This window comes from Amia ocellicauda, chromosome 12, assembly GCF_036373705.1.
Source record: "Amia ocellicauda isolate fAmiCal2 chromosome 12, fAmiCal2.hap1, whole genome shotgun sequence".
Taxonomy (NCBI): Eukaryota; Metazoa; Chordata; class Actinopteri; order Amiiformes; family Amiidae; genus Amia; species Amia ocellicauda.
Genome location: NC_089861.1, coordinates 32989860 through 33061948, shown reverse-complemented (window position 1 = coordinate 33061948; position 72089 = coordinate 32989860). Strand labels below are relative to the sequence as shown.

Genomic DNA, 72089 nt, shown 5'->3' with positions numbered 1-72089 from the left:
ATTGCTCTCAAATTAGCCTGCCCCAATTATGCATGACCACACATTGTAATTTACATTGGATCAGGACTACTTTACTTTTTTAAATGTAAAATCTTTCAAATACATTTAACAGAAAATAAAACTTCTACAGTAAATGAATAACTGTAACTAACAGAAAAAACACCAACCGAGTACATAATACACTCTAAAAATTGAAGGTTCTTCAGTTCCTTTTCATCACGATCGCCGTTGATATAACATACATTTAAGGTTCTTTAAGGATCCTTGTTTGCAAGGAACCTTGGTAAAAGGTTCTAATGAGAACCTTAAGATTTCCTCCACAGTATCAACCCTGGGAATCTAAAAAGGTTGGATTAGAACCTTCACTTCTTAGAGTTTACGTATAGGCTACTATAGAGTACTGTAATTGTATAAGAAAATATACAATTAGTATTACCATAAGCTTTCATTAATTTCTAATACATTTTAGGACAGCCCTATAACTCTATTAATATGTCACCTCAAAGTGGATAGAGAGCAGAAGATCACAAAAATATTAATTTGAATACTTACAACTTGTGTTTAGCCTTCGTGCACTGCGCAGTTGGTGCCCCTCTCTCAAATTCTGTTGACTCTTCTGGAGAAGCAGGCTTGGCCAACGCGACTTGCTTGCTGTCCAATGGCGTAAGTCAAATATAGTTTACAATGTACCCTCCCTTTCCATAATTGCTTCTGAAAATGCTGCAGCCACAGCACTTCCAAATCTCACAGCCGCTGCTTTATTTTTTCAGCAGTTGCACTTTAGGGCCACCGTAGTTACCAAATAGGACAGTAATATCAGAGTGTGGTCAGCTTTTTTAAATTACTGTAAAACTTCCAATACTTCTCAAATAGTCACCGTGTTGATGTGCATAATCATGTAAACAAAGGCCAGTCTCTAATAAACGCCGGGTTACGCATGTTTCTTGTTTTCAGTAAATATATATACCATCATGTGTGTTTTTTTAATTTATTTCTCACATTAATTATATATATATATATATATATATATATATATATATATATATATATGCCAGCTGTTGTGACTATTTGTATAAAACTTAATTATTAGGGTTATAATCACAAGTTAATGTATCAATTAAAAACATACAGTATAATAAATAATACAAAAGAGTTATGTGTCTGTGTGTATTTATATATATGCCTACTATATATACACATATGTGTGTTCTGTGGCTCTACCATAAGTGAATGCACTCATGGTTACAAATGATCAAGTGGAGAACATATAATGATGGGGGCGAATTGAACCGGGGACCAATTGTCGCAAGACAAATTGTCAGGGACAAATTATCTTGGACCCGCTATATATGTATACATTAACTTGTGATTATAACCCTAATAATTAAGTTTTATACAAATAGTCACAACAGCTGGCAGCAAAGGCTGCAGGCTACTTAAAATAGGTTTCATATTACTAATGTATATCAGTAGGTCAAGTGGTAAAGGAACAGCATTGTGAATCTGGCAATCTGCATTCGAGTCCCAATTATGACTTGTTATTTTCTTATGTGTACATTATTATTATTTTTTTTAAATATATAATTTCCTGGAGTTAAATGGTATCAGAGTAGAACCAGAGTTTTGAGAGTTCACAGTATATCAAATCTTATTAGAATTACTGGTATCTTGTTTTCAATCCAGTGTATTGAAAGTGATTTGTTTGCATATTTGGTAAGCAAATTATTAAAAAATAATAATAATTTTAAAAATATATAATAATAAAAGCTTGACCTATTAGCCTACTTCTACAATGAAGGAATGTTTCAGGTTCTTCTTACCCTGCATGAGTCCGTGATTTTTAATTTATGAATGTTTAATACAAACGCCTGTTTCTTACAATCGCTGGTCTCCAATTGACGCCGGGGCTTCTTGCAGTTATTTGGAATAAACGCCAGGGGCGTTTAATTGAAGTTTTACGGTATATGACAAGTTGCCACCTAATGGTTGTTGATGGTCCAACCCCCCCACCCCCGATGGCCGGCGAGAGGCCTCCTCCAGAGGGAAGAGCACAGCCAGCAGCACCGATAAAGAACTTTCTGATCTCCTTGTTGCTGTAATAACTATACTGCTTGGAGGGGAGGCAACCATTAGCCCTAGGCCCTAAGCCATGGACCCACAGAGATTAATTTTCTCCTATATGCCATCCATAGAAGTTTTTTTTCTCTCCTCCGTGCCTAAATGGTTTATTATTTAAATGTTCACTTACTTTATTTTAGATCACCTGTTTACAGGTCTACATTTATTTTACTTTATTGTATTTATGTATTTTTTATTTTGCTGTACATTTGTTGTACAAATGTACTTCTGTAAAGCGCTCTATGCCTACCCTGCGAAGGGTGCTTGTCACCCTCCACTCTTTGCCGAGCTCTGGAAGGGTGGCAATAATTAAACTTGGCCCACAGATTCCACAGTACTCAGAAATGGAGCAACTCCAGGTATAAAGCAAATAAACAAAACAAAGCAAAAACAAACAAAACAAAGCAAAAACAAACAAAACACTAACTGGGTTTGTAAAAAGAAAACAGAAACTAGCTACTAACATGTAGCTTGGTCCAGCATTAAAAAGCTGACTTTGACCTTCTGCTCTTTCATGTCACACCCCAAACACACTCTCACTCTCTGCTCACTTCCTGCTTCCTTTATACCTTAAGCCCCACCCCCTAGTTACTCCTGGGCTTCCCTTAAATAACCAGGATGAGAGGTTTCTGTAACCCCATTTCCACAACAAACCCACACAACCACCTGACTCACAATCCACACACATCCACCACCAATCCACCACCAATCCACCCCCCACAACACAATCCCGAGGTTAAATCAAAATACATATAAACAGGTAAGTATTTACAGAGATATTTTATATTTAGATCATTGTTATTGTCCTTGTTAGCTGAATGTTAAATGTTTGTAAGATTGTGCATGTTCTTTGAGCTCACATGTTAATGTATGTTCTTTCCCTTGTTTTCCCATGTCTGCATGCTGTGGTGGAATCCTTTTGAACAGGTAAGTCAGTGTTTCTTTGATGGTCCATAATGTCACCAGGTCACAGTCCGTGTATAGGTCAGGAACATGGCCATTGTTCGTGACCATGTGATGTACCAGCATCACAGCGATATACAAATAAAAATGGATTGATTGATTGCTTTTAACATCGATCTCAGAATTTTACACCAACAAAAAATTTGTACACATAAGCAAAAAATTATTCTGTCCCCATATCCTTAAAATCCCAGTTTTACAGGTAACAAATACAAACCAGTACAAATGACTGTGATATTACAGTGGGATGGTAATGGTAATTATTTAATGAAATACATTATTTTATTATTAATAATGAATATTACATACAAAAATATGAATTTCTTTGCTCATTCAGTAATTACTATATTGTTCTTCAGTGTAGCTAGGAATTTCACTTTTATAACAGAAGTACAGAATATAATTATTTAGATAAAAAGTGATCTAGAGATTAGATCAGTTGACAGTAGATGCTATATCTGCATTCTAGTCAACAAAACAGCAGTTCTTCAGCACTGCAGTTGTCTTTGTTCATCTAAAAGTAAAAAATTACATGATTGTCAATACAATTGTGGAACACCAGCATTATAGTGGATATTGGCTAATGTACGCAATTTCGGGGTCACAGGATTTCTATGCAAATTACATAGCAGGAACTTGAAAGTACTGGATGTATTGTGCGTATTGACTGTATTATTGTTTTATTTTGTAATAACCTGCTTTGCTATTAGTTGTGGATGTTGTGTTAAATATACCAGATAGAGAGGCTTTGTATTGCTGGTAGGTGCAGGAAATAAAATTGCATGAAATATTAATTTGACTGATCCTATTCTGCAGTCTTGGCCCTCGAGTCCTGAAGTGGCAAGTACGACACCAAGACCAAGTCCATACAGGGTCGAGTTCGATAGGAGTTGGACACCATTCATATCTTGCTGTCTTGCACAACCTCTGTATAGCCCTTCTTTTATTCAGATTTTCAATGTATCATTCAAATATTCTGAACTAAAATGTAATCTGTTTAATTTATAAAGATCAACCCTTGAAAGTTACAGCAACATCCACAGGAAGAGATGAGATCATTGTGGGAGACAGTGTGACCCTGACCTGTGGCACAGAGAGCTGCTCTCTAAACCAGACAGAGCTCAGCTGGTTTAAGAATGGCCAACCCATCTCTCACACACAGACACCAGCCAACACACTGCGCTTTAATCCTGCTTCCTATGGAGACTCTGGAAACTACACCTGTGCTTCAAAAGACAATAAAAGTATACAGTATAAAGTCTCCTCAGATCACTTTGGATGTTAAATTTAAGTACATTGAATACAGTCTTTGTACAATTTCAGTTTAATTTAATTATAATTACAAATTCTTTTTCTCATCCAGGTTTACTAGGCACAGTTTTGCTTTAAAGGTAAAATCTGCCATTGAGAATGTTCATTGGTCAATCTACGTTTTAAGTGATTCTGCTTGGTAACTGTTACCAGAAAGTGGATGATAGTTGACTCTTTGACTGACAGATGCCCCAAATAGCATCTAAATATGACCAGGGAGAGGACAGTTTTACAGATAATTGCTGTGAGACAGTGGGCAGTACTACTGTGAGGCACAGAATAAACATGGAGCTCACAACACTACAGCTGTAACTGCAGATGTACAGTGTGAGTATATATTTGCTACTGAGCTGTGAGTACTACAGGTCAGAGGGGTCAGTGACCTCCCTGGGGTCACTCAGTGTCCAGTGGTCCAGCTGGGAATCAAATCCAGGACCTCCTGTACCTTCACACTTCTCTCTGAGCTCTAGAGCACTCTGGGGCTTCACTGCCGGGACACTCTGTTCAGTTAAACCCTGAATGATCACAGACTCTTCTCTCTTTCAGACGCTCCAAAGAACACCTCAGTGTCAGGCAGCCCCTCTGGTGAAATAGTGGAAGGCAGTTCTGTCATCCTGACCTGCAGCAGCAATGCAAACCCACCAGTGGAGAGATACACCTGGTTTAAGACCAATGGAGCTGCTGTCTGGGAGAAAGGATTGGGGCAGAGTTTCACCATTGCAGAGATCAGCTCTGGAGACAGTGGGCAGTACTACTGTGAGGCACAGAATAAACATGGAGCTCACAACTCTACAGCTGTCATTTTAACTATGTCAGGTACACAACATCTTATAAAACGTTAAATAAAAATAGATGACAAAAAAAAAAAAAAATTGTGAACTGTCAAGAATGGTACATCTGTAATGACAAGATGTAAAACATACTGGCTAATTAAGATCCTGAGAGATAGAACACCCTGGGCTGAATGCTCTTCAATTAGTTAATTCAACCATTTCAAGTCAGTGCCAATAAGGATACCCAATTTTAGTTTCCTTATTTTTACATCAACATCAGCATTTAGTATTTTGTAATTTGCTCTGAATTCCAGCCAAGTGGAAGACAGTGCTTCCAGCTGTCCTGGGGAGTGCGCTGTCTGTCTGTATTGTCACTGCAGTGATTCTCATCTGTGTCAGAAAGTCAGTCAGTTCAAATGTGTGCGAGTTTGTATATTCTGAACTGTCAAGGCAAAACACAACTGTATGATTATGTACATTGTTCTCAGAAAGCATCAGGAAATGGACTGTGAGATAGAGATTGTGGTCTTGTTGTCTCATGATCTCTTATAATCATGACATAAGAAAGGGGAAGTTTATAGTGTTAAAAAATAAAGCTGATGGACAGACTTACCTGCTCTGCTCTTTGTGTCTTGTGTGCTCTAAAGCAGGAAGGCTGGTCCATCTGCAGAGGAGAGCAACAGAGACACAGGCACTCCAGTAAGGGTTGAGATATTTAATAAATATAAGTAATACAAAAATAAAGTATTACATACCTTTAGATTTCCCCTGGTATATTTATGTAGTCATTATTAACCAGTAGGAGAACCATAATGCAAGTTTTAAAAAACAAACACTCTTTAAAAAGTGTTGCAACCTCACTCCCTCATTTCCCTAATATTAATCACTCTGAAAAAGTAAGGTCCTCCTTGGGTGAGTGAGACACAGCCCAGCTGGCAGCCCAGTGTGTGGCCCTGTGTCACAGCCTAAAGGGAACGGGAGTGAGCACTCTGCACAAAGGGGGTCACAGTTCACTCTTTGAAACCTCTCTGCTTCTCTAGTCTATCCATTCTTTCTTCTGTCTCTATGTTTACAAATATTGCTTCTGTAAACTGCTTTGGCAATACTGCTTATGATGGTCATACCAATAAAGCACCATTTATTTGAATTGAGAGGGAGAGAGGCTGTGAGACATAAGGTGTGTGCATTCACTCTCAGTATCTGTTCCCGACTGTACACAGACAGTCATGGAGGACATATATGTGCATGTGGGATACCCACACCCCTCAGACAGAGAGCAGTGCCAAAGTGCTCCAAAAGAGGAGGATGAAGACGACTATGAGAACATCAGCTTCCACACCAAGACTGCACCCAGGCAAGTCTCCAGGCCTCCCTCCCACCAGCAATGTGCTCCCTGTGCTGAGATAATGAGGATTCTCCCCAACCCGAGCTCCTGCTCCCAGTGCAGCCCATACAGCTGTGGCCCAGCAGTGGCTGGCTTCACCTGTAATACACATTACCGTGGTGCTCCTGTTACTAATAAATGACACATCTATAATGCCTTGAATTTAAACTCTACAGTGACCGCTTACTGAATACCTGTAACCTCATTTGACCCTGATAATCTCCACTCTGTCTCCCCCTCCACCCTTGCTTCCACTGCCCTCACTCTCTTACCTTCTATTGACTGTTTTTCCCATCTATCTGCCAACTGTACTACCTCCTCTTTGTTCTCCTCCCTTACCTCCTCCCTTGACTCACTCCCTCTCACGTCTCATCCTGCCCGTCCCTCCCTTCCTCAGCCTTGGATGTCTGCTGTTCTCCGCTCACCCCGAACTAGTCTGCGTGCCGCCGAACAGAAGTGGAAAAGGACCAAACTCCCAGCTGCCCTCAAACTTTACCGCTCTTAACTGTCTACATTCTCCTCCTCCTCACTCACCTCAGCCAAGAAATCTTACATCCAATCACTCTTTGAATCCATTGTCAACAACCCCTGCAAACTCTACTCCACCTTCTCCTCCCTCTTCGCCCCCCCTCCCCCTCCCCTTCCCCCTCCCCCTCCTCCTCCCTCATCTGTCACTGCTGATGATTTCACCTCCTTCTTCTCCTCCAAGATTGCAGACATCCGCAAGCTTCAACAGTACCCCCTCCTCTCCCATCACACCCAAAACTCCCACTGATCAAGCTTCCTTTTCTTCATTCTCACCTGTCTCGGACTCTGACGTTTCCGCTCTCCTCCTGTCACAAACCTACAACATGTGCCATAGACCCTCTCCCTTCTCGCCTCCTCCAAGCGACCTTTCCTGATCTTCTCCCCTTCATCTCCTCCCTCCTCAACTCCTCCCTCCTCTCTGGCTGTTTCCCCTCTGCATTTAAACAAGCTGCTGTCATCCCACTGCTCAAGAAACCAACCCTTGACGCCACCTCTCCTCAGAACTACCACCTGTCTCATGCACTCATGTTTGTAAACATTAAGAGTCTCTGTTGGAGAGCTTTCATGTTGGGCCTTCCAGGCCTGGCATGTAAAATAAATACATGTTATCCTCTGTGCATCAAGACTGGGTTTTTCAATGCCCAGATCTTCCTGTCTTTTCCCTCTTCTGACCCTCTCATCCCCTCTCGCATCTCTTCCTGTTTGTCTGCTATCTCCACCTGGATGCACTCGCACCACCTCAAGCTCAACCTTTCCAAATCAGATCTCCTGTTTTTCCCCCACTCTTCCTCACCCCTTAGAATCCACCACACTCTCTCCTTCTTCTTCCGCTAAAAATCTAGGAGTCACCTTCGATCCTGTGCTCTCCTACACCCAGTATCACCACACTGACACGCACCTGTAAATTCTTCCTGAGCAACATACGCCGAATCTGTCCCTTCCTCACCGACAACATGTCTCATCTACTTGTCCAGTCACTGGTCCTCTCCCGCCTGGGCTACTGCAACTCCTGCAACTACTACCCGCCCGCTCCAGCTCATCCAGAATTCTGCAGCTCGTCTGGTATTCTCTCTGCCCCGATTCGCACACGCTACTCCACTGCTCCGCTCCCTCCACTGGCTCCCGATACTGGCACACATTCAGTTCAAGACATTGACCCTCACCTACCGCTGTCTCGACCACACTGCACCAAGCTACCTTCAGTCACTCGTTTCTCCATACATCCCCTCCAGACCACTGCACTCCTCCAGTGCCAGAAGACTAACTCTGCCTCCTCTCCACTCTCCTTCCTCCAGAGCCGCTCTTTCTCATCCCTGACCCCTAAATGGTGGAACGACCTGCCCACCGAAGTCACTTACTCAAAACACATCTTTTCAGACAGTACTTTTAATATTAGTCATTTTAATCCCCGTTAGATAGCACTTCACAGAGTTTTATTATGCTTCTTGCATTTTTCATTGATTTCCTCCTTGCTCCCTTTCCCCGTAACCCTTGACTGTGACCCTACATCTTGACAGCACTTAGCTTTACTTTCCAGGATGTATGTCTGCATTTACTGTACTTAACTGTATAAATTGGACATTGTAAAATGGATTATATCTTGAATTGCTCTGTTTAATGTAAATTTGAATTTGTAATGTTTGATGCCTTGTAGTTAACTGTATTCTTGCACTTTGTATTGCACTTATGTTGTAAGTTGCCCTGGATAAGGGTGTCTGCCAGAGAAATAATAATAATAATAATAATAATTATTATTATTATTATTATTATTATTATTATTATTATTATTATTATTATTATTATTATTTTGGACTCCAGAACACAGTGTTAAACTTAATTTAAGCATTTTGCAAATCCAGTTGATAATATATCACGAATGAAATATTCTACTAATTCCTTTCAAGATGATCAGCCAGAACCTAAAAAACATGCTGAGAAAGGTTCCAATTCAGACCCAGAGAGTAAGGGAGAGCCTATTGAGACATGAGGGGAAGGAGACAGAGGCATTTAGTGTCCAGAGTCAACATATGACAGCTCCAGGTGAGAGGGTGACAGACTCTGGGAGGAACAAAGAGATGGTTTCAGCAGCCCTAGAAAAAAATATAGTTATTGCAGTAACTGTTACATAAAAGTATTTGTAAATTCCTTGTCAGTATTGTTGTGGAAATTTAAAAGTCGGTCTCTGTGGCATTCCACAGATTGTGCTTAACAACAGTAATAATACTACTATTGCATTGTATATGAGACTAGTGAAGTATACTTTCTAATTCCCTTTAAGATTATGAGCCACAAGTGCAGAGTCAGGGAGAACTGACAGAGAAAGTGTTCATAGCTGAGAAAGGATCTACCAAAGAAAGAGATGGAGAGAGACAGGGAAGAAATGGAGGGAGAGAGGGAAGAGGTGGAGACAGGACACTCCTATAAGATTTCCCAAGCAAAAAGGAGTCTATAGAATTTGATTATTTGCGTTAGTTATAAAATCCAACAGATCCGGCCCATATAAGAAAGCATAATATCAAATACAATTAGACTTTTCTTAAATGTTCAAATACCATCGGACCATGTCGACCCATTGTGAAATTCCCCAAAAATCAAAAGGCGGGGTAGCCATTCCAGGTGTGTTGGTATGAAGATAACCCCTAGTTGAAATATTCTCCTGAGGAGAATGCAATGTACTGCTTCAGCTGCCACCTATTTATGAACAATTAAAGATATAAGTGCAAAACTGGATGGAAATCGGTGTGATTTACCCAGTGGAAAAATGGCACAATTCAAATTAAGAAACACTGCAGCACTGAGGCACACATGTTTGGGATGATAAGGTGGAATACCTTTAAAAGAATGCCCTTAAATACTGCATTTGAAACAGACTAAATATATATTATATATACAGAACCCTATATATAAATTAGGGCCGTCAGTTGATTAAAATATTTGATCAGTTAATCAATGGGCATTAGTTGATTAATCGGGCACTTATTAAAATAAGTGTATCAGACTTTAAGTGGTTGTGCCACACAATCATTTAATAAATACTAGGCAGAGATATTACAGAATAACAACGCAGTAACGTTAATGGTGGAAAAAAAAATAGGAATGCATATTTAAAAAAACAAATCATTATAATCAGCAAACTAAATTATAATCTCTACAGCAAACGGGTGTTTTGCTCACAAATGGTAATGTAAACTACTCACACTGCCCTTGTAAGCATTGTGTACAAATTAAACAGAAAACCTTTTTTGTCTTAAATTTGTCGTATAATATTTCCTTATGAATCGAGTTAGAATCCAAGTTTTCATATTAGCGGCTTGTAACCCTGCAGTTTGTGCACAGGTACTGTACTGTAGCTCTTGTGATGGAATCTCTTGCCTGATTCGGCTTTATAATGTAACACTATAGAAGCGCAGGCTGGTCAGTTTGACCGATTTAATCTGAATTACTCTGTGTTCCTGAATACACTGTCAATACCCGTCCGTGACTCTTCCTAAATATATGTATTAAATATGCCTACAGCGTTCTAGCTGCAGAAACGCGAATCAAGTTCAAGTCACAATTTATACCTCACCTACATTCTACAGTCTTTCGTGTGCTTGAAAAACACATGCATTGTACAGCATTACAAGTGTCTTCTTACAACTGTAGTCAGATTGAGTGGACACAGAATGATTATCCCGCAAATAAACACTTTTTTCATCTATGTGTTTTGACTGTGCAGTGACACACGTTTTGAAAGAAAAAATGCTTTGATGTCATTGTCACAGCCACAGACCAGCACTCTTCTCCTAGTCCAAGCACTTCCACTTTTCCCCACTAGATGTCACTGAAGAAATGGCAGTAATAGCCCAGCCGTGAGTTTCCCTTCAATAACTCAGACTGGAGAGGTAGAGTGCGTTGATCAGAGAAGTTTACTTGGGAGAATTTCACACAGAGGCGGTCTCATTGTAGTTTCTCAAAAGTTACATTCCACAATCAGGCATAGTTATACATAAATGCTTGTGACATGATGGACTTCTGTTCACTCCTGAAGAGTCACAGATGGCAGTTTTTAGATGTCCAGAGGGTCTGCTCCACCTCTGTTGCTGGGGTATAGACAGTTTAGGCAGACTTGACTCACCTTGGCAATACACAAGGCATGACACATACATATAATTATGGCGTATACAATCTTTCAGTTCCTCTTTAGCTGCAGACCTCGTAGCACACATACACTTTAAGAAAAACAATTCCATGTAAGGCATTTCTTATTCATATACAATATTTCATAGAACTTGTTCTGTTCACATTTACCCTCTTTATAGAACAAGTTACTTTTTCCACCCAAGACTGAGGCACGTACATTCTGTTCATAGTCAGACAACTCTTTTTAATCCTATGGTCTCTGTGCACTTCCTCCTTGTGGTTGCCATGTTATTGCTGGCAGTCCGCCACAGGAGACTCAGTAACCAGATGCAGCATCGGACATTTGGCAGAGTCTGCACTGTTCCCTGAGTGTCCCATGGTTCCCTCTATTCCTATTATTATTATTTTATCTTCCCTATTATTTTACGCCCTTTATATAGCGTGCATTTGCGTCATGATTTCATCTGATTTCACCTGATGAAATCATATGATTTCACGCATTCGGATTTCATAAAATCCAATCCAATTTCATGTAAATTTCATAGTGTATCATGGCCTTAATAAGATATCTGGCAACATATGTAAGACATACTAAAAGAAATATGGTATGCCTCAGAATTTTCCATCTTACTTGTCGAGACCACTGATGTCTCATACCGAACAGGTATTCTTTGTTGTGCGTTATGTGCATGACATGGCCATAAAGTCCACAACAGGGGAAAAGCTTGAGGGTTGGTGATGAACCTGCTTAGGGAGAACCAGCTTAAAATAGAAGACATCCATGGCCAGGGTTATGATGGTGCAGGGAACATGAGTGGGCCTTACAAAGGACTGCAGTCCAGAATACAGAGGCAGAATTAAAAAGTTCTGTATGTCCACTGCCACGCACATTGCTTAAACCTTGTTTTACTGGAGTGCAAAGGCAAGCATGCACTTTGTGAATTTTTGCACTGTAGTTGAAAAAATGTACACTTTCATCTCCAACTCAACTAAGCATCATGCAGCATTTGTGGCCCACCTGACTGAGAGTGATAAATCAATCCTAAGTGCCTGAAATATCTGACATCAATTTGACATCCTATTTTTACTCTTAGGAGTAAAAGCTGTTCATATTTTTATTTTTAATTTTTTTTACTAAAAGTAATCCTAACTCAACCAATATTTAGGAGGTCTTTCACAATTTGTCTTTCAATAGTGTTTTATTGTCAATGCATTTTGAAAGCGAGAATCTGAAACACAAATCACTTGCAAGGAAAAACTAAATGCTTCCCTTGTCTGACCTGAAACAGGGCCTCATTAAACAACACCACATGCTACACTGAGGGAAAAAGTATTTGATCCCCTGCTGATTTTGTACCTTTGCCCACTGACAAAGAAATGATCAATCTATAATTTTAATGGTAGGTGTATTTTAACAGTGAGAGACAGAATAACAACAAAAAAATCCAGAAAAATGAATTTCAAAAAAGTTATAAATTGATTTGCATGTTAATGAGTGAAATAAGTATTTGACCCCTTCGACTTAGTACTTGGTGGCAAAACCCTTTTTGGCAATCACAGAGGTCAAACGTTTCATGTAGGTTTGCACACATTTTGTCCCACTCCTCTTTGCAGATCCTCTCCAAGTCATTAAGGTTTCAAGGCTGACTTTTGGCAACTCGAACCTTCAGCTCCCTCCACAGATTTTCTTTGTCAGTGGGCAAACGTACAAAATCAGTAGGGGATCAAATACTTTATTCCCTCACTGTATATGATACTATTAAAACTACTAGATTTGATATATATCTTGTGTATATAATCTGAAACTGAAACCAAGGTGCATGCCGGACCTCCGGTGCGCAGATGGCACAGAACGGGAGAGTAAATACTAATAATAATATTAACTAACATGCACAAGACAATGTAGCACAGGATGGTGGTGAACAGCACCAAGTGTAGGCAGCCAACTGAATTTGCAAATCTTTGTTTTTGTTTTGCAAACAGCACAAAATAGAGAGAACTCAGCAGCGAAGTGAAGAGGCAAAAGATGAAGTTCCTGTTAAAGGTCTATCTCTGTCTCTGTGGAATTAGTCTGTCTCTCACAGAGTCCAGTCTGTCTCAATGTGTCTGTCTATCCTTTAGTCCCCCACAGCTTTGTAGAATTATCAATTCATATACATTTAAGATTCAACAGAAATATATGTATACATTCTAGCTAAAGGGTGACATCTGTATTCTGTAGGAAATAACAGTAAGTACTAAACAGGAAAATAGCAGCTAATGGCTCGGGGATAGAAACAAAACACGAAAGTGACAACTAAAACTGACTCTTGTATTTTGTGGGAAACAACCAAAATGTATGTATGGTGAAAAGTAAATGGTGGTTGACCCTTCTGACCTGGGGCAGGACAATAATATAATTTTAAACCTGTTTATCTTTTAACTTTGTTACTTCCTTGTAAAACAGGTATATTTGGATCTGAGCGACTTTGACAAGGGCCAAATTGTGATGGCTAGATGACTGGGTCAGAGCATCTGCAAAACTGCAGCTCTTCTGGGGTGTTCCTGGTCTGCAGTGGTCAGTACCTATCAAAAGTGGTCCATGGAAGGAAAAGCGGTGAACCGGCAACAGGGTCATGGGCAGCCAAGGCTCATTGATGCATGTGGGGAGCGATGAGTTACTGTAGCTCAAATTGCTGAAAAAGTTAATGCTGGTTCTGATAGAAAGGTGTCAGAACACACAGTGCATCGCAGTTTGTTGCGTATGGGGCTGCATAGCCGCAGACCAGTCAGGGTGCTGACACCTGTCTACTGCTGAAAGAGCCTACAATGGGCACGTGACCATCAGAACTGGACCACAGAGCAATGGAAGAAGGTGACCTGGTCTGATGAATCACGTTTTATTTTACATCAAGTGGATGGCCGGGTGCGTGTGCGTTGCTTACCTGGAGAACACATGGCACAAGGATGCACTATGGGAAGAAGGTAAACCGGCGGAGGCAGTGTGATGCTTTGGGCAATGTTCTGCTGGGAAACCTTGGGTCCTGCCATTCATGTGGATGTTACTTTGACACGTACCACCTACCTAAGCATTGTTGCAGACCATGTACACCCTTTCATGGAAACAGTATTCCCTGATGGCATTGGCCTCTTTGAGCAGGATAATGTGCACTGCCACAAAGCAAAAAACGTTCAGGAATGGTTTGAGGAACACAATAAAGAGTTCAAGGTGTTGACTTGGTCTCCAAATTCCCCAGATCTCAATCCAATCGAGCATCTGTGGGATGTGCTGGACAAACAAGTTCTATCCATGAAGGCCCCACCTCGCAACTTACAGGACTTAAAGGATCTGTTGCTAACGTCTTGGTGCCAGATAACACAGCACACCATCAGAGGTATAGTGGAGTCCATGCCTCGACGGGTCAGGGCTGTTTTGGCGGCAAAAGGGGACCTAAACAATATTAGGCAGGTGGTCATAATGTTATGGCTGATCAGTGTATATGTTTGCATATTTTGGACTGACCTCAAAAAAAAAATCCTAACAAAACGTTATGGTCCATATGAAAAAGGGCATCGACTTATGTGGAGAAATTACCGAAAATGTGGGGGAGACATCTGAGGTCAGGCTGTTGAGGTTAAAGTGCTGGTCTGCTCTCCTCCTCCCATCCGCACCCATGTTGCTGTGCAGCCGTCTCTGCAGCTGCCTTACTGCCCATTGACAAGCATGTCTCCACTGTACTCCACTTCCTGAGGTAAGCACTCCTTTAACCATCTCCTGGGTTACAGAGCCTGTTTACTCAGACACGAACAGAGCGGTATTTTTAACAAACATTATTTACCACAAAACAGGTATTCTGGACACAATTTTCTATCGGGTGACAGCGAGGGTCTAATCAGGCATTAACCTCAACAAGTTTTGGTGGACGAGGCACTGGACCCGCCCTCCCTCCCCAGTGTGGAGTAGCCACAGAGTTTGCTGCAAAGGTGGTTTTGGGGGAGGATGCAGAGATGAGAAGTGATGAATGCTGGGAAAGTAGGGTTTGACTCCTGTACATTAGGGTCCAGACCCCTCTCCCATCATTTAATTTACAGCTCCAAGTGTATCGGGTGCAGATATGGGTGTCCGTCACTCTGTTGGCCTCGTCACCACACTGTAGACAACCGAGGAGTCGTCTGGTTCATTGCTGGTGGCTACAGTCCTTCACAGGGAACAAATATATATAATTAATATACACTTAATTGAAAACAACCTGACAATGAAAGGGCTTTGATATTAGTTTCATTCAGTAATACATGCAGAGAGACATGCAGAGAGACATTTCATTCACAACTGTCCCGTAGAGCTGAGCCTCAGTTGACAGTCACAGATGTCGTCAATGTCTTCCTCTTGGACAAGCTGTGATTCTACCAGTGCAGATCTAGATTTAGAGCAGACAGACAGACTCAGATGGCAACAGAGAGAACTAGAGACTTGCCTGGCTGTTGTCATTGACTGGAAGACAACGGTGGCATAGTTGAGGTAGTCGTCCCCCTGTGCTGGAGCACTGGGGTCCTGTCCTCTCTCTGGGGACTCTGATGGTCTCACAGTGCTGTATATGTCCTCTGTAGCTTCCTGTGTAGAGTGAAACAGGGACACTGAGCCTCTGCACTGCCACTCTGTATCTCTAAAGAATGGGGACCTGTGCTCATGTGCTGCAGCTGTAGTTTTCCTCTAGTTTCCTCGATGGCCACCACCTTTTGTAGACAACTCACATTATGGATCTCTTACCTTGTTTTCATTAAGTATGTAATTATATCACGGGGCAGTGAAAGCTTGCTGGTATGTAATATGAGGAGTAAATATTTGTTTTGGTTGGTAATGCCTGTACCTGCGCTGGAGTCCCTGTGTCTCTGTTGCTCTCCTCCTCAGATGGACCAGCCTTCCTCCTTGGACAACAAAACACAAAGAGCAGAGCAGGTAAGTCTCTGTCAGCTCTTCCTTTTACACACCATAAAACCCAGCTTGAATGTGTCCTGACTATAACAGTTCAAATGACGTTATGAGGGAGAAACGTTTGCGATCTCTTCGGTACAGTTATGTATCATTTCTCCCTCACCTATACAGAGTGAAATATGTATTTAAAATGGCTGCCGCATGAGTTGAGGGAGATCAGATTTTTAAAGTTAAAGAAATGTAACTGTATGGTGGGTGTGTTGTTTCAGGTATTTGTAAATTAATGTCCATGAAAAATAAGCCATATTGAATGTTTATATAGTCGAATAGTTTAATGAAGGTGAAAATTATTTGATGAAATATGTATTTAGACTACCTGCTTGATATTTGATATTTCATTTAAGTATTAGACTGCAAATAAAAGTTGAAATATTTTGTGATGGAATAATACTTTCTGAACCAGGAGGTGGCTTCTCAGGTCTGTTTTTAATGAGAGGAGGGGCGCGTGTGTGACTTGTCACTCCTGTATTCTGTTTAACAGAGACACGCTCACCTCTCACACAAGGGACTATAATGCATGTTAATAAAAGACTGTCTGCCATGTTTTGGGGTTCTGGGTATGTAAGGTTATTTATGTATAGTGAATGTGTTAATATGATCAATATTATATTTATTGTTGGACCTGAGGAATTTGTCTATTTCTAGAGCCCTTGTTTTAATGAATGGTTTAGTCAGGGGGTTTAGTTCTTTTGAGGCTAGGCTATAAAACCTCAGTAGGAGACATCTGGGAGAGAGAGTGGTTGGGGAAATTCCTCCTGCATGATTTACAGGTTTATACCGTGTTGGAAGGTTTGTTATTTGTTTTGGTTTCTTTTGTTCAAATAAACTTTTCATACTTTGTTCTAAAAAAACTGTTGTGTGTCTTCCTGCCTGCCTCACTAGAGCAATGAATATCACCACCACAGATGTCAAGAAACAACAAGACCAGCATCCCTGCATCTTACAGTTCACTTCCTGGTGGTACTTTCTGAGACCCAAACAGAGCCACACAGTTGTATTGTTTCTTGACAGTTCAGAATAAACAAACTGACACACATGCAGAGCTGAACCCACTGACCTTCTGACACAGATGAGAATCACTGCAGTGACAACACAGACAGACAGCGCACTCCCCAGGACAGCTGGAAGCACTGCATTCCCTTTGACTGCAATGCAGAGTAATTGTTCAAATAGTATCCATTTACATTTTAAGCAGAGAGACTGAATTCTCTGTCTGACTTTCAATACTTTAAAGTATTTAACACAGTAAATCAGCCATTAGAGCAGTGCGTGTACTCCCTCAGGTTGTTAATTAAGCAATGAGTCTGCATTTTTACCCTGACAGATAGTTGACAAAGTTTCTACTGAAATCCATCCTCATGTCACTTTGTATAATACGCACTGTACCTGTTATAGTGAGAGTTCTAGTTGTAGAGTTGTGAGCTGCATGTTTATTCTGTGCCTCACAGTAGTACTGCCCACTGTCTCCAGAGCTGATCTCTGCAATGGTGAAACTCTGCCCCGATCCTTTCTCCCAGACAGCAGCTCCATTGGTCTTAAACCAGGCGTATCTCTCCACTGGTGGGTTTGCATTGCTGCTGCAGGTCAGGATGACAGAACTGCCTTCCACTATTTCACCAGAGGGGCTGACTGACACTGAGGTGTCCTTTGGGGCATCTGGAAGAGAGAACAGTCTGTGATCATTCAGGGTTTAGCCCCAGAGTGCTCTAGAGCTCAGAGAGAAGGACATCCTGGGTTTGATTCCCAGCTGGATCACTGGACACAATGTGTAGTGGGAAAATTTACTTGTATTACTTTCTTTATATTTTTTATCATATTATTAATATTTCATGTTGATTCAGTTTTGTAAATAAAACAATCATTCATTTGTATTTTCCCCTTTCTGGGAGCTACTTTAACTATTAGTTTGTTAAAGCATTTTGTTCTATAGTTTCATACCAAACTCAGGATGTTACAGAAATCTACCAAACTCATGTTACACTGTCTCTGCCTTAAGGTTCATTGTTTCTTGAATTGGAGACAACAGCGGTCTGACACTTTAACCAGCCATTGTGTTATGGATACTTAATCAACGACTGTACTATTATTGTGGTAAACTGAACTTGTACAACTGGATTTTAATGAGCTGTAATATCTTTTCCTATTGATGAATGTAACAACACTCCTTGAATCTCTGATAGGATATGGATTCAAGTGCGGGCACAGGTGAACAAAGCCAGGGGAACAAGACAACAGTCGAAGTCGAGGTCACAGCCTGGAGGTCAATCGTTCGGGCAGACAGACTAGAAAAGGCAATCCAAAAAGGCAGGTAACAAGAAGCAGGTTATGGTCAAAAACACACAGGCAGGATACAGCAAAAGGCTTGGTAGTGCAGCAGTGAGGCAAGACAATACCTCACAAGGAGGAAGTGGAACAGGGTGCTTATAAACATTGTGGTGGGTGAATAAGGGCAATCAGGAAACTCTGCCCTGATCCTTTCTCCCAGACAGCAGCTCCATTGGTCTTAAACCAGGTGTAGTTCTGCACTTGTGGGTTTGCATTGCTGCTGCAGGTCAGGATGACAGAACTGCCTTCCACTATTTCACCAGAGGGGCTGACTGACACTGAGGTGTCCTTTGGGGCATCTGGAAGAAAATGCAATCATCTGTTGTTCAGTTTTTTAACACTTATCAAGCAGTGGTTAAACATTAAACATGTAAAACATATGCTTTTAACCATTTACTGATGGAAGAATGTGCCCAACTACTGAATACACAGTGTTGTCTTTGACCAAAACCAATTAGCTTATTATCTGTGAAACTGATCTCTTCCTGGTCATATTGAGATTTTGGGGGCATCAGTCAGTCAAAAGTCAACCCTCATCCACTTTCTTGTAACAGCTACCAAATAATCAGTTGTTATCAAAGTCCTTAAAATCTCAATGAAATAATTAAAATGTAAAATAGTAGAAAAACAGTAGAAGTGCCTAGTAAACCTGGATGAGAATTGTCACTGTAATTCTGCAAAATATTCCAAATAATTAAAATTAAACTGAAATAGTACATAGGCTATAATTGAAGTTACTCACAGATGACAACCAGAGTGAACCCTTGAGATCGACTCTCTCTATACTCTTTTACAGCACAGGCATAATCTCCAGAGTCCCCATAGGAAACAGGATTAAAGCGCAGTGTGTTGGCTGTTGTGTGTGTGAGAGAGAAGGGCTGGCCATTCTTAAACCAGATGCGCTTTGTCTGTGTTGGAGAGCATCTCCTTGTGTAACAGGTCAGGGTCACACTGTCTCCTTCTCTCACTGCTCCAGTCACTCCTGATGGGCTCATATCTTCACCTGTAGTTCTGATGTAAATTAAAGGGTTCAGACAGACCAATCAATATGAGATTAAAAACCTTTGCTTATTTCTGAGGATCCCCAAGGCTGCCAACTGTTGCGGTTCCTGAAATAACCCAATCTGTAATATGATGAGACCTTGTGACCTCTAAGTGGGTGTGCAACTAAGCTTTACATTACGATATCTTTATAATAATAGTACTAGTAATAATAATAATTGTATTGCAGCTTCAGTAATTTCCTAACCTTTGTACATCTTTTATAAGCTTCCGTGCCGCGGTCATGCTCTCAGTACAGAGAGAGCAAGCAGCTCATCAATGAAGCTCCCCTGGCTCTGTGTGCAGAGCAGGACTCTGTTCGTACTGCTGAGGATGAACACTGTGCTACAGGGCTGTACAACCACAGTGGGTGAGTCTGCGCTGGAGGCCACAGTCACATCCTGTGGCCTGACTTATCTGCAGGAAGAGCATGTTTACATTGAGAAATTATTTTAAATGGTGATACAGAAAGCACATTTTGCAAAAACAATCATTAAAATCTTAAGGGCAGTCAAATATATTTCATATTATTTCAATGTGTTTATATGAATGCCATGACATTGTCTTGTAGTGTACAAGTAATGATTCGAATGCAAAGTTACACAGCCTTCAATAATCTAGTATTGCCTCTTTAACAGCAGTCCAGTAGCATGAAGCAAATTGCAGATCCCTGGAATGGTTCTGGCAGACAGATTTCTACAGCACACTGTAACTTAACAGATTGTGCCGTGACAGATAAGAAAGCCATCAGGGGATCAAAACCTCTCATTCCTTATGGAACAAACTTGTGATTTGTGATTTGTGATTTGTTTTTTGACAAACAAGATTTGTTTTATTTTATTTTAATGCACAAGCTGATTTCAGTATTGGTGAATTTTAATCTGATATTGTGACATGCATTCTTTACATCTTAAATGTAGACCTTCACCATACATTTATTTTTATTAACACTTCATTAACACAGTCAACATAAGTGTGGTTATATGGATCAAGCAACTTCGTAATATTAAACTTTAAATCTGCAGCATTTTTCTAATCATGACAAACTCAGTGACTGGTTTCAATTCACCAGGCTTGGCACATACTGAAATCAACAAAGTGCAAATCAAATCCACTTGGATAAGATATCACCTCCATCGAGTGGTATCTGTGGGTTTATAAATGTTATAAAGGGTTGGTGTGTCAATCCCCTTGTTAATGGCCGGGACACCACACTGATTTTGAGTTAATGACAGAGACGTCTCACTGCCCTTGTCCTAAGACTGATTCCTACACATGGTTCTTCTTCAAGCTGCACTCATCTTAAAGCAGGATGGAGCTAAAACTGGCTGTGGCTTCTTGCTATATCTACACTTCAGACACTAGACTCTTGATTAATTAAAACATCATAAATCTTACCAGAGACAGAGAGAGTCACTCCAAAGTGTCCAGTCCATTTACCTCCATGATAATCGGTTTCAAATCTGAATTTATATGTCCCACTGTCAGCTGCTCTTAAATCCTTTATCTTCAAAGTGCAGTTGTTCAGTTTATTCCCCAGGTACTCAGCTCTGTGTTGGTATTCAGGGCTGACTGAACCCAATCTACTGTGATACACATATGAAGTACCAAGAAAGGCCTCATTATTGTGACACCACATCACTGTCTCCACTCTATATTGATAATCAGGATAATCATATGAACAGCGCAGGACCACAGAGGAGCCTCTCACAGCACAGATATATCCGTGTTGATACGACACGGCCCAGTTCCCACCAAGGACACCTGCAGAAACACCAGCTCAGCTGTCAGTGTTGACCAGTGAAAAGTCCAGCAGTGCTCAGAGTAATGACAGCCTCACAGGACACAAACAACAGATACACGGTGAAGTGTCAGGAAAAACTCTCAATTACTATCTATATATATATATATATGCTTGTTTATTTGAGATTATATGATAGTTGTTCTCTGATTATTCTCTAATTGCAGGTCTCTCTGTGTACAGAACAAAATCCTTTAATGTCTGAGTCAGTGATTGGATGTTTCAATACAACTATTGTGTTTCTTCACATAAATCAATTGTCTTGAACATTTTAATATGCATTATGCACTATCCCCCAGAGAAAGAGAGAGAGAGAGAGAGAGAGAGAGAGAGAGAGAGAGAGAGGTTTGTGTAAGTTTTTGTGTGTTAGATAATCATTTGTTTAGCTACTGAGCAATACAGCAAATCCAACCCTTCCTCACCATCTACTCAACTCAGCTGCTCGCCCAGTCACTGGTCCTCTCCCGACTGGACTACTGCAACTACTACCCAATGCTCCAGCTCATCCAGAACTCACACGCTACTCCACAATTCTACGACTAAGACTAACTCTGCCTCCTCACTACTCCCCTTCCTCCAGAGCCCACTCCTTCTCATCCCTGGCGGAAAGGTGGAAAGACCTTCCCACTGAAGTTAAAACAGCAGAGTCCTTGACCTCCTTCCAGCGCTTACTCAAGACGCATCTTTTCAGATTCTACTTGTAATTTAGTCATTCCAAACCCACTTACTCTTCTACAGTCACCTCTTATGCACTATGCTTATTTAGCCTATATTCATCCAACCATATAGCCAATTCTACATAAATATTTTGTCTGCAATACCACCACTCTTCTCTACAGGAAGGCATGCTAAAGAGAATAGGAATTAGCTTTAATTGTGGAATTGTGATCCCCATTAGAAACCCATTAAATCGACACCAGAAAAACAGAAAAGACCATAAAAAATGAAAAACACAAATGCAGTTGTTCTCCAATGACCACGCCAACAGTATATTTCACTTTGGGTTAAAGTTGTGTCTGCCTCAATCTGCAGTGAGTCTTGATGCAGGAGTGCTCGGATCAGGTGTAGCACAGCAATTGCACTGGCTATACCGACATGGAGACTGCAAACAGGCAAGGCAGGGCAAGGCAACCATTTCAACAGCAGCTCTACACTTTAAAACAAGATCATACAGTTACAATCACAGCAGAAAGTCTAACCTTCACAGGGAAGCAGCTGCCAGAATGCAAAACCAAGTTCCTTTTATCATTCCAAATCATTCGAAAAAGCTAGTAATTAACAAAGCAGCTTCACACAAAATTAAATCACGTGAATATGCAACATGAAAATTGTGCTAAAAGTAAGAAAGTGACTTGAATAAACAATTAATGTAAAAAAATCAAAACATGCACAAAATCAGCTGCATCCCTCTCCCACTCTCTTGCACACACTCCAAACCACTCACACTAATCCTGAAATAATAAAATCCTAATAAACTGGGTTCCAAATATGGCAATTTAAATTACATTTGTGATGTCTTGTTTCTCTAAAAAGTGTTTCCCGAATTACTGCATTGCCTGCGTTTCATTAACCCACCATTTTCAGAGCCTTATTCAAATACATATTTCTATGAAAAATGTTGAGTACTTATTATACATCCTCTAGGCCGATTTTCATAAAGCAGGATTGTTAGTACATGTTTTTGTCTTCATAGCTACCATACAATACAGTGCATCCGGAAATTATTTACAGCGCTTCACTTTTTCCACATTTTGTTATGATACTGCCTTATTCCAAAATTGATTAAATTCATTATTTTCCTCAAAATTCTACAAACAATACCCCATAATGACAATATGAAAGAAGTTTGTTTGAAATCTTTGCAAATTTATTAAAAATAAAAAACAAAAAAAGCACATGTACATAAGTATTCACAGCCTTTGCCATGACACTCAAAATTGAGCTCAGGTGCATCCTGTTTCCACTGATCATCCTTGAGATGTTTCTACAACTTGATTGGAGTCCACCTGTGGTAAATTCAGTTGATTGGACATGATTTGGAAAGGCACACACCTGTCTATATAAGGTCCCACAGTTAACAGTACAGGTCAGAGCACAAACCAAGCCATGAAGTCCAAGGAATTGTCTGTAGACCTCCGAGACAGGATTGTATCGAGGCACAGATCTGGGGAAGGGTACAGAAAAATTTCTGCAGCATTGAAGGTCCCAATGAGCACAGTGGCCTCCATCATCCATAAATGGAAGAAGTTTGGAACCACCAGGATTCTTCCTAGAGTTGGCTGCCCGGCCAAACTGAGTGATCGGTGGAGAAGGGCCTTAGTCAGGGAGGTGATCAAGAACCCGATGGTCACTCTGACAGAGCTCCAGTGTGTCTCTGTGGAGGGAGGAGAACCTTCCAGAAGAACAACCATCTCTGCAGCACTCCACCAATCAGGCCTGTATGGTAGAGTGGCCGGACAGAAGCCACTTCTCCATAAAAGGCACATGACAGCCTGCCTGGAGTTTGTCAAAAGGCACCTGAAGGACTCTCAGACCATGAGAAACAAAATTCTCTGGTCTGATGAAACAAATATTGAACTCATGTCTGGAGGAAACCAGGCACCGCTCATCACCTGGCCAATACCATCCCTACAGTGAAGCAAGGTGGTGGCAGCATCATGCTGTGGGGATGTTTTTCAGTGGCAGGAACTGGGAGACTAGTCAGGATCGAGGGAAAGATGAATGCAGCAATGTACAGAGACATCCTTGATGAACACCTGCTCCAGAGCGCTCTGGACCTCGGACTGGGGCGAAGGTTCATCTTCCAACAGGACAATGACCCTAAGCACACAGCCAAGATAACAAAGGAGTGCCTACAGGACAACTCTGTGAATGTCCTTGAGTGGCCCAGCCAGAGCCCAGACTTGAACCCAATTGAACATCTCTGGAGAGATCTGAAAATGGCTGAAAACAACGCTCCCCAGCCAACCTGATGGAGCTTGAGAGGTCCTGCAAAGAAGAATGGGAGAATCTGCCCAAAAATAGGTGTGCCAAGCTTGTAGCATCATACTCAAAAAGACTTGAGGCTGTAATTGGTGCCAAAGGTGCTTCAACAAAGTATTGAGCAAAGGCTGTGAATACTTATGTACATGTGCTTTTTTTGTTTTTTATTTTTAATACATTTGCAAAGATTTCAAACTTCTTTCACGTTGTCATTATGGGGTATTGTTTGTAGAATTTTGAGGAAAATAATTAATTTAATCCATTTTGGAATATGGCTGTAACATAACAAAATGTGGAAAAAGTGAAGCGCTGTGAATACTTTCCGGATGCACTGTATATTACTTATTTACAGCACCTGCTCCAAGAACCCTATGAACAAAAAAGGATCTTTGCTATTATAAGGTTCCATATAGAACCTGTTTTCGACAAATGGTTTTGAAAAAATATATATTTATGGTTTGACTAAATATTTTGCTAAATCCAAAAACTGGACTAAACATTTAAGTTAAATATTCAAAATTATCACTTAAATCTCTGATTTAAATTATATAGCTTTTAAATACATGGTTTACGATTGTCATGGTTACTTGGACAGGGCAGGGTGGACCCAAGCGCAGACTCGATCCTAGCAGTGAATCCAAGCAAACAGTACAAAGTCACAAATCCAGAAGGCAGAGTGAGAAAACAGGCCAGAGGTCAATCTAGGGAGTAAACAGTCAAAACCAGGAAATCCAGCAGTCAAAGAAACGGACTACAGTGGTCAAGGCACAGAAGGCCTTAGATACCAATAATACTCCGAGTTGTCTATCTAGGATAAGTCAAACCTTCGCAATGAGACATAGAAACAGAGTGTGGGCAGTAGTGTGGAGGAGGACGAGGAGGAGCAGCAGCAGCAGCAGCAGCAGTAGTAGAGTCTGGAACACAGGATCATTGGTTCAATCCCAACTGCTGTTGTACCCTTGAGCAAGGTACTTTACCTAGATTGCTCCAGTAAATGCACAGCTGTATAAAATTGATAGATGTAAAAAATAATGTGATATCTTATAACAATTGTAAGTCATCCTGGATAAGGGTGTCTGCTAAGAAATCAAATAATAATGATACAGGGGCAGAGGGAAGCAGGTAACAGAGGTCGGTACGAGTGAAGGACGTTGGGTGGACAGGTGCACATGGCTGTATAGGAATGTGAGGTTAATATGAGGGTGATGTCGACCTCTGGCGGCGAGCTGGGACAAATATCGGCCATCTATAAAATAGAAATGTAATAATTGTATTAATTTAGTTAAAATATATATTTATTTATACATTGAATTTAAACACACCGTCAAGCAGTGCCCTATTGCAAATTCGAATAATTCCCCTGGGTCCTATATAATACAAAATAATATTTGCTATTTAATATTATTATTGTAATCATCAGGATATGTGGTAGTATATATGTATTTTAAACGGCACAACTTGACTCCCTTAACTACTTACTCTTACTAGAGATTTTTAACTCCAAACGACACTTTTTGCCGTATTATTTTTAATGTACTCAGCAGACGCCCTTAAGCAGGGTTACAGTCGAAACTATATAATCAAGTTTCACGTTTCACGATTAATCATACAGTAACGGCAGCTAAAATATAGCAGGTTATAATTTATAACAGCACGTTCCAGTAATGGCGTGTATGGAGTTATGAACGCATTTATTAAAACAGTCATTATACCCCAATACCGGGACTGTAGGGTGGCCCTGAAGTGCAACTGCTGAAAAAAAAAGCAGCTGCTGCAGCATTTTCAGAAGCAATTACGGAAAGGGAGGTACATTGTGAAATATATTTGACTTTTGCAAATTGGACAGCAAGCAAGTCGCGTTGGCCGAGTCAACAGAATCTGAGAGAGGGGCGCCAACTGCGCAGACACGAAGTATTCATATCCAGCGGCCCCCGCCTCAATTTTTAAAAGTGACGTGTCGAGGGCTGTACAGTAAGGAAGACCATGTTATTTTTAAAAGATGTCACCTTTATAGCAGCCAAACCCGAGCGCTCACCCCGGCTGAACAGGACGTGCGGGCGCATTCTCTGGCGCACATTTCCGCAGCTCTGCGCAGATCAGCGCAATTCCCCCGATCCTATTTGAACATTAAAATCTGCGCTACGGGAAATGGTTTAACACTTCAACTCATAGAAAGCAAGGTCTCTAGATTTTTACACCTTAATCAAGAATTGCTGGTTTAAGTACCACTAGTCTGCGACATCCTATGAACAAAGCACTCGAGAAATTGCCAACACGAACATGTTTTATTCAAAATAATTAATTTTAAACAGTAAAAGATAACAAACAAACGAAAAAAAAACATCAAAAACTACATTGGGCTCAAAGGAAAACACAGTTTCGTATTCAAGTCATAAACCGTCTGCGCTGACGCATCTGTGGCCCCCTTCACTCTCCCCTCCCCACGATGTGCGGCGGCGCGGCTCGTCTCCGCGGCGGCGCTCTGTCCGGCAGGGCGCGCTGCTGGGGCCGGCGCGGACAGTAGCGGCGGGTGTGCGCCCTGGGCCCCGTCGCCCCGCACAGGGGGCACACGTACCGCATCAGGATGGGACACAGCACCTTCCCGTCGTCCGCCTTCAGCTGGTGCGAGGTGTACACCTGGGCCGTCTCGTCGTTTTGCTTGCAGAAACCGCAGCCGCCGATGCCGTGTCCCGCCTCGGCGGCGCTGCTGGTCGGACACGCAGACCCGCTGTCAACCTCCAAGCCGCCGTCGCCGTCGCTCTCCGCCCGGCCATCCTGCGCCGCGCCGCTCTGGACGGCGCTCTTCTCCCGCAGCTCTGACACCAGGGCGCCCAGCCGCAGATAGTCGCGCCACATGTCGAAGCAGCCGGTCATACTGATGCGCGAAGACTGCAGGTGTCGTGTCTTTCTCCAAAGTTACGGGCACCTTATATATAGTCTAGTCGCTGAAGTGCAAAGTTTAATTTGTATCAAAGCTGTAACTTTATGGGGACGCGTGTCTGTCTGTCTGAACACCTGCAGGGCTTTTTAATTAAACATTGGAAACATTTTATTTCATTTTACCACGATCCCCAGCACCCCACTCCCACATCTTAATAACAAAAACAACCAAACAGAAATGACCAGAAAACGCCCCCTGCTAATCCCCACACTATGTAACACTATGTGTTATTTTAACACACTCACCTTGTAAGTAACCCTTATGGAGGCAGCCAATCAATTCAAGTCAGACTCGGGGAGATGGTCACAGAGACTCCCGAGCCGAACTGGGTGATGTCTGCGTTACTGGATCACACCTGCAAACCTGCTGAGCATCTCCCAGGGGAAACGGGTATCCTTACCAATCACACTGGAAAACGGCATTGACATTTCTAAATTGACACTTTTCCCAAATGTTTACATTTTTATGTCTATTATTTGTCTTAACCCAGTACAGGCTACCTGAATCTCTACATTCATGCTTACAGAGAAACTGACCGTTCATACAAGAGCATTTCGTATGTATAGGTTAATACAATCCCTTGCTATTGCTTTCTGATTGTCTGTCCTGGATTTTGCCCGCTCTGTTATTTTTAAGGAAAAATATACATATATGTGTTTGAAAACGTATTAAATTCGGTGAATTCTGGCGCTATGTACTGAGTGATCAACAATGTACAGCCTAACACGTAACATAGGATGCATTATTTGTGATCTACATTTGGAATATATTGAATTGCAAAGAATCGAATGTCAGTCAATGTGTTCGTGTAGTCATACATTAATCTTTATTTTCCACAAGTGAAGAGCGTCCGGCAAATTGAGACTCGGTAAAGAAAGCTGTAGAAAGCATTAGAAAAGGCCGGATACACAGTAACCTAAATCCGAAATACAAAACATTATCAAATACAGGTAAGCAAACAGATGGACCTGTCTGCCCGGCTGTAGGCTCTAGATGTCTCTGTGTACATGTTACGTGTTCCAGTACTGTTCAATATACAATAGTTGTATGGATAATGTACAACCGATTTATCAATATCGCGTCTGGATAATTGTCATTTTCATTATGCTAAATATATATTATATACATACATATATATCAATACATAGAGACAGACATACATACTACATTGATATTTGTAAATGACCAGGTGGAGAAGGTGAAAAGGTCACTGGATCTGGCCATTTCTGCCTGCTGCAACAATTTCCAAACTTTGTCTGGACCAAATAAAACATTGTATTTATTTGGCAGCTCTAAGCAGGGCCTGCCACCTTTGATGGCCAGCCAGCTCCATGCAGCTGGTCGTGTCCCACTGCTCTTCTGCTGTGTTGCAGTGGCACGGAGATTGAGAAGAGCTGCAGCCTGCAGCACTGATAGCGATTGCATGGCTGTAAAACAGTGTGCGTGCTCTCACAGCAGTGCTGCACACCAGAGCCCAGCGCCCCCACCATCGCAGCACAGCGAGCCCACTATCATGGCACACTGGGCACGGTCTTCCGTCCTGCCTGGCACAGCGAGTTGTGGTGAAATACAGAGTTGGCACACGAGTTTTCCCGATGTACAGAACGCAAAAGTTACTACTCGATCACGATAAACGCACTTCATATTTCAATTAAATGCGATTGACTAAATGAAATGACCCATGTGTCACTATTATTATGATTAATGAATCCGTCCGCACTAACAACTAATTCATATTGGCCGAGGCGGCCCGAAACTGCCTGCTGCTCATGCATATTCATGAGCTCGCTGCCTTTAAGCTATGGCTTTGCAATTGTGCTCGTGCTATTACTAGCGAATTGTTCAAATGCACTGAGGTGTAGATTCTTATCAACAATGTAACCGTTGTTTGTTATTTCCCATATGCCCTCGTCCCTTTATCTCATACTTAGGACTACACCGCATCATAATCATATCTGCACTTTGTTACCTATTAGAACTAGGATGTATGATATGTATTTTATATTAAATGCATAGTTTAACTTCTGCACTTCTGTAATTTCAAAACTGTAATTGATACGGTATAATTTTGTATTGCTCATGTAACCTGCAAATTGCCCTGGATCAGGGTGTCTGCCAATAAATAATAACAACATGGCCTTCCTCTCTGCCCTGTCTTGATTGTTGGAACAGTCCATGGTAGTAGGCTTACAACTATACAATCACATAACTGACACCTACCTTATGGGCAATGATAGTAGGCCTTTATTTGGCAGTGTTCATTATTTGAATTTCACCTTCAAGGGTAAAATCCGTATCAGTAAAGAGGGCCTATTGCCCACCCAAGCATCCCCTTCCTTCTCACCTTCCTCTGCAGTGTTTTACTGAGAGAACAGACCAAAGCTGGGAGGTGGAATAAACTGGCACCCAGGGAGAAGAACACCATCTGTGGGTTCGTGAGCTCCCAGACCATCAGAAAACCGCAATAGTCCAATGGTGAGTTCTGTGAAAAATATCCACCACTTGATTATATGCATCTCATACGACAGGGTCTGAAGTCAGTGTTTATTCACCTTTAAAATTAAGTTACCAAGTTATTTGTTGGAATTCCTTGTGTTCAACTAGTTGGCATTTTTATCCAAATTAAATCTTATTGTATTCACAATGTCACTGCTTCTGTGCTTTTACCATCAGAAAATCAAGGAGCAGGTACTATGGAAGCCTTTGACATTCCAACTGGACAGATAAACCTCTGATACCAAAGGTAATGCAACAGGAACAGGTTTCTGGGCTGCTTTCCAGGTAAATCTGTATTTAGGAGGATTTCCTCATGTACGCACTTTAGTATTTAAAAAAAAGTAGCAATTGAGAACATATTCACAAATGGAGTTTAGTGTCATCCCGTGAAGGCAGATTGGAGGGGAAACAGAGGTACAGGAGCACAAGAGGTTTGTGGTGAGGAATGAGAGCACAGAAAAACAAGCAAATGTAAATGTAAACTGTGCCTTTAGTCACTGGTTGGAAAACAAAAACACTGCGACTTCCATCTCAGCCTGTTCAATTAAAGCAGATGTTTTTATTTTTTATTATCGCCAGCCATTAATAGGCAGGTCATACAATTGGGAAATTGGGATTGGGAAGTGGAGACGTACACAGAGTCTATACCCATTCTGTACAAACTGTCTCAGTCAGACAGACATTCTCTCCACCACAAAGGCACAGACCACGAACACGACCGGCTTTACGAAACCCCCCACATCATCACAGTTTGAGGGGGAGCTGTGAAATGGATCTCTGCAGCTAAATGCTGAAAGGGAACTTTTGCAACAGCTGGGTTTCACATTCACCCCAATTCTTCATATTCGCTGCTAATTTCGGTCTGTCTGTAGTGGAAACAAGTCCTCCAGAGCCCGTCCTGGTCCAACACAGTTGAAGTTGTGCGGCTCGAGAACACAGCACTCGTCTGGATCGCCCCTGGGGGTCATGCGCTTGGATTATATTTAAGCTTTAAAGGGAGTCTCTCTCTCTCGGCACCAGACAAAGTGGAGCTTGTTTCCTGGTGACGCCCTCCTTTGCCGTGACCACTGTCGTCAGAGGGCGGGTCTAGGACAGCAGCCTGCTGTACTCCAAGAGGGCGGTGGACTTCTTGACTCCGTCCCAGATGCGAGCGGCATAGTGGAACCTGCAGGGGAAGCCCAAACACAGTCACTGGCTTTTGGTGTTTGAGCTAGGAAACCAGTCTGTACCGAATAAACGTGAGGTTAGAGTCTGAAATAAACCGAATGTTTGTTTTGTTTTTATTCACTTGTTTTGTGTCTTTTGTCACACATTTCCTACAAGACAACAGTATATCTGCAGCAACACCACCACAATGGTACAGATCATTGCCACGCTAAGGCCATTACTGATAATGTAATACATCACCACACTGCCCTCTAGCAGTCAAGTGAGATTATGCAAAATATCAACTTCATAGCTGCAAGATTTCATTATACTGAAATATGGGTGAAGGTTCTGACCAGTATTTGATTGAATTTTTCAGTTCAACCTTTTCCGCATAGGGCCGGAGGGTGCATGGACACCCCTACCCCCACCTCCCATCCCCCCAGACACTGTGGGCAGTGCGCGTGAGTTACCAGTTCTTCTCGGTGAGAATGGTGTGGGAGAGCTGGCAGCGGGACATGGCGAGGACCTGGCTGCGCAGCTTGGTCATGAGGGAGGAGAAGCTGGGGTGGCCCCTGTACCCGGGCAGCAGGGAGAACAGAGGGGCTGCACTGGACCCTAAGACACAGAGAGAGGGGCAGGGGCAAAGGGTAGAGTGAAAGAGAAGGAGAGATGGGGGGAGGGAGAGGAGAGAATGAGATGGAAAAAAACATTACATTGAGAAAGACACACAGACATGGAGAAAGAGAGAGACAAACAGAAACACACACTGCAAAATACTCATCCATTGAAAGAGAGAACACACAACACACACACACACACAGGATGCCCTACTGACCGGCTCTGGTCAGTGCATCGTCCCCCTCGTTCTCCAGCACTGGGAGAAGAAACAGATTGACCTCGGTGTCCAGGTACGCCCTCCCCAGGCCAGGGAAGATATTACAGTCCAGCATGGACAGGGTGCCTGTGGGGGGCGGGGTAGGGCAGCACACAGTCAGAGTGGCAACACACAGGTCAAAATCTCAATATACCAGGGGGCTACAAACTCCCCGTCATTGTAAAGTCACTGTGCGACAGTAAGTACGCAGCGGCAGCTGCTTCCACAGACCCACATTAGCACTAGTATAGCACTACTCGAAGACCAGGGTTGTCCTGGGTCTGTGGAGGCAGCCCACAGAGTGCTGATGAAATCACTTCACAGGATTTGAGTTTATCATCTTTGTATTGCACTTATGTTGTAAGTCGCCCTGGATAAGGGCGTCTGCCAAGAAATAAAAAATAATAATAATAACTAAGATTTTTTTTTTTTTTTTAATGTAAGTGGATGATAGTCACTTTCCAAAAATAAAGGATGTTTCTCGTGTCACTGAACAAACAAAATACACTTGAAAGTCACGGATAATAGTTGTTCATGTAAAGTGAGTATAAAATGACTTGGCAACACTGGGTAATAAAACATTTAAAAATCTTTAAACTGTGATATGGATTATGCACCAACACCCATCTTGTCCTCTCCTCTCCTCCCCTCTCTGCCTTCTGCCCCCCTCACCCTTGTATTTGAGGTGGGAGTGCATCATCAGCTTGTCGATCATCATGTGCATCTTCTTCAGGTTGCGGGGGCAGAACTCCTCCCTCCTGGCCTTGTTCTGCAAAAACACTGCGGAAACCACACCACAGTGATCCGCCAGCCAATCAAACCACAACCCTAGTCACCCAGTCTGATCCGCCAGCCCGTCTGGGAAAATCCGGTGCACTATTGTGTAGTAAAGTGCGGTGTAACATATTGCAGTTAAATGTGGCATTGTGTAGTGCAGGGCGGTGCACCGCAGTACAGTGTGGTGTGCAATAGTACTGTGCAGTGAAGGTGGTTTAATGCTGTGCAATCCAGGGCAGTGTAGTGTAGCACAGTGTATTAGAGTGCAGTGTTATAGTGTGCTTCAGTATTTGTGGGGGCTGTACTCACCGATGTGGGGGTAGTACTCACTGCCCTCGTCGGAGCACGAAGAGCCGCTCGACTCATGGCTGCTAGCCGAGGGGGTGGACGGCTTCAGCATCTCAGCCGTCTGGAGGAACCTGAGGAGAGGCAGTGACAGAGACTTTAACTGGGAATCAGGATTCTTCTTTGTTCTTCATCGCCTTTATTATCCATTGCCTTATTATTGTGACTGATGCATTTTGTATGACTTGGCCTTTTGCACTGTATTCCAGTAGTGCAGAACGCTGAATGGCTTCTCAGCATTCTTGGAAAGGATGTTTTTGGAAATTTCCCCCTGGGCTTTATGGGGAAGTCTCCAAATGTCCAGGTTCCAGAATCCTGAAATCCTGATGTTCTCATTCTAACCATCATTAACAATATTATTATATTAAAATCGACTGTTCTATTTTCTTGTAAATAACACACAAAAAAAAAAAAAAATCAATATTATTATTAATCAGCAATGCCCTCACTCCCGTCACATTTGTGGGGCCTACCTGCACAGGCTGAGGTCTGTGAACCAGTCCTGCACCACAATCACCACATGACACACAGTGAGCAGGAAGGCAGCAATCTGCAGAGACTGGAGTACAGCATAGAAAGAAAGAGAGAGAGAGAGAGAGAGAGAGAGAGAGAGAGAGAGAGAGATGAAAATGTTCTCTCTGCACTACAGGGACGACACAGGTTCACCAGAACAGCAACCCAGACACGGCTGCGCTCACGATAAACCCGTACAGCACCGGCCCAGTGCTGATCCAGGGCAACCAGCACAGCTTCCAGACAGCAGGCATGGAAATCAGAACCGAAACCAACAAGACCTGCATCGCTGAGACTCACGCTGCCCTCAGCCAGCCATCAGCAGACAACAGCCCAGATGATAGGCCATCAACACCCAGCCCAACAGAGCTGCCCAGGGTCACACCCATCAAAGAGTGTGGAATCCACAGAATACAGACAGATCATTTTATCCTGTTGGGTGCGTCTGACATCCAACTGATCAAAGAGCTGATCAGCAGCATTCTCACCTGCCCAGAGGGAAGCAGCCCTGACACCCCCCCGCCACAGGAGCCAACCGGCTAGGAGCGACACGCAGAGAAACAGCTGCCGAGACTGATATACTTCAGATATTCAAATAATGACTTTTGTTCTTGGTAAGCAGAACTCATACATGACACCGCAGAAGGCAGAGGAAGCTGTGCAAACAAATGGGGGCACCAGGGGAGGTAGGGGTGGAGGCGCTCTAACCTGCATTTCCACGTAGGTGTGCGGGAGGTTGTACTCAGGGGGCAGCTTACGGTCGTTGTTGATCAGGTGGTCCAGAATGGAGGGGCTCAGGATGGGCTGCAGTGCAATCAGTGCAGTTCAGTACAGCGCAGTGACATGGTGTACAGTATAATACAGTAGTGTACTTTAATGCAGTGATCTGACCTGCGTGTCCAGGAAGATGACCCTCTCCTGTGTGATGAAGAAGTCGATGCCGCTGCTCTGATTCCCCCCCCTCTCCTTGATCTCCTGGCTCTGAGCCCGGAACACGTAGGACCTGCAGGACACGCAGCACACGCTCAGGACACGCAACGCACACACTCAAGACACAGGGTTCAGATATACACATGTGACAACCTTTCAGAGTGTCATTAACTCAACTTTAATAGAGGCTCAGTAAAGCTCTAACCTTCTCTTCTGAGGAGACTGAGCCCATCTGTGGCAGCCCTGGAGCTGAAGAGACCGCCAGCACGTCAGCATGTACAGACTGGTGAACATCCCCTTCCTCTGGGGTCAGCAAACCAGTAACTGACACTGGGGCTGGAATGAAGACTAGGATATACTGTGTCTCTCCAGCACCAAGGCTGGAGACCCTGCTGTACGCTGTACTGTAGTGTACTCTCTCTCTCCCGGACGATTAACCCTTTCCTACCTGGGATCCTCCTCAGGGGTGTTGGCGGAGAGGAGGCTCATGATGCTGGACTTGCCGCAGCCCTGCAGTCCGATCACCCCCACAACTAGCATGTCCGTCTGGTCCCGCAAATACTGCAACATACATACACACACAGAGATAAATACAGACTACTGTAAAGTTAAATACATAAACATTCATACAGAATAATACTGTGTTAGTCTCTAATGTAGATGCATATGTTAAATAATTACAGTGAATACAGTCCCTAATACAGATTAACACTTAAGTCTCTTATACAGAAGAATCCAATCTGTAATAAGCAGAAATATTGACTACAGTCTATAATACAGATTACTAGTCTGTAAAAAGGAATAATATGGACAAATTCAGTCTATAATGCATCTTAATAGCGAACCGTCTATGAAATTGGTGCACTCTGAGCACGGCCTACAACACAGGCCGGCCCGCCGCGAGTCTGACCTCCATGGCGCTGTCACACCAGCTCATCTGATCGTCCACCAGCTTGATGCTGTGCTTCATCTTCTCGGGGGGGAGGAGCTTCGTCTGGCCTATCACAGCTGGAGGGGAACACAAGGAAGATCAAACATCTTCAGTATCATTACATGCTGATCGATGAGGCGAAGTGGCCCTGTTGCTTTTTTTTTTTTTTAATTTTGCAGATAAAAATAAATAAACCCCCTTTTCAAACCAGATAAAGGTGTCCAAGCCAGATCACTGCACTTACTGTTGTGCTAATATCAGGTGATGTCTTCTATTTCAGGTCACTATTTAGATGTAAAGACTCATTATCCTTCACCTCACAAATCTGCTAGATTACCATGGTCTGCAGCACGCAAAACACTGACATACACGCAAATACACAAACACAAACACACTGACACATATACAAACATACTGACATACATGCAAGCAAACACACACACACTAGACCGAGCACACATGCAACCACACAATTACACACACAAAAACACACACGCTCAAATATGCACACACATGTACATGCAATCACACGTGCGCACACACATGCGTGCACACACACACAGATACTCACGGTCCACTGAGCTGATGGGAGCTGCAGAGCCCATCCCACGGTTCTGGATCTGGTAGACAGGCTGCGTGGGTCTCTGACCCTCCTTCTCCAGCTTGGCTCCAGGTCCAGGGCCAGGGGGGGGCACGGCTCCATCAGCAGGGGGCCCCGGCTTGCCCTCCTCCCTCACTTTGATCAGGACGATGGGCTTCTCCGGGGGGGGAGCATTGGGGGCTGAGACCTGGCTGGACTTGGACTGCCAAACAGACACAAGCAAAGAGAGGTTCAATAGGGTTTCAACTGGACTTATGTGTCAAAAAATCTTCAGACCATGTTAAGGCAGCATAAATGATCAAGGGCAGCCTTTCAAAATCCCCCGGATCCGCTTGAAAATAAAAAACCCATGGATTCAATTCATCAATTGACTCACAAGGCACTGGGCACTTACCCTCTCCCCTGGGGGCTTGGCCAGAATGATGGGTGTTTTCTGGAGCAGAGGCCCTGGTGTCTCCTCACTCCCATCCTGCAAAAGAGAGGTGTCAAATTAAATTCCAAAAAGCTTTATTGGCAGGACTAATTGACAATCAGTGTTGCCAACGCACTGACAGACAGGTTCAGTGCTCAGGACCAGGGCAACATGGAACAATCCCCACAGCAGTTGTATATTAGGGGATTCAACAGTTTACACACAAATTATATTTAGACCCTAACCGTTGTATGAACAGTGTATATCACCCACAGCAAAATATATCTCCAAACAAATTAATGCTTCAATAAGGGTTAATTTTAGTAACTGAGAGCTCAGAGCTGGGACAAACAGTGTAGGGGGTCCTCCAAGGACCAGGAGTGAGAACCACTGCCTTAGATGGTGATTGGTGTATTAAGGGATCTCTTCCACAGATCTACAGGAAAACATAGAAGTATTATATATTCATTTTGTGTTGTCCATACAATTAGATCATTGTATTTTGGAGCTGGTTTCTCTTCACCCACCACAACTGGCCCGTTTACAACAAATGGTCTAAATTGAGTCGATTAAAAGACCTGAATTAAGATTTAGAAATTATTTTGCAGGCAAATTCTGATATGGTGCTTAATCTAATCTACACGCTCCCGCCTCCCACTGTCTCACCCTCCGCTCCCGGGGCACGTACTCCCTCTCCCGGCCCGGCCCGGACAGGTTCTGCCCGGGCAGTCCAGGCTCCCGATCCCGGCGCCGCCTCCTTCTGCGACCTGGCCCGTACATCCCCGGCTGACTGTGACCGGATTCCGACATGGCGGCGACTGCACGACACAGGATAACGAAGCGGCACAGAAAAAGTGATTCAATTAATTCATAATAAACACAACAATAGACAACTGCGTGTGCCAGTCTCCTTATGTGACGATATAAACCCTCAACGAGATCAGTTCAGTTGTAGCAGAGTGATTACTCGCTGTTCATTCACTTTTTGATGTAAACGCTGATGACCAGTGCGGGCTCTTCAACTGTCCCCGTACGACACGATTGTGGGTTTTAATTAACAAAGCAGTTAATTCCCCGCACTTGCCCAGCGTGTACAGCGGTTAACGCGACGCACCGCACACATCGCTGTGCTGTCAATACTCGCAGTTTGTATGTTTGTATCAAAACATTCATATCTTCATACCTAACACCACTACTTGGGAATCATATAAAAGTCAAATTAATCAAAACATCCTACCTGTATCCACTATTGAGAAACAAACACCCAAAACACTGTATCGGTACGTCACTCTGGTTCGGTCGTAAGGGAAACACAGACAAGCGCACATTTAGTTCCCTACAGCGGAACTTTATCTATGTTGGACTTAAGCTTGAAAATGATATTTGGAGATCAGTATTGATCTTAAAACAGCGTTAACTGTTGTAGTGTAATAACATAGACATATGTCCGTGCACTGTAAAGTTAGAGAATAAATGCTTTAAAAACATATATAAATATGTATAAATTTGGTCTCCTTCTGCATTGCAATGTAGCATCACGGTTCAGCATAAAGACCTAATATGATTTAGATGTTAGGAAAATTAACTGCTGTATCTGTATGTAATTAGGATTTAAGACGAAAGTTACAAAAAAATGAAAATCTGAAATTTGACAGGCATACATTTGTATTGTTTTGGGACCACGGTTATGAGTAATTTAGATCAATGTGCCTATAAATGTACTATTTGTGGTCAAATATGTGTTACATTTATTCCTTGGCTAGGGTTAGGATTAGAGTCCCGAGTAAACTCAGGGTTTCCTTAAGTTTGGGGTTGTGTTTCTCCTGAGTTAACTGAATCAGGTGTATATTTGTATGGGCCTGGTGTGACGTTTTTACGTGGGCGGGACCTGGGGCTCAGGCAGCTGTTAGGGCTTAGATTGCATTAGGTGACCTTCTGATGTATGCCAATGGTGCAGAGGGTATGGCCTCTCCATTCTAGCCACTCCACATAAAGTGGAAGTCTGTTGAGCCATTACCAACAATGCAAGGTCATTGCATTATGGGAAATCTGCCACACTGACAGAATCCATACAGAAGAAATATATGTTATAGAATTATGTGATCCTTATATTTTTCATTTGACAAAATGTGCCCCATTTTATGTAAATGTAAACTGTATTGGATATGTTAAATACATTGTAATCTGTACTCTGTATATTTATTTTATCAGTTTTGTAGAAATTAACCTCCACTTCTATTCTCACTGGTTTATACAAGTTGGCTGTCAATCCAGCTCCTCTTTATCTTTCATCTGCCCATCTCCTTCACCGCACACATCAAACTTTTCCAAGGTCAGCTTTCTGGTTGGCGCTTCTTGATGATATCACTGTGGCGCTCATTTTAAATGGACATTTATAACTTGCCCATGTCATTAACTCTGTGTCATGTCATTCTCATTGTGTCAGTGTGTCTCTGTGCGTCAGTTGCTGTGTCAGTGTGTTCCCATGTCACAAACTCTGTTAGAACTTTTCCTTCAGTTGGGTTGAGGTGTGGCCTGGTTAGAAGACAGCCCAGTCAAACACCCAAAATACTGTTTTATTGTTTGTAGTATTTTACATTACATAAAAAAAAAAACTCAAATTTGTAATACTTATGATTAAAAACTTTTAAAATACAATTCTTAAAATCACTTAAAATTTTTAAAATCTTTGTGATTTAACAAAAACATAAAAAAACTTAACTTTAAATAAACAAGTGCACAAAACACCCAAAATAATGTTTCCTTTAAAGAATCAAAATGGAACAGGAAGTCAACCTGGGAAGCCTTGTGCCCCAGCAGCTATTGTATGTGGCACTGTGACCCAGAAGAGTAAGTCCAGAGCAGGTGGGTTGAGGTGCAAACAGGAAGTGCTTCTTGACACAAAGGCTCATGGTAATCTTCCAGCAACCACCACCAACCGCTGTGACATGCTAAAGTGACCAAAATCCGTTGAGTAGCTTCCTCTACATTTGTAACCATTGATAACCATTGTTAGAATCTTTTCCAAGTAAACCTCCGGGGATGGTCAGTTCCCCCTGCTGGAGCCCGAGTCCAAGATCTTTTAACCATTTTATGAATGATTGTTTTTAAAATGACTTTTAAGAATGAATTTTTAACTGTTTTTAAAGATTTAGTTGGTTTTAAAACACAAATTGTTTAGGGTTTTTTTGGTTTAGTTTTGTTATATTTTTTTGTCAAATACATTGTCTGTTTTGGATTTAATTTTAAATGCATTGGACCTTTTTTGTTTGTTTTTTATTTTTATCTTTTTAATTGTTTCTTTATTTTGTCCAATGCATTTTCAGTTATTTTCAATGTATTTGACTTTTATGTTGGTTAGCAGTTTTGCTTTAATCACGTTTGTTTTGTTGTTTTGTGCACTTGTTTATTTAAAGTTAAGTTTTTTGTTTTGATTTTGTTAAATCACAAAGATTTTAAAAATGTTAAGTGATCTTAAGAATTGTATTTTAAAAGTTTTTAATCATAAGTATTAAAAAATTGAATTGTTTTTTTTTATGTAATGTAAAATACTACAAACAATAAAACAGTATTTTCCAAGTAAACCTCTCTGTGTGGGCACCACAAAACCTCCCTGATGAACACAACAGAACCAGAGAGGAAGCAACCAATTACCTAAGTAGAGTAACTGTAATCTGATTACATTCAAAGGCCCATGGTACCTGATTCCTCTTTTGCACAAAGTAAGAAAAGGAGCTAGAGTCATGGCTCTTCTCAGTCGTTTCCATGATGCTATGAAGGGGGTGCAGAGCATGGTCCATTGTGGAAATAATCAGGTGAACCAGGTGGCTGTTCTTGGTGCATGAGGTTAACCACATAGTTTGGCAGGCTTTGGCCATTTTTCATTGATTTTGGAAATAGGGAGAAAGGATAGGACTACAGGCAAGCTGCTTGTAGCTGGTTTTGACTCAGGGACTTAATCTTGGCTTAAATCTCCATTTCCTTGAAGGTCTTTAGGTCCTGGTAGAAATTACCTTGCCTTGAAAGGCTGATGAGGCTGTAGCTCCCTCCAGGGTCCAGCTCTCCTCAAGTAATCGACAAGAACTGATGGCTGCAGGTAAAAAGCTCAAATTGTAACTGTAATTTGATTACAATTGTTTCTGAAGAACTGATTACATTTGGTGAGTTCCAGTATCTTAGATCTGTGAATAGGATTCTTTGCTGACAGTGACTTTCTCCAACAATGGGAACAAGATCTGGGTAAGTATTTTTAATGAAACCCCAACCAAGAGTCAAGTCACTGTTCCCCAACACCAATGCCAGGTACTGTTCTAGTCTGGAACAACACACTGTAGGATCAACTGAAGTTCCTCTTTGACGTTCTGTTGGCCATGGGTTGTGGGTATGAACCTTTCCTAAAGGAATCTCCATCCCTGGTCCTGTTGATCTACAGTACAGTACAGCAGGGTCTCCAGTCCTGGTCTTGTTGATCTAAAGAAGAGTCCAGAACAATAGACTTTACATTCCAGCCCAGCTCTCAATTACTTAATTAAACCAATGATCAGCTTATTCAATGCAAATGAACCTGAAGGACCAGGGCTGGAGACCCTCTTCTGCATACATTTGGAACTCACAGTAAATACTCTGATAGACGCTTCTCAGTGCTTTGCATATCCATACACCAAAATGCGTAAACAGGAAAAACACGTGGCGTGGGTCAACTATAGTGCCGACAGTCCTAAACAGGTACACTTTTGAAATGCCTCTGTGTGACATATTTAAGAAGACAAATTCTAGTGTTTAATGCCCACTGTAACGCACAGGAGTATAGCGGGACTTGGTGATGGCATACCTTTCTTAACCACATCACCTTTGTATTTTTTTCCCATGTCCCTACGCCACGTACTCTAGTGCAGGGATGGTAGAACAACACTGAAATTCAAACAATGTGAATAATACCATTTAAAATATCGGTCTGATTTTAGATTATAATTATAGACTATAGGTGGCGATGATGAGCACTCACCCACAATAACTTGTGGGTGTGGATTTGAATATCTCCTATTGACATTAATAATTAGTCCACCTATTAAACAAGAACACAAAAATGGCTTCGCGCAAGGCAAATTAGTTCCCAGATACAGTCAGAGTGGGCGTATGTATACATGTACAAACCTATTTCCAACTCTTATATTCACAGATATCTGTTGAATGGCATCTTAAATTACAAAGAATTATACAAACAAATTAGGAAAAAATGGACCAATCATGTAAATTGTAATGTCAAGCCCCATTGGAAAGGCACTTCTGTTTTTTGCCTGCAGTGGTGTTGGTGGGGAGCTCTGGGAGGTGTAGTCCGCCACTTCCGACGCACCGGAAGTGGAGGCACCAACAAGCGCTGCTGGGAGTTGTAGTCGCGCTTTTAACCCCGCCCCCTTCTCCCCACAGGAAGATGATGAGGGAACAGGAAGAGACGAGACCAGGGAACTGGATACAGTAAATGCTGTTTGGTGTGAGTTTTACGAAAGAACAACAAGGTCGTTTATTTGTTCAAATTTATTATGTGTATTAATTTTTTGCGCGTTAATATGATCTCTCGTACAAGCGTACGTCCCATCTGGCCACTTATACGGGCGCACTAGACACGTTGATATCACAGCCGACGTTGGCGGTGCTCTTCCCTACGTCAGCCGGGCTGCAGAAACGTGGGCTTACTGAATAATGCAACACGGGACACTTTGTCCATCGTTGTTGTTATTATTTTTTAAGTTACTGTTATCTTTCTCGTCACTGTTGTGTTTTTAGGCATTCCCAGACACCCGTGTTAAACTTTAGTTCGCTACCACGGTCGGGTAGTTGGTGCAGTAACCCCAAGAAGGATGCGAAACATGCGCGTCTCCTTATGATGATTGCTTGCAGTGTTTGAATGATACCAGCTGGCTCGCCCTCTTTCTCGCATTCCCCTTCTTTGCATCTCCCCCCCCAGCCAATGTTATTTTTTCCCCTCTCTCGTATTGTTGTTGTACCATTATTCACATAATGTATGTTCATTTATTGAGAGGGGGAAGTTAGAGAAGTTAAATCCCCGCACGCTGTAGAAAAATCCAAATTCGCTCCCCAGTGTAATTCATCCCATTCTCGAACAGGAAAGTAAAAACAAACCGTGGGAACACACGAACATAAGGAGATATAAATAGTATTGTATATTTATTGGGTGGTAGTGTTATTGCACTTGCTAAACAAAACGTGACTGTTAATAATAATAATAATAATAATAATAATAATAATACTAGTTTGTTTATTGTATGGACAATTCACAGCACTGCCCATAATATTCGGTACCCTGTTTTTCCACAGTTCACTTTTTAAAGCAACACACTGTGAAATGATATAGCTCCCTGTAATGCGTCGTTACTGAAGTGTGGTGCTCGTTGAGTGTGTATATACAGTAATAATAATAAAAACAGAGGGAAACCTAACCGACACGACGTTTACAATACCCGATTTATTGAGGACAAGACACAGGCGTTTACGTAAGATGCGTACAGACAAGCCAGCGCTGCAGCCGCAGTCGGGTTGCAACATAAACGACACACACGTACACTTTTTATTCCATTCCATTTAATTGCATTTTCTTACAGTGGAAAAGTAATGACAACACCTCACACAGAAATAGTCTATATATTGTGTGCACTATACTTTAGGCACTTTTTAACTCCGATCTGTGCCACTATAGACCACTCGGCGCCTGCTCCAGTCTGGACCCTTTGTACACTGTCCTCACCTGTGATGCGTCTGTGTCCAGTAGGTGGCGCTGGTTCGGACACGGCAGGAGGGGACAGCGGGTCCTACAGGGAGGAGATGAGCACACAGTCTCTGTTCTGATCACACTGGACTGTAGCAGGTGAGAATCCTATAATCGATAGGACCTATTTTTTCTTCTTTTCTGTCATTCTTACCTCCGTACATATTTCTTCTTTCATTTGATCTCTAGCATTACTTACTTATCCAAATAATAGGCATTTACACATGTATGTGTTTACACTCAATCACAGGGAGAAGGGACAGATGTGTATTTGTTTATTTTTATTTTTCCTGCTTCCCTTTCCTTTGACCGCACACTTGTGGGTTGGCAGGTTGCCATGGACGCTGTGTTCCAGGAGGTGATTGCCTTGGACATGCCTGTGGTGGCCGAGGAGACGGTGATGCAGGAGGGCGTGGGGGCAGAGGTGGAGCTCCAGGAGGATGCAGAGAATGGTGATCCTGAACTGGCGGTTGTAAGTATCAAGAGGCCCAGGTTCTATTCAGTAATCCAGTGTCAGACACCACATTCCCCAGGCTGACTCCCGCTCTGTTTTCTATTGTCCTGTTTAAAACCCAGTCTGGTCTACTTTGAGAATCCAGCTCCTCTTTCTGTCTCTCTGAAATGAAGTCAGCAAAAGAATCTGAATGACCCTGAAAGGGCTCTCAGCTTCCTGTCTCCATTTGCCATTGCCATTCAAAGATTCACCAGGGTCAGCTTTCCGGCTAGCGCTTGTTGATGATGTCACTGTACTGATATTGTGCACGTTGTGTATATGTGTGTGTCTCTTGCTGTGTCATCGTCTGAGTGTTTCTGTGCGTCTGTCACTGTGTCAGGGTGTCTGTCAGTGTGTATGTTTGTCTGTCGCTGTGTCAGTGTATTTGTGTGTGTCACTGTCAGTGTATCTCAGTTGTATCTCAGCCATTGGGATAAAACTGAGACTTTGACCCACCTGCTAATCACAAAACCACAAACCTGAACTTCACAGTGGCGGCATATCTGAGTAGCGGAAGGAAACATTTGACCAGAAACAAAGGCATCTCTGAGTACAGGAGTGTCCAGCCAGTGGGTGGGTCAACATTGTGATTTAATCACAGAGTCTGTCGCTTTCTTAATATAGAATCACTTGGTTCTATCGGGTTGTAATATAGCGTGTAGGTGTAGAAAACACTGCAGTGAAAAGTCTCTCTCCCTGCCTTTCTCCCTGTCTCTTTCTCCTCCCCCTGTCCCTCCCTGCCTTTCTCTATTCCCCCTTCTTCCCTCTCTCTTTGGTTCTTATCTTACTTCTCTCCCCTTTCTTTTGTTTCCCCCTCTCTCCTCCCCTCCTTGTCTTTTTCTCTCCCTCTGCCTTCTTCCCTTTCTCCCTCTCTGGCCTTCTGGACCCCTCCCTCTCCTACTCTCCCTCACCCAGAGCCAGAACCTCATCAGTCTCTCCAAGTGGGAGCAGGCGAGCTTCACAGGGGACTCCAGTGAGGACGAGGCGCCACGGAGAGGTGGAGGAGCAGGGGAAGGGGAAAAAGGCAGCCATGACAGAGGGACGCAGCTGAGAGAGGTGGAGAGGGCAAGCGCATTCGCTGCCACTGCCGCTGCCATGACCTCCACGCTGACGCCAAGGATTGCCACAGTCCAGGGCGGGGCAGGCTACCCCTGGAAGATATCTGTCGGGCCAGGGGGAGAGGCTGCAGCGGTGCAAGGTGGACAAGAGAGCCTGTGCTGGGAGTGCGGACAGAGTTTCGACAGCCTGGACCTATTGGTGAGGCACTTCCGTACCCACCGCGCAAACACCGTCTGCAACCTGTGCTGCCTTACCTTCCGGCGCAATGTCTCACTGGTGCTCCACCTTGCCAATGTCCACTCCGGCCTGCCCCTCAGCTGCCAGTGTGGGGAGAGCTACCCCTCGGTGTGGGCCCTCAACCAGCACCTGAGTGTGCACCGGGGAGGGGGCGGGTCAGCGGGAGGAGGTCTGGGCACAGGGGCGGTGAGTGGTGGAAGAGGAGGGAATTCTGGGAAGGTGGCAAAGTGGGACAAGACACTTCTGTGCAGCTGCTACAGGGACCGCGTTGGGCGCAGCATTCGGGAACCCCCGATGGATGGACATCTTAACTCCTGCCCCTGGAGTCATAGAGACGCCCACTCCCCCCCCTCCCCGACCCCATCTCCCTCTCACTCCCCCACCTCTTCTGCCAAGGCTCCCGCCCTCCTTAGTCACCATGCCAGCGGGGGAGACCACACCTACGGTAATGGGGACCGCAGAGAGGGTTGCGAAGCTACGGCGTCAGTCCAGGCGAAAAAGAGGGTGGAGGAGGAGGGGGAGGGGTTAGGGAAGGTAGGTGACAGAGAGGGGGAGGTGTTAAGGGAGGTAGGTGATGGGGAGGAGGAGAAGGGGGAAGGGTTAGAGAGGGGTGGTGACAGAGAGGAGGCAAAGGGGGAAGGGTTAGAGATGGTAGGTGACAGAGAGGAGAAGGAGGTGGAGGCGGGGTCAGGATTAGGAAGTGTAGGTGAAAGAGAGGAGAAGGAGGGGTTAGGGATTGTAGGTGAAAAAGAGGAGGAGGAGGGGTTAGGGAGTATAGGTGAAAGAGAGGAGGAAGAGGGGTTAGGGAGTGTAGGTGAAAGAGAGGAGGAGGAAGAGGAGGGGTTAGGGAGTGCAGGTGACCGAGAGGAGGAGGAGGAGGAGGAGGAAAAGGTGGTGGGGGAGGAGGAGGGGTTAGGGAGTGTAGCTGAAAGAGAGGAGGAGGAGGGGTTAGGGACTGTAGCTGAAAGAGAGGAGGAGGAGGGGTTAGGGAGTGTAGGGGAAAGAGAGGAGGAGGAGAAGGAGGGAGTCTGGAGAGGAGGGGCGTTGGGTAAACCAGAAGCCCCAGCTGGGGATTTTATGGGGTTCCCTCCTTTGGAAGAAGACGAGGAAGACGATGTCAAGCCAGACCCCTCCAAGCTGGTGCCCCCGCTTCATCCTACCCCCACCCCCACTGCCCCCGCCACTGCTGCCCCAGGGGTGAAGGAGGAGCAGGCAGAGGCTGAGGCAGATGCAGAGGAGGAGGAGGAGGAGGAGGAGGAGCAGAGCAGTGAGGGGGGGGACACCCTGCCTCCCGGAGACTCAGACTTCTTCCCCACCCCTCCCCACCGCCGCCTCTCCAGGGCCTCAGATGGTGAGGGGCGCTCCTCCTCCTGCAGCAGTGGCAACTCCAGCGGCTCCTCCTACCGGCCCAAGAAGAGGCGGCGGCGGGTGCGGAAGGCGAGGGTTGGTCGACGGCCGTCAATGCAGACCCAGACGCCAGCCCTGCCACAATTTGACCTGCCGACACAAATGCAACCACAGACAGAATTACAATGGCAAACAAAGACACAAACACAGCCACCAGCCCCCAACCACGCCAACAAAAACAACAACATCAGCAACAGCACCAAGGGTTCCAGGCATGCCTTCTGCCCCCACTGTGGCAAGGGCCCCTTCCAGACGGCCCGCACCCACATCCGCCATTCTGTCAACTGCCCCGAGCGTCACAAGGCCCAGTACACCTGTTCCAGCTGCCCCAGCGCCTTCGCCTCAGAGCTGGCCCTCCTGGCCCACCAGGCCCAGGTGCACCACAACCGCTCAGTGCGCATGTACGCCTGCGACTCGTGCCGAGAGGTGTTCCCAGACTATGTGGTGTTCAAACGCCACCACTGCCCCGGCAAAAGCAAACCGGACCCCACTCTGAACCCAACCACCACCGCTACTTATACCCCCACACCCCCTCTGACACCCGCTGTGGTGCACGTTCCCCCCCTGGGCTGCTCCCCCCTGCCGGCCCCCACCTCCACCCCCCTCTCCCGGCCCCTCCAGCCCAACAGCAGTGCTAACCTTCTCCAGCCACCTTGCCCCCCTCCTGCCACACTGGTGACCTCCACCTCTTGTGCCCCCCCACCCAGCTACACGCTCACTCCAGTTGTCGCCAACAACAACATCCTGGGCGCTGTCCGCCTGCCTCACCCTGCCCCTGCCCCTTCTGCTCCCCACACCACCACCATGGGGAGTCTCCCGCCTCCTCCTGCAACCACCTCTGCCCCTCCCCCTCCTCCATGCACTGCCCCCACCTACACCACCTCTAGTGCCCTCACCCAGGTGCACATTCCTACTAGGGCCCTCACTTCTACTTCCCAAATTCCCAGCACCACCAACCTTGTCCTCACCACCTCCACACTCACCCCTGTATCTACTACTGGTGTCCTCCAGACCACCTCCCCTGTGCCTGCCACCATTGGCCCAGGCCCACTACCCCCTGCCCTGTCCACTGTGCTGTCTATGTCCTCCCCTCTGCCTTGCCTGCCTCTCCCTGGAATGGTGCTACCCTCTACTGGAGCGATGGGCTCAGGGCCCCTAATGGCCACGCTGGTCATTACTCATGACTGCACTGGCACCAAAGTTCTCAGAGTGCTACTGCAGCCCCAGGGCTCCCAGCTGCAAACCGTAACTCAGGCCCAGACACAGGCCCTGGCCCAAACACAGACACAGGCTCAAACACAGATGCAGGCCCAGACACATGCCCTGTCCCTTGGCCAGATGCAGACACAGGCCCAGTCCCTTGGCCAGATGCAGACACAGACACGGGCCCTGGCCCAGACACATGCCCTGTCCCTTGGCCAGATGCAGACACATGCTCTGGCCCTGGGCCAGATGCAGACACAGACACAGACACAGGCCCTGACCCAGACACAGGCTCTGGCCCTGGGCCAGATACAGACACACACACAGGCCCTGGCCCTTGGCCAGATGCAGATGCAGATGCAGACACAGGCCCAGTCCCTGGGCCAGATACAGACACAGGCCCAGTCCCTTGGTCTGATACAGACACAGGCCCAGTCCCTTGGTCTGATACAGACACAGGCACAGACACAGGCCCAGTCCCTGGGCCAGATACAGACACAGGCCCAGTCCCTTGGTCTGATACAGACACAGGCCCAGTCCCTTGGTCTGATACAGACACAGGCCCAGTCCCTTGGCCAGATACAGACACAGGCCCTGTCCCTGGGCCAGACACAGGCCTTGGGCCAAACACAGGCCCTGTCCCAGACCCTGACACAGATCCAGACAAAAACACAGGCACTGGCCCAGGAACAGATACAGACACACACCCTGGCCAAGACACAAACCCTTGCCCAGACAGTGGCCTTAGCACAAACGCCAACCTCAGTCCTGACCCAGACACCAGCCAATCTCCCACTCCTGATCCAGACCCAGACCAAGATGTCAACCCCACTCCCAACCCAGAGCCAAATACCAGCCCCACTCTCCCTCCGGACCCAGATGCCAAACGCCCTCCCCCAGCCCCCCCCCCCACGCCTCCAAACCCTCAACAAGACCCTGACAAATTCCCCCTTCCAGCTGCAAGCCCCACTCCTGCCTGTCTCATACCAGCCCCCCAGACCCGCCCCCCCCCCAGCAGCCCAAGAGCCCCTGAAAATCCTGGGCCTTTACGTCAACTGCAGCAAGGAAGTGATCCGGACAGCGGTAGAGGAGAGGAGGCGCCAGGCGCAGGAGGCATTGGGGAAGAAGGTGAAGTGGGTGTGGAGGTCATTGCCGCTTTGCCACGCCCCTGGCTTCCTTTGCCGTGAGTGTGGCGCGCGCTCCCTCCAGCCCTCACTGCCTGTGTTGCACCGCTACCTCCACAGGGGGCAGCGCCGCCACCGTTGCCAGTGTGGGCGGAGCTTCCTGCGGCGCCTCCACCTCCTGCGTCACCATTGGCTCCACGCCCAGGAGGTTTGGTACGTCTGTGCCCCCTGTGGGCGGAGCTTTGCCGGAGCGGCCAGACTTGCTCGGCACAAAGCAGCCCGGAAGAGGAGATTGGAGGAGGGAGGAGCACAGGAGAGAGTGGTGAAGAGGGGGGAGAGCCTGAAAGGGAAGGGGCACACAGAGAAGAGGGAAAGAGACGACAAGGCAAGTGGGGACAAGGAGGCGAACAAGAGGTGGAGCAGGGAGAAAGATGGGGACTGCCTGGGGTTGCGGCGTAGTGTTCGGGCAGTGGTGAGAGGGAACGAGGAGGAAGAGGAGGAGGAGGAGAAGAAGAAGAAGAGGAGGTGGCAGGTGTGTGCAGCCCCATTCACCTGTGTTTGCGGGAAGCCCTTCTGGAGGCCCAACTGCTTCCTCTGGCACCAGATCAGGAGCTGCAGCGGAAAGAGGCCGAATAGAGCTGGGCCGGCCCTGTAAGAGCCCTGGGAAGGACCTCTCTTGTGGTTGGACTGACAAACTGGTTCTTAAAATTTCCTGTTCCTTGTTTACCTGATTGTGTTTTGTTTTATTTTTTGGGGAATATATATATATATATATATATATATATATATATATATATATAATAAAACAACAAAGAATGTGTGTAAATCAGTGTATTGTAGGTCTCGTCGTTTTTTAAGTGCAGTGGTGCAGCTTGGCTTGCTCTTGGTGCTGGGACACTGATGGGCAGCCCCAACGAGTCTGTGCTGAGATTAACAACACTTGGGTTGAACTGTTGCTCAGCAGTGTCGAGGAGGATGACACTGCGTTCGAGTGACTGATTCCAGAAACTTGGGTTTGATGAGTCGGCAGGTAATTTAGCAACACTGTGCTAACTTGAGTTTTTGATTTGTATTTTCATGATTGCATGGCAGTGGTGTGTGTGTATGCTGAGGTCAGCACTGAGATGAACAACACTGATGGGTTTGTTGTATGCACTGGGGAGCTGTAAAGAAATGCAATGAGAGGCGGTCAGTTTGGCAATCACTTTTAATAGTTAGAAAATACAAAAATACATATTTACATAGCAGAAATTTGATCATGTGCAAAATATATATATAACGCTGTAAACGTTATTTTTCTCAAATGCTTCACGTCATCTCACCTTGTTTCACTTTAAACTTTTAAACCCCGGCAGAAACAGATTGTCTGTTTGGAGCCAGTGATCGGAAGAGAGGGGTGCATGGCATTTAAAAAGAAACAAATGGGAAGCAGTTGCAGTCAAAAGACAATTACAATAGTATTCCATCATAATCATGGGAAGCAGTCCAGTAACAACCGGATTCCAGTGATATGTCCCGGTTAAAGTGGGAGATTGAAAAGTCTGAAGTGAAATAAGAGGAGATTTGAGAGGTGACAACAATTGAACGGTAATGAGCCGACAGGTTCCTTGTAGAAAGCAGGAGCCAGCTGGACGCGTGACAGCTCTAAAAATAAAGAAAAACAAAAGCCAAGAGGAAGCAGTGTGGCTGTCTGCACAGACCAGGGCTGGGCAGGTCCTGTCCTCCAGGGTTGAAGTGGGTTCCTGAGGGCCATTCCACACTCGGGGGTCTTCATTACTAAATTGATTGGAGTCATTTTGGGGTCAGAGGTAACGTCACCCTGTTGGTTCCAGGTGTGAGTCATTCACTGATCGACAGTGGTCTAGAAACCCTGCCCGGAGCGCTGCGGTCTTGTGCTGACCCAGGAGTGTGACCCTGCCTAGGTGTCTGCTACAAATTTGCAGAGACAGACAGATGGACTGCATAGAATAATTTTGAACCACCAAAATTATAAAACTGATATAACCTTAGACACCAATCCTTTGCTGGCATTAATGGTTTGCTTGGAGGGGAATAAATAGACACACACACACATCCACAGACACAGAAAAAACAGACGTTTCACAATTCCAATCCTGTTTAGAAAACTGATGTGCATGCATCAGATTTGTTGTTATTTGTCAAAGGGTTGTGAACGATGTGCAGCAGAGCCATTTAGGACACCAAAATTATGCATTTGAGCTGTACTCCTGGAATTGCGTTGTGAACAATCTGAGCATAATAAAAAAAAAGAAATGCCCAGTGACTGCACTATCCAATTCTCGCCAGCAGAGGGTGCGCTAACACTGTTCATTGCGAGCTTTAGAAACGGAAAAAAAAAACTTCTGCTTGTTTCCCGTGAATCTGATTACAGCCTGAAATCGTGAAAGGCGTTAATAATGTGCTATTTTGAGAAGTGTTTTTGAAGACAAAATAACTGCAAAAAATAAAACGTCCTTTTTTTTTTTTTTCAAAAGTGAGATGGACACGCCAAGATTAAAATGATATCAACATGGCCGATTTAACAGATACATATCTGTTTGAACCTGTAAAACTGCCAGGCCGGCTTAACGCACTAATAATGATTGTGTCAAAAAACTGGCTCGTACTTAAAGGCGGCTTAGAAAATAATAATACACATAAAACCTTCAATGCTTTGGATGACATTAACGTTATTATAAACTGAAAACACATTGCTTTTGTGTATATTCGTTAAAACAAGAATAACGTTAAATACAACCTGTAATTATACAAATAATAATACATCCAGAATGTTCTGCAAAGCTGAAACTGAACAAGCAGCGAGTTTTTAAATCGTTTGGTTTCAGAACACTACTTTTTATAGATGAACGTCGTGTTCACCGGCAAATACCCTCGCACCCGCCCGCTCCCTCTCACTCTACTGCGGTGATGGAAAGTTTGTTCACACCCCTTTGTCAAACAATTAGTTTCCTTTGAATACATTTTGCTCATTAAACTATAACTACTGTCTCGGTTGTGTCCCTCGGTTAAGAGAGAGGTCACAGGTTAGTCAGCTCAGATCCATCAACCCGAATCCGCGCAGCTGCCACTCTCTGTACACAAATGAACAAACTGAATCACATAGTTTCAAAGGAAGAGTGTGAAAACTCTTAGTCTCCCCCTGGTTTTAAGTAAAGGTCTGTTAATGCTTGCTGATGCTGAAACTAATGGTATCCCTTGTATTGTTTATATAAATTGCAATAACAATAAAACAAACAAAAGACAAAACACATATTAAAGTAAACAAAGAACTAAAAGGCAGAGCTGAAAGAGACCAACAATAATAATAATAATAATAATAATCAACACCACCATTATCAAAACACACAGGGCCCGAGACCAAGTGGACCAAGCAGAGTTTGTGATTTATAGATACATTAATTAATAAATATATGTGTGTGATATTATTATGATTATTACTGTATTCCCTTTAGTTTTGTCTCAGTTCTCAAGAACAGGGGGATGCGGTCTTAGTAGGACCAGTATGTGTGTGTCCAGTCACATGACACAAGCAGGGCGGAGTTTTTGCTTTTTAAAGTCTTTGCATACAAAGTCTGCCCCTAGTGCCGGGGGGTGCCTCTCTGTCTTTAAACAGTGTCGGGGCAGATGCCACCATCCCAGTTGAAGAGATGTCTGAGACAAGTTGTGACTCCCCTTTCAGCCAGGGACCCGGGGCAAGGGTGTGTGTCAGGGCTAGGGGAAGCTGTTGTCCAGGCTGCGTGGCTGCTGGGCGATGCGGGTCAACAGCGCCGAAGTGTCCTGGAACGCGCGGGCCAGGTTGTCCAACTTGGTCTCCATGGTGACAATGCGCTGCTCCAGATCCTTGTAGGACTTGCTCCAGTTGCTGCTCAGATCATACAGCATCACCTGGAGCTGAGTGGGGGGAGAGAGACAGATATATTATAGTAATAATAGTTGTATAAGAGTAACATTGAAAAGCATGGTGATAGTTATAGTAACAATAATAATAATTCTTAATCTGTACCATGGAGGGATCCACAATTTCACTGGCGTTGTCTCTCAGCTTCCTCTGCTTCAGCCTGGCATATCGAAACCTGACGAGACACGAGGGGGCGGGATCAGACATTTATCTTTCTACTGCATTGCAGGAGGGGGGTGGGGGGCAGACAGACAGAGCCCATCAACACAGACAGAAATACACACTCACAAGCAGTGCAGTGGAGACTTAATGAATGTACTGGACTGGACTGCTGCAGAGTCACTGACTGGACTGGACTGGACTGGACTGCTGCAGAGTCACTAACTGGACTGGACACACACACAGGTGGGGGGTCACTTACACTCAGGGTTCGAGTTGAATGCACCTTCATGGCAATAAAACACACTCAGACTATCTCATATGACTGAATGTCCTCTTTAAAATATGCACATCAAAGCACTAAGATTTTACATCAACACAACACAACAGGACAGACTACATGCATATCGTTACATTGCGCATTACATTCTGAAATGAGAACGTATCTCCAAAACAAGCCAACAAACACTTACTTCAGAAAAGCTCGTCTGATTGAAGACAACTTCCACTAAATGATAACAATGCACATCTACATACTAATAGAACATGCAGGGTCAACAATCCGATAGACACAAAATGTATGATTGTAGTCATTAATGAATGGGCTTTATACCGACACACGCCCTTTGCCACCAAAACAAACTATGGTCAGCGCAGCGTCTCAATTTAGCTTCAGTTTACTCAATGCAATAACAATGCATCTATTTATATGGCCAGCCTGATTGTGAGTGATAACTGCTTTTTGAATGAGAAAAAATGTTTGTTCTGGCCTCGCTGTGGTTAGTGCTGCTGCCACGGAATTGGTTTAAACCATTATTATAAGACTGCATCAGGGTACTTGCATTTGCAATTCACATTTCTTCTAAAATGTACTGCTATGGTATGTACATCAATACATTTAAATAAGGGGATGATATTTAAGTGATCAGTATGTACAGATCCTGCCGAACTTTGCCTTTTGCTGCTCCCTGGGGGCGGGCTGTTGGAACTGACCTGACCTTACAGTTTAGCTCAGCCCCCCTGGCCCCACCATAACTTGAACCCTGCTTACACTCGGATGGCCTCCAGCAACTGTCTCTGGCGCCCCCTGCTGTCCTCGCCACCCCTCTTGGCCCGGTCACTGCGGTGCAGCAACCAGCACGCACGTAGCACATTCGCAGCAGCCACTCGCACCTGAGAGAGAGAGGAGAGAGGGAGACACAGAGTGTCAAGGATCTCCAGCTCTGGTCCTGGAGAGACATATTCCAGTACAGTACACACACACACACACATGAATGGCTATAGATACACATATAGGCTGTACAAACGCGTACAATCCAAATACCAAATGTAATTGGTGCTACTTTGCAACCCTTACAACACTGTCCCCTATGACATGCCTGTCTCCTACCACACTTCAGTGTGTCTGCACTGTCCCTATAGCCCCTACCCCCCCAGCTCCCTATTGAAGCAGCACTCACCCCCTGTAGTATATCTGATCACTGAGTATCGCAGAGCTACAATATCTAGATGTCGCATGTCTGCTGCAAGATATTTCAATTGTGCACATGAGTCTGAGATATTGTTTATTTATATATAGGAAGAAGCATGATATGCACACACAAAAACAGGTAATTAGCTTAGATTGCACGCTGTGTTCATTTGTTTTTCTTTTTTTCCTGTTTCTTTTCTTTTTTTGAATTTCCTGTTCTGTGACAGATATGAGAGAGGGATAGAAACTCTGACTGCCTCTCTCTCTCTCTTTCCTCTCGCCGCCTTGACTTTTAAATCTCATTAAGCTAGTCAAGTCCCTCTCTCTCTGCGATCTCTTCCTCTCTCTCTCGGTTATCTCTGGGGGTTCTGGCAGGTGGATCCTGCGGGGGGGGAGGTTTGTGTCAGCCAGCACGTCACACAGCGCAGTCCCTCCCTGCCCCCCACGGACACACACCAACTCCCACACTGTTTCCTAGACTCTCTCTCTCACACACACACACACAAACACACACTCCACTTCCTTCCATGTCCCTGTCCAACCCCCACCCCCCTGACACACTTCATAAACTCTTGAGCACAACTACAAGGCTAAAGCTGCAAGAAAGTCCTTTCCTGAAAGCGCAATAATTTCCTCAGTTTGACGCCTTCCCTGGGGCTAAATATAACAACACATCACAGAGACACATACACACACATAGAGAAACAGAGACAAAGAAACACAAACAGAGACACACAGAGAGTCAGAGAGACACATAGAGAGAGACACACATTAGATAGAGAGAGACAGAGAGATAGAGAGACATACATAGAGACCAGAGGTGATTCTAGGGTATGTGGGGGCCCCAGGCAAAATAAATCCCGATGGTGAAGCGGCGCAGTTTTCTCCGGTGAGAGTGGGGGGGGTTTCCCATTTGGGGGCCCCACCTCTGCCCGGGGCCCCAGGCAATTGCCTAGGATGCCTACCCCCTTGCAACACCCCTGATAGAGGCAAAGAGAGACAGAGAAACACACATAGAGAGCCAGAGAGCCAGAGAGGGACACAGAGAGAGTAGAGAGAGGGGGACAGAGATACAGAAAGACATAGAGAGAGAGAGGTTCCACTGTTCACATTCGCACCTCTTTGGTGATCTGGATGTCCAGCATGAAGTGATGGACGTGCTTCTCACCCTTGTTCAGAGCCAGCTTCTTCGTCAGCACAGCAACCAGCATGGCTGTGCAGCCCACTCCCTGGAGCATGACACAACACACACACAGTTAGTGTACACACCACAATACACAATATTTTATCTGTAAAGCGCACAGCACACAATACACACAACACAGCAGAAAATAGTAGTAGTAGTAGTAGGATTTAGTTTCTGGGGAACTAAAGCAGGATTTGTGACAATGAAAACAGTCAATTCTTTGTGTTGAAATGTCATGGTTTGTGTCTGGATTGTGAAACACTGCACCACTGTACCAGTGACTGTGCTGTTTGTCCGGGCATACAGGCCACCCTGCCCCCATGCATCTGCCAGTCCCTGAGAGCAGCACGGCACACAGGCACGTGGCGAAAACAACAACAATCATCAGCACATGTGTCCACTCAGTCCATTTTTGAAAGCTTAGCACCATGGAAAAATATATCAGCCAAAAGAATAACAACAACAACAACAACAACAACAATAATAATAATAATAATCACTTTCTCAAGCTACCTATTCTACTGCTTGTTTGTGTTTTTCTTGGCTCAATGTTCCAGTTAAAAGCCCTACAGAGTGTCCATTTCATTTATTTTTTGTTAATATGTCTTCTTTTCCAATAAATGCGTCTGGAGGGGTATGCTAAGAGAAGACATTCACTGTTTCCTCAAATTCCTACTCTACTGTCGCACTGCAGCTATTTATAGCAGCTGTATTCTGGGACTTTATAGAATCATTTTCATTTTCTCTCTTCTTCTGCTTCTTATTTTGGTCCTGTATTATTATTATCATTATTACTATTATTATTATTATTATTATTATTATTATTATTATTATTATTATTATTATTATTATTATTATTATTGGTCTGGGAGTTAGTACAGTTACCTTGCTCCTCGGTCAGCTTGCGTTAGGTAAGCAAGAGAACAAAAGAGAGAGAGAGATGATGCTGTTAGTCACATGAGGCGGGGCAAGAGCCAAGCAAGGGAGGGAGCAAGGGAGGAATGGAGAGGAGGGAGACGGGAGAGAGGAGAGTGGAGAGGAGAGAGGGGAGAGGGGAGGAGGGAGAGGGGAGACTGGACTTTACTATAATATACTGGACAGGACTGGACTGGACTGGACTGGACTGGACTGGACTTTACTATACTATACTATACTATACTATACTATACTGGACTGGAGTATACTATACTGGACTGGACAGGACTATATTATACTATACTATACTGGACTGAACAGGACTGGACTGAACTATACTATACTGGATTGGACTGTACTGTACACTGTACTGTACTGGACTTTTTGCTACACAACTCTCCTGCCCTTCCTCCTCCTCATCTTCTCTCCCTCTATTTCTTCTCTCTCTCTCTCTCTCTCTCTCTCCCTCTGGTGAGTCAGTGTTATGAGCCTGTAAAGGAAGTTGGAGGAAAAAGCTACAAGTCTGGGCCAAGAGCGGACAGGAACTACAGTTTGAGTCACTGACACACACACACACACACACACACACACACACTATCACATACACACCCTGAGTGACAAACTGATTGACAGAGCCACACAATGACACACTACACACTGACACACACATTCAGAGTGACACACAGATTGACACAGGTACACAATGACACTCACACATTGACACACACACCCTGAGTGACATACAGACTGACAGAGCCACACACTGACACAGACATACACATACATGCACTGATACATACATTCAGAGTGACACACATTCAGATTGTCACAGGTACACATGGACACACAAAATCACATATACAGCTCTGGAAAAAATTAAGAGACCACTCAACATTGATTTCTGAACTTGGAGTGGCCTCTTATTTTTTTCCAGGGCTCTATATATAAACACACAAACTGATTGGACAAACACACGAACACTGACTGAACGATTGACAGACTGCAGCACCCTTCCTCCCTCTCCCTCTCCCTCTCCCTCACCATCACTCCAGTGAAGAGACACACAGTTTTGCCACAGGATGTCTTGGGGTACAGGTCCCCGTAGCCCACGGTCAGGAAGGTGATGGCGATCAGCCACATGGCGTTGTCCATCCGCCCCGTCTCCTCCCGCGTCTGCCTGCAGGGGACGCCAGAGAACAGCGGATTGGCCATGGAGTCACCAATCAGCTGGATGGGGTGGGGCGGGGAGAGGAGGAAGAGGGTGGGGGTGGGCAGGGGCGTTGTATTTCAGACCACTACTGTGCAGTATAAAGTTGTCTAGTCCTGTACATTACACTACATTGTAATGCATATAGCAGGGATGGACTGGGACTAAAACATCGACCCTGTACCTTGACCCAGACAATCCACAGATTCTCCACTGACATTGACACGCACATTCACACACCAGCCCCTAATACATCCACCTAGATATTGCTATTGTTGTACACTAATACAGTGCTATTGTCAGAGTTCTACACAACACACACACTCTGTAAACTGTTGTAAGAGTTATAAACAACACATACTGAATTGTCAATATCCCATCTTTATCTGAAGCCTAATTTAAAATAAGAATGGTATAATACCTAGAACAGCCGTAGCCCCTCCATTTGTTTTAACTGCAGATTAGAAATACAGCAACATAGTGGAAACAATATATTATAGTCAGGCTGAATCATCATGAATTTAATTAATAAAAGGGTGCTGTCAAGGAGTCATGTAAATAGTAGAGTTTCAAACCTAACCAAAATTAACCTGTTGAATTTAAAAAAGTATTTTTCATGAGAGGAACTATAATGCTGCATTCTACAAGAAATATAAAAATCAAGTAATAAATTGCTGAGACGTACTCACTTTTGGGGACACAAGCTCAAATACATAGTAAAAATATGAAGAAAATATTAAATATCATATGGCGTAGTTCTATTAAACAAAAGTTGAATAGGGCTTGAAATGAGAGAGCTCGAAATGTGCATTAATCAACAAACTATCTGGCATCATCTTACTGGTACAGTTAGTTAACTAGAAGGATTGTGAAATGTAGTTTACATAGTGAATGTTTAAACAATAAAAATAAAAGAGCTTGAATAACATTATGTTAATGTGTATCCGCACGTTTTGATAAACAGTTGAAGAATCGAGGGTGATATAGCTCTCGTCTGCCTGTCCTCTGATCAGATCAACAAGTGTCTAACTTTCCTTGGAATTCAATCTTGATCATGTTGCAGACCCAGGTCTTTGCATTAATGTTTTGATCAATCACCTGTTTGATGATGTAGGCTAATTATTTTGTATTAGGCTGGCGACAGGTTGTCTGGTGTTAGGGTTTACTACTGTTGGCACTACAATTCAGTATCTATACATGACTGAAGATGCCCCTCACCCAGGTTACTAAAAGCAACACAAACAGCCCTGTTGCAAAGGCACTGTAGTGTTGAAAAGCACGTTTTCTGGATTGATATATACGCAGCTGTAATAGACGGAGCCATTTCAAAGCGCTGCATGTTGCATAAGATGTTATATTTGAGTTTTATGCTATTTTTATGACTGGTTATTTATGTTTTATAATTGTATAAATCTGCTTAGATATGTGCAAACCGATTTCTACACCAGTTTACACAGTTTATTGCGTAAAGTTTAATTTATTATTCGTTTTTTCCTGTTCATGTTTAAGCGCTCGTTTTTCCAATAATAAGAAAAACACTTTAATTTTCAATGTAGATGTGTTTCTGCCCTGAAAATGTAAGGTGTGGTGCTCATATGTAAAACTATTAAGTTTTATCCAACTCTTTGTTTTTCATGTCATCACACAGCTGCTTTATAAAGGAGCCGCACATTATGTGGGTGTGGCGGTTGTATGTAGTACAAAATGTCGGCGGTTCTAGTGTTTTTCCAGAAAATAAACATTCAATTTGTTAACGTTTAAAATGTAAACTATTAACATCCCTGTAGCACACACAATACTGATGTTGTATTATCTGTCTCTCTCTCTGCCCTGGCTACCCATTTTTATGTATTTTTATTGTTTGTTTTTTTACAAAATTGAATCAAAGACTCGTGGCTCTGTGAGGGAAGAGGTGGGGCGGGGTTAAGGGCTGCTGCAACCAGTCTGACATGTTCTTGCTGTATGTCATTGGAACAGCCTGGATGATCTCTCTCAGATATTAAATGTAATATTCAGGCCCTGTTCCGGGACCATTGTAATGTCCATTGAGTGGGCTGGCCCAGGCCATTAATAATATATATGTAAAAAAAATGAATTGTGTTTGTGTCGAGCCCACCGGCCCACAGGTTGACCGGCCCACCGGGAATTCTCCCTGTGCTCTAGATGGCCAGTTGGCTCCTGCTAGCAATGCTCTTAAGTCCATCCTACTCCACCTCGCCCCCTTCCCCAACAACCCCCCCTCCCCCAACTGACCTCTCACACAGGGTTAGCATCCAGGAGGCACAGAGCCACAGCATCAAGATGAAGCAGAGCAGAGAACGGGCAGGATAGGTGTTCATCAGCACCTTGAGCATGAAGCGGAAGCTGAAGTTGATGTTGTTGAGGGAGCCGATACTGCGGTAGGAGGCGCTCAGGAGCACCTTGCTGTGCAGCAGCATGGCCCGGTGCACCAAGTACAGCCGCAGGAACATCATGCAGGACAGCAGCAGCTCCAGCTCTGAGAGGGCGTCTGCTGGCCCACTGCTGGAACACAGGGGGGGTGAGGAGAAGTTGCCCTTGCCAGTGTTTGCCCCGGCCCCCTTGTCCCAGGGCTCCTGGGGCCCCCAGCCCGTGGCAAAGGGGTGCACGGCGCACACGGCAATCTCCAGGATGATACCCAGCACCCGGGGCATCGTGATGGCAATGCGCCAGTCTTCCAGGTTGTGGTCGATCATGAAGACCTGAGAGAGGGAGGTTAGAGGGAGGGATAGAGGATGTGGGGAGAGATACAGAGAAAGGAGGAGGAGAGGGAGAGAGGATAGGGTGAAAGTGCCTTGGTGACTGAATGGTAAAGAGTGAAAGAGATTTGATGAGACACACACACAGACACACACACACACAATGACACACACACATACAAACCAATAAATACATGTTGACACACACAAGACACATGTAAAAGCTGAGCGACAGACACATATACAGACAGACATACAGACAAATATAGATGACACCAGGCAGAAATCTGGGCTGGAGCTCAATGTTGTCACTTGAGCTCCCTGAGACTCTCCAGCTGGGGTGGGGGGGGTGGGGGGTCATGAGAGCTCAGATTGAGGAGGGAGGGGTGATGGTGGCAGAGGCGGTGGGGCTGGGGGAGTTGGATGAGACCAAGGGATCAGATCCTGTAGCTTTGCCTACAAGCCACCAATTCAAATCCCTCAGATCATACACAAGTTTTTTGATTGGATTGGATTTCACAAGAGATCATTTGTCTCTGCCCTTCCTCCAGCGATTACCGAAATTGATTTCATAATCTAGTAAGTGGTTGAAGACTTTACATTTCTCGGATTATATGAAATACATGGAGGCACCGGCTACATTTCGACCACATGTTGCTTTGTGATCCATATATGTGTTTCACATATTGAAAGAACGAGGTACCCATTGTGGATACAGAAACAAATGTATAAGTGACAGACAAAACATTCAATTCAGATACATCCCATTAATTTCAAATGCAAACTGACAGGGGGGAAAAGTTGAGGATCGCACATCTCTGTCCCATGGGGGGCAGTGTGTGATTTATGAGCCACCAATGTAGATCGATCCCCATTGACAGTAATGAGGCCTAAAGATATTCTTTCTAATTACCTCCTCCACCCACACACACACCACCCAAACACAGAATCCCTGAATGTAAGGCACTGTTTGCTGTTTCTCACAAATAAATGAAATAAACAAATATAAATATATATAAAAAAAATAAAAAAATAAAAAAATTGACGCAGAGCCTGCCTAGGTTACAGTGCATTGGTCTCAGTTTGGTGCTTGTTTCCCCTCTGCTTCTCGCCTGGCTGGCTGGTGGTCTGGCAGGGGGGGATCTGTCAGGGCAGGTAGCAGTAGGCAGAGCCATACTGAGGCTCTTATCAGTGCTGACCAGGGCAGGGCTGGGGGCTGAGTGTGTTAAAGGGACACACACACTCACACACACACACACTCACACACTCAAACATATACGCATACACATACACACACTGACTGACACTGACTAACTCTTTCTTTCTGACAGAGACAGACAGACAGGCACACACGGGAACAGAGACAGTGCTGGCACCCCTAAACACGGACACACTCCCCAAGGTTTCAGATTTCACACTGACACACTGACAAACTGACTGACTGACACACTGATTGACTGAAACACTGACTGACTGACTGACTGACTGACTGACACACGACTAACTGACTGACTGATGCACTGACGGACAAACTGACACACTGACTGACTGACTGACACACTGATGAACTGACTATGTGTATTCACTCACCTGGATGTCTTTGTAATGGAACACCACAATGAGGAAGATCAGGCAGACAGTTGATAGAGAGATCAAGCACTTCATGATGAAGGCTGGGATCATGTTCTGCAGAGGAGACAAGAGAAGAGCAAAGCGGTGGAGGAGAGTGGGTTTATCATAATGCACAGAGCAGACCTGACTGAGTGTGTGTGTTAGTGTGTAAGTAAACGTGTGTGAGAGAGAGAGAATGTGTGTGTGTGAGGAAGGTTGGTTGTTCTGTACTTTGTTGTATTATACTGTACTGTACTACATTGACTTGTATTGAACTGCTGTTTACTATATTGTATTGTATTGTATTGAGTTGTACTGTATTGTACTGTAGTGCAATGCATCGTGCAGGGACCCGGGCAATGACACAACAAGCAAGCTCCCTCTTGAAACACAGAGCCGCTGTTTACAGCCACTATTAACATACCTGAGACATCTCGAGTTGACGCTATATGCGAGAGAGAAGGCGCGGCTCAGAGTGGTGCTGGGGGAGCACAGAGACTGCGCTGTGATCACAGCAGAGTACATAACAGCATGCCACACGGCCAGAGAACCACAACCATGTCTCCAAACCAACAACACAGCCATGTAAAATATAAGTAAATAACACAATATTTTATTTTATTTTATATTTGTAAAGTTCTTAATGTTATTGTATATAATTTAAATGTACCCAATTGCTTTGGCAATACTTGCGTGTAAACATATCATGCCAATACAGCTTGTTTTGAATTTGAATTTGAGAGAGAGAGAGAGAGAGAGAGAGAGAGAGAGAGAGAGAGAGAGAGAGAGAGAGAGAGAGAGAGAGACGTTTGGAAAATGTAAAGAATCCCCGCTGGCTATTAGGACTACTGTGGACTAGACCGTAGTGCAGGGCGCAAATTAACTGAACAGCGGGTATAAAATAAATAGGCTACATAAATTGAAACAGGACCTTGATTTTACACACACACACACACACACACACACACACACACAGTCAGTTCAGGCACAGGGAAACGCCCGGGTGTGTGTGTGTGTGTTTAATTGCAACGACTGTAATTCTGTTCAGTTCTGTTCAAAATTATTATCAATAATAATATAGTAGCAAAAGCTACTATCGCGTTGTATTGTTGTTCTTATTATTAGATGATTATTATTATTAGCTACTGTGAGCGGCAGCCGATCAAAGGCGGCGTTGCCAGGGCGATGGCCACAGTGACGCGGCGCCCCGGTCCCGCTCTCTGGCCGCCCGCTTTCTTGGCCGATCCCGAGACTCGACATTTCGGCCCGGCGAGACGACGCTCATTGTTGAAGCGGAAAAGTCACGCAGCAACCGAGCCTGCCAAAACACATCGACCCGAGAGGAGGAAACCCAGCACCGACCTGATTATAATATAAGTGTGTTTACACAGCGGGGAGGGGAGGCGGGAACAATGTCGCCTTGTGTTCAGGTGCTCAGAGAACAAAGGCTACACTTAACCCCTGTCTGCCCCCAAGAGCAGCAACTCCGGCTACAACAGGGCGCGGGGTTCACACGTGTCTGCAAATCAGCACCGAGACTGCACTTACAAATATGTGTGTTTTGGAAACGTGTCTGTCAGTATCTTTGAAATTACACCATATTGTTGTGTTGTAATTATTGTTCCTCATTTCAATGATTAAGCACCGGGCATGTTTGGAGATGCTTAGCCTTAAGCGAAGCTTAATTCTGTTTATACCAATAATCGCCAAAGCAGGTTCAAAAAAAATAAAGAAACCAAAGCCAAGCAAACCATCCTTATTCCCTACAATGCATGAGTCAGAGGATATTTTGGTTTTATGTTATTAAATTATTAGGCCAGCAGTATGGGGTAGCAGTTAGTGTTCAGGTCCCTTGAGCAAGATACTACCTAGCTTACTCCAGTAAAAACCCAGTTGTATAAATGGATAGCTGTTTGTAAAAAAACAACAACAATGTGCTATATCATAACATTTGTAAGTCACTCTGGATAAGGGTGTCTGATAACACCTAATAAAATTAGTCGATATTCCATAGGTCTTGTTAAAGTATCTTAACTTACTTCCAAGTAAGGTTTAGATTTGTGTGTGATCCAGCTCCATGTTATATGCCAGTAGGGTGTGTCAGGGTCGTTATTGTGGGCTCATAATGCCTTCCACCCAGAGTTCATATCCATGCCTTTGATAGCGTCATATAATAAAAGCGTGTGATATATCGTGTGTAGTTTGGTGCTCGCTTGCGGAAGTAATAAGTGGCTGTCCACTGGTGCAGGGCGTTTGGTCATTTCCCCCAATATTTGATTGTAATAACAATAGCACAATTGTAGGTTTCATTGCTTTTTTAAAAGCTGCTTCTGGTCATAATAACTGGCAATAAAGAGTTTCAAATACAAGAATATGTTGAAAATGATACCAATAAAAATGGGGTGCACATACACACATAAATAAAAACAATGTGGCAAGAACACGTCTGCTGCACCTCTTTAAAGACTTAATTCTGCGAGTAAAAACGAAAGGGCACCTTTTCCCCTTCTTTGACCTTCTGTTCCTCTTGATGTTATTTTCATTCTTACCTGCACTCCTTGTATTACCCCTTTTTCTTCCCTCTTCCTCTCCTTCTGTTTCTGTTCCTTTTATTATTTGCATTCTTACATGCATTATTTTTCTTATTACGCTGTAGGCATCTTTCCTGCTGACCTGTCTTTTCCCACAAGTGTCTCAAGATCTGGACTTTTACACTTGGCAACATCATCACATTTCACTACTGTGGCCTTAGCTTTTATCTGACACTATCTAGTGTGGTTAAAGCACAAGTAAATTTAACGCACAAATACATTTTTGTATGTCTGGTGATGACTGGGTGTGGAACTGGTGGGGGGACTCATACACATACCATACCCTTGGACTGTCTCCCTGCTGTGTACTGTTTCGTCCACGATTCCCCAGGTGGCCAGTGACCCTGGGTGATGGGGCGTGGAGGCCAGGGGCGGAGGTGCTGCGGCCAGGCTGATAGTTGATACATGGGGCTAGACTTACACAAATTGCTGAGCCGAGTGACACCTGATTTTATAATTAGTCAGGCGCGATAAACTCACATCTTAAAATAGTGCATACGGTGTATGTCTGTCAACACATGATCCCCATCTGTGAAATGCAGGACTCTATTTGTTTATCTCATGTGATCTACCAATCTAGTTATTGATCTATCGTCTATATATTGTCTGACTGCCTATATGTCTATTTCTCTATTTGTGTTTCACTTTCTCCATGTACACGTTTGTCTGTCTGTTGTACACCTTAAAACAACAGCATCACATACTATATAGCATCTATTGAACATGGTCTATGGCTCGCCTTACAACAAAAAATACAGCCCTGTGGAACACCCCAGTCCAGCTGTGTCATAGGCCACCCCTCAAAATCTATTGTTTTTGGAGCAGGACAGCAGGAAGTGCATCTCTATTTCTCAGCCTGTGAGAAAGCCCAGAACTTCTTGTGTCGGTCAGTTTCAGTGGCCAGGCCGTGGTCACCGAATCTGTACTGTGTCAATATTTGTCTTTCTTTTGTGTTTTTAATCTTCATGAACTAATCTGCCAATTTGACTTGTCTGTTGAAGTTTAACACTCATTTGCTTTGTGATATTGATCATTTTCCAATTTGCAATGTATATATATTTTTTGATTTTTGTCAATTTGTTTAAAGTGTGTTGGGTTTTGTGCAGTCAGTCTGTCTGTCTGTCTCATCAGGACTGTATGTCGGCCTGATTCAGGTGGGCCCAGAATTTGTCTGCTCTCTTCTGGATTGAGATAATTAATGAGAAAACTCACAGATCAGCTCTGGATGCATTATTTGGGGTGTTTCTGTGGACTTGCAAGATATTTTTACAAAACTCCCTATGATGTGTTTCAATTAGGCATTTGTCCCCATTGTTTGTGTTTTTATTCTGGGTTGGTCCCCAGATCTCACTTCCATCGAGTAGAAAGGTCTGAATTATGCTATTAAATATTTTAACCAATTGCTGATAGGGGCTTTGATTTGAACTGACTTTTCATGGCATGGAATACCCTACGTGCTTTTTATTTTAATGCTGTTTTCTCACACACACACACTTTATCACACACACTCTCTCACACACATTCTATTACACACTCTCTGTGTCCCTCTCCCTCTCCCTCTCTCTTTCACTCACACACAGATTATGACATCTCCATTACTGTTACAGTATTGCAGAGTTTCAGCCAGTTACTGATCAGGCGCTTGAGTTTTCCCACAGGTCTGCACTGGAACGCAGGAGGAAAGGAATCAGTACCAGACTCTCCCCTCTGCCCGTCCCAACACAGCTCCCAACACGCAGGAAATGTGCAGGGCGTGTGCGGACCGGTGGAAAAGTCTGCCTAGCACCTGGAGTTTAACATGGCAATGGAGAAAGGCCTGGTCCTGGAGAGTTTAGGTATACAGTACAGCAGGGTTTCGAGCCCTGGTCCCCGGTGATCAAACCACGACAACAACACAGTGACACGACCTTGACACTCTATCCAAAACTCCAATCAGTCAGTTAATCCACAGACCAAAAACAAACAAAGATGTGTCGACACGTCTCAACTTCATACCGACCATTTAACAAGTATTAATGAATTACTCATTTACTGATTTATGAACCTGTATTGCCATACTTACAATAACAGTCACAACATCCTAGAGAACTAAAGCATGACTCACAACAATAGCACCTACAGTGAGGGAAAAAAGTATTTGATCTCCTGCTGATTTTGTACGTTTGTCCACTGACAAAGAAATGATCAGTCTATAATTTTAATGGTAGGTGTATTTTAACAGTGAGAGACAGAATAACAACAAAAAAATCCAGAAAAACGCATTTCAAAAAAGTTATACATTGATTTGCATGTTAATGAGGGAAATAAGTATTTGACCCCTTCGACTTAGTACTTGGTGGCAAAACCCTTGTAGGCAATCACAGAGGTCAGACGTTTCTTGTAGTTGGCCACCAGGTTTGCACACATCTCAGGAGGGATTTTGTCCCACTCCTCTTTGCAGATCCTCTCCAAGTCATTAAGGTTTTGAGGCTGACGTTTGGCAACTCGAACCTTCAGCTCCCTCCACAGATTGTCTATGGGATTAAGGTCTGGAGACTGGCTAGGCCACTCCAGGACCTTAATGTGCTTCTTCTTGAGCCACTCCTTTGTTGCTTTGGCTGTGTGTTTTGGGTCATTGTCATGCTGGAATACCCATCCACGACCCATTTTCAATGCCCTGGCTGAGGGAAGGAGGTTCTTACCCAGGATTTGATGGTACATGGCCCCGTCCATCGTCCCTTTGATGCGGTGCAGTTGTCCTGTCCCCTTAGCAGAAAAACACCCCCAAAGCATAATGTTTCCACCTCCATGTTTGACGGTGGGGATGGTGTTCTTGGGGTCATTCCTCCTCCTCCAAACATGGCGAGTTAAGTTGATGCCAAAGAGCTCGATTTTGGTCTCATCTGACCACAACACTTTCACCCAGTTCTCCTCTGAATCATTCAGATGTTCATTGGCAAACTTCAGACGGGCCTGTACATCTGCTTTCTTGAGCAGGGGGACCTTGCGGGCGCTGCAGGATTTCAGTCCTTCACGGAGTAGTGTGTTACCAATTGTTTTCTTGGTGACTATGGTCCCAGCTGCCTTGAGATCATTAACAAGATCCTCCCATGTAGTTCTGGGCTGATTCCTCACCGTTCTCATGATCATTGAAACTCCACGAGGTGAGATCTGCATGGAGCCCCAGACCGAGGGAGACTGACAGTTATTTTGTGTTTCTTCCATTTGCGAATAATCGCACCAACTGTTGTCACCTTCTCACCAAGCTGCTTGGCGATGGTCTTGTAGCCCATTCCAGCCTTGTGTAGGTCTACAGTCTTGTCCCTGACATCCTTGGACAGCTCTTTGGTCTTGGCCATGGTGGAGAGTTTGGAATCTGATTGATTGATTGCTTCTGTGGACAGGTGTCTTTTATACAGGTAACGAGCTGAGATTAGGAGCACTCCCTTTAAGAGAGTGCTCCTAATCTCAGCTCATTACCTGTATAAAAGACACCTGAGAGCCAGAAATCTTGCTGATTGATAGGGGATCAAATACTTATTTCACTCATTAACATGCAAATCAATTTATAACTTTTTTGAAATGCGTTTTTCTGGATTTTGTTGTTGTTATTCTGTCTCTCACTGTTAAAATACACCTACCATTAAAATTATAGACTGATCATTTCTTTGTCAGTGGGCAAACGTACAAAATCAGCAGGGGATCAAATACTTTTTTCCCTCACTGTACATATCTGTCAAACTTCCACTGAGCTCTGGCGTTAACCACATACGTATAACAGGTCTAGGGGCTGGGGTCAGGTTTACAGTTGGGGTCAGGGGCTTAAAGTTAGGAAAACATTTATTTTTAAATTACTAAACGACTTAAAAAAGAAACAAATCAAAAACCATCACACAGATTATGCTAATTCCCATCGACAACATCAACTGCTCCTGTGTGTGAGTCAACGTTCTGCGTTTTTAATATTGTAAATTATACAATGCAAATGTACTAACCCTAAGGGTAATAATACAGCTTTATGCAATGCATATTTTGTTGCAGTAGCCCAGTTAACCATTAAACACCGTGTAGCAGAGGCTTGAAACTGTTGTCTAATAAACCGCGCAATGTACATGTTAGCGTTCCGATGCAGAACAGCTCTTCTCAATGAAGAGCCGTTTAGCAATAGTTACTACACCTACTACAAAATACCTCCTACTACCAGCACCGCCACTACTTCTGTTATTACAATTGCTATACAATAACAACGACGACGACTACTAGTACTACTACTAAAAATAATAACAAATAAAGTAGCACAATATTATCTGAGTAAATAGCACTTATAATTTCCTGTTAGCTGGCCCTGTTACCTATTATTTCCTATAATTGTTTTCGCTATATCCTGTACAATATTTTTCTTCTTAAAATGCTTTGAAATTTCGTGTTCCTGTGTTTTTTTGTGCGTCGCTACTATATATAGCTAGCCTAACACTATACCGTTTTTTCAACACTAAGATAGTATTATTATAATTATTAACAAGAACAACAATATAATAATAATAATAATAATAATAATAATAATAATAATAATAATAATAATAATAATAAGACTTGCGATGACCTACCTACAGAAACAGCAGTGGCATGCGAGATACTGTAAATATGACGACGTAATTATAAGCCCAATCTTTTTGGTAGGTGCGTTTTTAACTGATTTGCATGTGGGTATTTTTGCGATTTCTTCCAAAATAACTAGAAAAGTTGTTTTTCCTGTTTCCCGAACGGATAATAATGTGTTGTTATTAGGCCATTATTATTATTATTATTATTATTATTATTATTATTATTATTATTATTATAACAATATAAGTAATAACAACACCCACTACTACCACCAATAGTAGTAGTAGTAGTGACAATAACAATAGCAATAGCAATAACCATAACAATAATTCAGTTTAAGAAAAAAGGGTGGGGGGGATTTTGATTGTGTCCGTTTATTCCTAATTCTGGATTCAAAAGTATTTTGTTACCTTGCAAGTGGAAAAGCCGCAATATCGACAACAACTATCGATAAGATCGAGCATCTATTGATAACCATTTAAAACCACGAAACCTATCGCTACCACGAAATTACTATCGGCGTGTAACATCGGGGAAGTGCATCCCCATACAGTCTAGAGTTTGTGGGGTCCAGCCTGAGGGAGTCTTCTTTCACATAATTTAATGTATTGTCATTACTGTTTTGTTTCGATGTTAACCTAACTCTGTAGAAACATCAGTGGTGCGTGAGAAACTGTAAATATGAGGAAATTATTATGTTGTCAAGGTGTGTCGTTAATTGATCTGCCTGTGGGTAATTGCGCGGTTGTGCCCAAAAGAACTGGAATAAGGGTACATTTTTACACTGGCGCGATGTGCTCCCGACCGGCCACCTTCAACTTCGAAACTCTTCCCCCAAAAACTAACCTCGCACAGTCAGGTCACGATACCAGAGATAACAGCAGCACCACCTTGTTTTTAATGTTTCCCGAAATCATTTTCATGAGAACGCATACCAATTATTATTATTATTATTATTATTATTATTATTATTATTATAGTCCTATGCAGTAAATCGCACATACATAAACTGCATGATTGCTTAATGATCATTGTTATTATTACAATAATTGTAATAACAACTACTACCACTACAATCAGTATTACTACAGTAATAATAATAATCACCATCATCCAACAACAATACTACTACTACTACTACTACTACTACTACTACTACTACTACTACTAATAATAATAATAATAATAATAATAATAATAACAAAGAAAAAGTAGAAGAAGAAAGAGGAGGATAAGCGTGTTCTTATTCTGGTGCTCGTCCTAGTTCGTTTCCTTACACCCTCGGAAGATTAATCTGTATAAGCGATAGCCGCGATGATCTTGCGGCTGCCCTCCCCCTGGTCACACATCATGCAGCCCTGTGCAGTTTGCACTTGCTTGCGCTCATTTGCACTGGGATATATGCCTATTGTGCGTCGCACGTATGGTATCAACTGTACTTTGTAACGCTTTGAAAGTGTTTCTTGTGAAAGCTGTCACACGATTCATATATGACAGTAACTGTAGTCACCTACCGCTGTGTACACCACGGGGCACATCTCGGCGTGCAGGACCATGAGCAGGATGCCCAGCGTCGCAGCGCCCAGCGCCCAGGCGCACAGCCGCTTCTTGTCCCCCTGCAGCAACTTTCTGTCCACCAGTTTTTTAAAGAAGAGGCTGTGCGGGGAGCCGGGTCGGGGGGTTCGGGGGCTGCCCGACACGGTGATCTCGGTGCAGTCCCTCCCGTCGCTCTGGTCCTCAGTCTTGGAGGCAGGCAGCAGCGACTTTTCAGTCAACTCCATGTCTCCTCTGTGCGTCCCTGGTCCTCCTCTTCCACGGTATCTCTCGTCTTCTCCTTCTTCTTCGTCGGCGTCTTCAGCTCCGTTGCCCAGCGCGCCGTCTTTCCCTCCAACCAACCCGTTCCCACGGCTGTGCGACGGCATGACAAACTTTTAAGGATTGAGTACCGAAGCTCTCCGCCGCCTCTCTCCGCCTCATCTGAAAAGTGGAGGGCAGCGACTGCGGTAGAGACAGGCTCCACACTCGCTAACACACACACAAACGCACGCCTGCGCGCACAATCTGACGGATCCACTTTAGCTGTCACTTATCTAGTGTCCTTTTTCTTTTTCTTTCATTTGTATAATAGGTGACGTTACAGTACTAATTTACATAAAGGGCCCCCTTCATGCTCGCCTACAGAAGCGTGTATAAATACAGGCTACTAGGTGACTGACTGACTGCTTAGCTCTAGTTACCCAACGGAGACCCTATGTTTTGCATAAAATTCTGGAAGTATTTTTTGACTGTGTGAGGGTGAGTGTGTATGTGTGTGTCTGTGTGTGTGTGAGAGAGAGAGAGAGAGAGAGAGAGAGAGAGAGAGAGAGAGAGAGAGAGAGAATGTGTGTGTGTGTGTGTGTGTGTGAGAGAGAGAGAGAGAGAGAGAGAGAGAATATGTGTGTGTGTTTCAGTGAGAGTGTGTTTTTGTATGCGTGTTTCCGTGAGAGTGTGTGTGCATGAGAGAGAGAGAGAGAGAGAGAGAGAGAGAGAGTGTATGTGTTCGTTGATTTGTTTCTTCTTTTTGCATATCAATATCGCCTGCCTGTAACACATGGGATTATAGATAAGCATCTGTTTTCATCCTACAGTGAAAAAACAATAAACTTTACAGGGTACGATGTTATAAGCAACTCTAGTCCCTTGTCTCCATTGTACTGAAGGACAAGCTTACGCTTTCCAAAACAACAAATAAGAAACATATTTTGTTTAGTATATCGTTGAATATACACAAAGAAGATATAGACACAGTACAGTACAGTGCAGTACAGCATGCAACAGCATTGGACAGTCATGTGTTTATAGTTTGGATTCACAGTATCTGCAGTCACTGACTGAAGGCACCTTTCCACCATAAAGGGCTGGGCTCTATACAAATAACAAATATTTAAAACCAATAAAAGTGAATTGTCTCTCCTCCCTGAGCTTGCTGAGCACTGAGTCAGTCACTGGAGTCACTTGACATGCCTGCCCCTGCAGCTGTGTGGGTCATTAATGGGTTTAACCAGGGCAACACAAGCCCATATATACTGCACTGTACAATACTGTATTGCATTATACTGTACTGTGCTATACACTGTATTATACTGTACTGAGG

The 72089-nt window shown here is 43.9% G+C and overlaps 4 protein-coding genes across 6 annotated transcripts; 1 reads left to right on the top strand and 3 right to left on the bottom strand.

Moving 5' to 3' along the window:
- Window positions 1-26747: 26747 nt before the first annotated feature.
- LOC136764085 (nanos homolog 1-like) lies at window positions 26748-27779 on the bottom strand. The gene is made up of 2 exons (XM_066717912.1): window positions 27762-27779; window positions 26748-27209 (listed from the first exon to the last, which is right to left on the bottom strand). The coding sequence occupies exons 1-2, from the start codon at window positions 27777-27779 to the stop codon at window positions 26748-26750; spliced, it is 480 nt and encodes a 159-aa protein (XP_066574009.1).
- A 2512-nt stretch (window positions 27780-30291) lies between these two features.
- Window positions 30292-37595, bottom strand: smg9 (SMG9 nonsense mediated mRNA decay factor). Its single transcript, XM_066719398.1, has 14 exons — window positions 37527-37595; window positions 36956-37107; window positions 36272-36346; window positions 35848-36079; window positions 35256-35353; window positions 34794-34906; window positions 34307-34418; window positions 34124-34219; window positions 33376-33461; window positions 32867-32976; window positions 32453-32560; window positions 31742-31867; window positions 31377-31521; window positions 30292-30922 (listed from the first exon to the last, which is right to left on the bottom strand). The coding sequence occupies exons 2-14, from the start codon at window positions 37097-37099 to the stop codon at window positions 30844-30846; spliced, it is 1524 nt and encodes a 507-aa protein (XP_066575495.1). The 5' UTR covers window positions 37100-37107; window positions 37527-37595; the 3' UTR covers window positions 30292-30843.
- Window positions 37596-41709: 4114 nt separating this feature from the next.
- Window positions 41710-49394, top strand: LOC136764984 (uncharacterized). 3 transcript variants are annotated; one of them, XM_066719396.1, is made up of 4 exons: window positions 41710-41780; window positions 43077-43172; window positions 43405-43545; window positions 44482-49394. In XM_066719396.1, the coding sequence occupies exons 3-4, from the start codon at window positions 43411-43413 to the stop codon at window positions 49249-49251; spliced, it is 4905 nt and encodes a 1634-aa protein (XP_066575493.1). In that variant the 5' UTR covers window positions 41710-41780; window positions 43077-43172; window positions 43405-43410; the 3' UTR covers window positions 49252-49394. The 3 variants fall into 3 exon arrangements, with proteins under 3 accessions (XP_066575493.1, XP_066575491.1, XP_066575492.1); XM_066719394.1 differs by having other exon boundaries at window positions 41724-41780; window positions 43074-43172; XM_066719395.1 differs by having other exon boundaries at window positions 41724-41805.
- Window positions 49395-49785: 391 nt separating this feature from the next.
- On the bottom strand, window positions 49786-71359 carry kcnn4 (potassium intermediate/small conductance calcium-activated channel, subfamily N, member 4). The gene is made up of 8 exons (XM_066719397.1): window positions 70471-71359; window positions 61761-61856; window positions 59707-60173; window positions 57288-57423; window positions 55264-55374; window positions 53726-53847; window positions 52621-52690; window positions 49786-52508 (listed from the first exon to the last, which is right to left on the bottom strand). The coding sequence occupies exons 1-8, from the start codon at window positions 70876-70878 to the stop codon at window positions 52329-52331; spliced, it is 1590 nt and encodes a 529-aa protein (XP_066575494.1). The 5' UTR covers window positions 70879-71359; the 3' UTR covers window positions 49786-52328.
- Window positions 71360-72089: the final 730 nt, after the last annotated feature.

What these genes read in the sequence shown, in the direction of transcription:
- LOC136764984 (XM_066719396.1), top strand. Translation starts at nt 43,411, where the DNA reads ATGGACGCTGTGTTCCAGGAGGTGATTGCCTTGGACATGCCTGTGGTG. An exon ending in GTGATCCTGAACTGGCGGTT is followed by an intron (nt 43,546 to 44,481) that starts GTAAGTATCAAG and finishes TCCCTCACCCAG; the next exon opens with AGCCAGAACCTCATCAGTCT.
- kcnn4 (XM_066719397.1), bottom strand. Translation starts at nt 70,878, where the DNA reads ATGCCGTCGCACAGCCGTGGGAACGGGTTGGTTGGAGGGAAAGACGGC. An exon ending in GCCCCGTGGTGTACACAGCG is followed by an intron (nt 61,857 to 70,470) that starts GTAGGTGACTAC and finishes TCTCCTCTGCAG; the next exon opens with AACATGATCCCAGCCTTCAT. An exon ending in ATGCTAACCCTGTGTGAGAG is followed by an intron (nt 57,424 to 59,706) that starts GTCAGTTGGGGG and finishes CGTCCCCTGCAG; the next exon opens with GCAGACGCGGGAGGAGACGG.
- smg9 (XM_066719398.1), bottom strand. Translation starts at nt 37,099, where the DNA reads ATGTCGGAATCCGGTCACAGTCAGCCGGGGATGTACGGGCCAGGTCGC. An exon ending in ACCCCTGAGGAGGATCCCAG is followed by an intron (nt 34,419 to 34,793) that starts GTAGGAAAGGGT and finishes CGTGTCCTGCAG; the next exon opens with GTCCTACGTGTTCCGGGCTC. An exon ending in ACAGACCTCAGCCTGTGCAG is followed by an intron (nt 32,977 to 33,375) that starts GTAGGCCCCACA and finishes GCCTCTCCTCAG; the next exon opens with GTTCCTCCAGACGGCTGAGA.